The sequence below is a fragment of the Arachis stenosperma genome, chromosome 10 (genome assembly GCF_014773155.1).
Source record: "Arachis stenosperma cultivar V10309 chromosome 10, arast.V10309.gnm1.PFL2, whole genome shotgun sequence".
Lineage (NCBI taxonomy): Eukaryota > Viridiplantae > Streptophyta > Magnoliopsida > Fabales > Fabaceae > Arachis > Arachis stenosperma.
In genome coordinates, this window is record NC_080386.1 from 128297898 (window position 1) to 128369986 (window position 72089).

Below are 72089 nucleotides of genomic sequence, written 5' to 3' on the forward strand. Positions count from 1 at the left end.
CTTGCAAGAATCCATCATAGCAAAATCCACAGTTGGAGCAATAAATTTAGCTTGCTCCAATGCCTTGTCAAATCCCATAGCAAACATTTCAAAATCATACTTTTCTTTTCCAGTCTTTAAACTCTTCTTTTCCACAAACAGCTCCACAATTCTTGTCTGTAACACCAACTTCTCCTTTCTTAGCTCAACCTCTTTCTTCTTTAGTTAAGTTATCTTCACCTGCAAAAGCTTACCGTCTTCTACAACATCTTGCAACTTCTTCCCTATCTCCAAATTCTCCTTCATGAGTTTCTCCATACTCGCCTTGTCAAATGAATTCCTCAAATGCTTCAGCTTTTGGGTTCGACCCATAGACATCAACCGAGCACCCATCACCTATATCAAAACAAACCATCAATCCAAGGAACATTTAATAAATTGGGCAATCTAAAGAACCAGAACCACTTACCTGCATATGCCTACCTGCTCCAACATCACCTACTTCATGCACAAGTTTCACGTTAGAAGGGTATTGACCATACTCGTCGGAAAATGCTCACTCCACATCGAAGTGAGATCATCATTCCCTTTATATCAATGCAATACTTTCTGACTCTTAGTAAACTTCTCTACATCGCCGAGGTCCACCTCCTTATTAGCAAACTTAGAACCAGTCAAATCTACTACCTTATCCTCCTCAATCTTCTTACTTTTATAACTAACCCTCTTAGCAAGATAAGGCTGGTTCACCTCAGCCCATCCCTCGGCCTTAACGTTGTCCGTTGAACCTTCCTTCTCAAAATTTGTTTATTTGAAAAAGGCACGAAGACTGCTCATAGTCACCTTCAGAGCTTTCTCCCATGTAAACACACATATCAGAATACATATCATAATCAATTCTCAAAACTATTCAACAAAAAACAAATTCATACATTTTTACCTAGATAACCAATCACAACCTCTCTGTCCGTTTCCCACTTTAGCAAATTCGCTATAGCTAATAACCTCGCCGAAGATGTATTATTCACCGAGACTTTCCCTATCATCTCATTCCTATACTATCATCTCATTCCTATACTCCATACGATCCATCCCTAAAATTTTTCGAGGAGAAGGATGACAAAACAGCGGGAATCTTTCCATCCAAAATTCTTTTACATAGAACGGAAACTCCTCTTCAGCCGATCTTACCTTCACAAACATGGCCTTAGAACCTTTAAATGATGACTTATATAAACTAAAAATGGCTCGATTTGGAAGAATGCTAGCCAAATTTATCCAACGACCTTTCCTTACACCATTAGCTTGGAATAATGCAAAAAATACCTCCAATGGAGACTTTATCTCTAAAAATTCCATCAAAACCTCAAAACCTCTTATAAAGGCCAAAGAATTTAGGTGTAGCTGTGATGGTACACACTTCAATTGCATCAAAACACCATACTGAAACGGCGTAAAAGAAAATCTAACTCCAGTTTAACAAATAAACATATATACATATAGAAGAACCCGTACCCTTGCCTTCTATGACAAATACGATCAGCAATACTACAAGGCAAAAATTCAGTTTTTATGTAAGCTCCATCCCTCACCTAACCCGAATCCCCTAGTTGACGAATACTCTCCATATCACGAAACAATGAAGCATGTTCCTTCACAGATAGAGCCACCCACGAATAAAGATAATTTTCATCAATAATAACTTTCACCTCCACATTCTCAACACTATCATTTTCCGATTTTTATGTCCTCGCATCCTTCTTTTTCTTTTTTTTCTTTTACTTTGACTTTACCTTTTTCCATTCTCCAACTATACCACACCCTCAAACGAGGAAAAAATAGAAAAATGAAAAGAAGAAAATAGAAAACACACTAACTTTTTTTACTCATCTTCAGAAAATAAATCCTAGAAAACTCTAATAGTCGCCAAAAAACTTGAAACAAACCAACTCCACACCACGACTTCAATTTTACCCACATAAGTTAAGCGATTAACGACTCAGATAACAACTCTCTATTTTCAAACTTATTTGGACCGTTAATCGTAATACACAACCGATCATTATGATCTTGGTAATTGTAAAAACATTCATTACACACATCACATCAATTATTCAAGATTGTCAATTCCAACATTTAAAATTTTAATTTTTATTTGTAATTTATTAAAAAATAAAATTGAGTTGGGAGATATCACTCACATCATAAACCGATATATAGATGGAATTAACTCCATCACTTACCAAATCTTTCCTTTTTCCCATCCTAGTTTATTTACTTACTTATCTATTTTACCTGTTCAATATTTTAATATAACTTTTTACTACTAATCTTTACTTTATTTTTTCTTTTCAAATTCAACAAGTTGAGTTTAGGAGCTACTACTATTACAATTCTGATTTATAGGTCGAAAACTCAATTTGTCTAATTGAAAAATGTTACAGGTCAAACTTGGAAATTGTGATCCGTTAGCTATAACCAGGTTTAGTCATATCTATAAATCAGAACCTGAATAAAATAAATAACACGTGCGCTATCAAAAGAACGCGTTTTTCCTCTTAACAGACTTTTTTATAAGATCAAATAACGTTCGGGAGCAGTTACCAAAAAATCGGGTTAATATCCTTCACGATTCTGCAAAAACCAATAACCACCTATAGAACAACAATCCTATAAATACAAAATACTCACTACGTAAAAGGTACGTTATTCATTTCGAATTGTAATATACTCATTTCACTTTTTTTTTAATTTGAGCGTTGGAGTGCCCTTACAGATGTCTACTGTTGCCGTTCTTAAGAAGTCGACATATACCTCATCCAATTTAAAAGAAAGCAAATTCAAATATTGTGCAGAACAAGTTATACTTTGAAACCGACTATTTACGCAAAAATATTAACAAAATATGAAACACCCAGAAGATGAAAGATTCTTGCATCGTTATCGCTTTTGATTGTGATCTATATAACATATATGCGGACATTATTGCTTAATTATGTGGTTTTGGAGAGTTTAATTAGATGTTAATAGTTTGTAATTCTATATAATTATTAATATCAATTAATTTTTTAAAATGATTTTATTTAATTTAAATTTTAAATTTTCAATTATAAAATTTTATTTTAAATTTTAAATTATAAACTTAAATATTAAAGTGAGAGCTACTTTAGTATTATTAAAATTTATTGTTTTTGTTGGCCATTATTTTTATACATCAATCTAATTTCTTTAACCTAATAATTAAATAATATACTTTTAATTAATCCACATTTTTAAATATTGATAACTAACTTTTGATAAAAAATAATAAATTTTATTAATTCTCTAATATTTATCTATTAGAGTTGATTAATATTAATTAATTAAAAATTATTTTTTATATTTTTTATTAATTAGTTGGTTTCAAAATTAAAGTGCATTGGTAAAAATAATACAACTATACTAGATGCAAATCAAAATTAGTTACCTATATAAAATATATATTGAAATATAAAATATATATTAAAAATATATATTAAAAATGAGTTAAATTATACATATATTATATATATTATATATAAATATATAATGATTGATTTTAGTATTAATTTTAATATATAAATAGTATTTTGAAAAATAATTATAGACATTTTTTACCTTCTTTATTTTTTTTTTCTCAAAGTTAGATAATTCCATTCATAAAATAAAAAAAACATATAGGTGTCCATATATGGGACAAATAAAAGAAATGGGGGACTCCTAACGCTCTACTATAAAGGTAACATCATATAATAATATAATAAGATCGATAAAAATAGTAAAGTGCTCATCAATTAGGAAATGTGAATTTGTTGAAACTCTTTCTGCAGCTTTAAAGCCGACGCCGTTATCTCTTCCACACTAGTTGATACATTATCAAAGAGGAACCTGTTCCTAACCTTCCATAAGGACCAGCTCAAAATCGCCATCATCATTCTCTAAGAGGAACTATTGGGTTGGGTACGCAAGGCTCCCATTCTCAAGTTCCACTCACATAGAAATCAGAGTCTTCAGTGCTCTTTCTAGTAGCTGGTAAGTCCATTTTTGACTAAATTTTCTTTGATTTTACACAATGGAAGATGCAATGATTGATTGTTTCTGAAAATTGTAGGCATCTTCGGCAGATAGGTTGAATCGATAGAATGGGATGATGGAAGCCCCTCTAGAGAAAAATTTTAATCTTCCCTGGGATTTTCAACTTTTACAGTTCTCGCCACTAATTTCATTGTCTCATAATCTTTGGGCAAAATTCAATGGAAGGATGCGAGAACCCATAAGCCACACGGCACCCAGTACTCACTTCATACAAACCACTTTTATTAAGGGCCCAATAAATTTTATCTTCTCCACCCCCTAATTGTTGTTGTTGCTAGCACACGCTAACTAGTGTCCTAAAAAAAACTTCTAATTAGAGTTTGATTCCACTGACCATTAGAAAGTATTAAGTTTTTGACCATCAATAGTGGTTGATTTTGTAAATTGAATGTTTCAGATGAAACAACATAAGGATGTGGAGGAGCAAGCTAAGGATCACTGAAGATTTGAATACTGGATCCATCACCAACTTGCCAAACCAGCCTCTTTTCAACAACCTTATGCTCTTCCAATATGCTATGCCACCCCCACGAAGGTACTGTTCCGATCTCTGTATTCATTATAGAACTATATCGAAAATATTTACCTTTGAGGAGTCTAGATAGGAGTGATTGTGGCTGAGAGACAACTTTTCAACATTGTTTTGTTAATAGCGCCAAATTCTAAGGCCCTAGGTCCTTAAAACCTAGTCCACCTTCCAATTTGGTCTTGTCATAGTATCTCAACTAACCCATGCCATTTTTTGTTCTGTACCTTTTTTACCCCACCAAAATTGAGAGAGTATGTTGTGAATCTTCCTAATTAAAGTATTAGGAAGACGAAAACATGATAATGAATAAATTGGGATAGCTTCCCCAATAGCTTTGATTAGAACATGCCTGCCTGCAGAGGGGAGAAGTTTTTTTTTCCACCCTTGAACCCGCTTCCTCACCTTGTCCTTGATTTCTCCGAATGTGGCCTTTTTTTATTTTTGGACTGTAGATGGAAGATTCAAATATTTATCCTATGCACCAATATGATCAATTTTCAATTTTTGAGCCTGTAGTAATCGAGCAGCGGGAGGAGTATTATTACTAAAGAATAGAGTTGATTTATACAAATTAAATTTTTAGCCACTGAACCCTCATATGATTGAAGAAGATTGAGAATATTTTTACAACTATTTTCTGACACTTTGCAAAAAAGGATTAAGTCATCCGTAAACAATAAATGATTAACAGTAGGACAACTTCGATTGATATGAATACCTTCAATGAGACCGTTTTGCTCTGCCTTGTTTAGTAAAAAGGATAATCCTTCTGCACAGGAAAAAAAAGGTATGGAGATAAAGGGTCTCCTTGACGGATACCTCTATTTGGTTTAAAAAAACCAAAAGGTTGACCTTCAACAACGACAAAGTAAGAAACTGTAGTCACCACCTCCTATATCCAACCAATCCACCTAGATTCAAATCCCAACTTCTCCAAATGAACCAAAGAAAATGCCACTCAACACGATCATAGGATTTGCTCATATCCAATTTAACAGCCATTTCACTCGATAGGCCCTCTTCTTTGTCTTTAGATAGTGCATACATTCAGGAGCGACTAGGACATTGTCTGAAATCAATCTACACTTAATGAAGGCACTTTGATTAGGGCTGATCAGCGAAGTCATAAATTTCTGTAGCCGATGAACTAGTACTTTAGAAATAATCTTATACACAACTGAGGAAAGGCTGATGAATCTAACCTATGTCATATCCTTTGCATCAGGAATCTTAGGAATGAGACAGATTTGTGTATGATTGAGGTTCTTTAGTAGTCTACCACTGACAAAGAAACTGCAGACAATCTTAAAAATATCCTGCCCTACTAAGAATTTAGCAGTAAATCCATCATCACCAGGGACGCTCTGGGGTGAACACTAAAGACCGCACGTTTTACCTCATCAAAACTGACCGGTCTAGTTAATTTTTTGTTCATGGTTGCTAAAACTTTGGTTTCAAAATCTTCGATTGCATGTGCCGGATTAGCTTGGTTAATCGATGTGAAGATATCCTTGAAGTATGTTTCAGCTACTTGTGCAATTTTCTCACATGTGGTAGCATACGTACCATCATTCTTTTCCAGTTTCCAAATTTTATTTCTCTGGATTCTGGATTGGAATGATTGGTGAAAGAAACTTGTATATCTGTCCCTTTCTTTTAGCCACTTTACACGAGATTTCTCCCTCCAATAGCTTTCTTCCCTAAAGTAAGCATCCTCAAGTTTATTTTCCAAGGCTTCAACCTGTTCTCCCCCTGTAATATCCTCTTCTCTGAGAATTTCAAGTTGAGATGTGAGTTCACCAATGTCCTTCTTCGAATTAGATTTGTTCTGCTACTGCCATTAAACAATACGGTGCCTACAATGCTTCAATTTTTGAGCCAAAACAAACATCGCTGAGCCATCCACCCATTTCTTCCAAATTTTAGTGATAATTACCTGAATTTCTTCTAAACCACACCATCTCTCCTTAAACTTAAACCTCCAATTAGATTTTTCTATGATTGGATTTGTATCAAGGAGGGTAGGCGCACGATCTGAACCGTTTTTTGTGAGTTGAGATAGCGAGGCTGATGGAAAACAATCCATCTACTCACTGTTTGCAAGTGCACGGTCAAGGCACTCCCTGATTTGGTCATGTCCTCGTCGCCTATTAGTCTAGGTGAATCTTCTTCCAATCATGCCCAAGTCCTTCAGTCCACCACCATCAATAAAATTCACAAATTCAAATATAGATGAAGCTGATTTTAACCCTCCCTCCTTCCCCTCCTTCCTTCTCATTGAGACTCACTATAGCATTAAAATCACCCATAATTATAACTTTTCCAAAGGAACCTTGTACAAAAGAGAAAAGTTCCGTGTATTAGGTAGACCGAATCTCATCCAAACTATTTAAATGTACCCCAATCAGCCCCCAAGAACAATTCAAAACATGATCAGTTACCTTGACAGCTATAAAAAAAAACTCTTTTTCAACAAGAATCTCAACCGTTGTGTCCTCCTTCCATGCTAAAGCCAATCCACTAGCTGTACTCGTCGGACTAACAATCTTTCAATCCGTAAAATGATAAGATCTCAACTTACTTTCTACCAGACGTGATTGATTTTTTGTTTCACATAGAAACATAATCTTGAAAAAGTGGGATTGACACATCCCTTTAAGGTTATGAATTGTCAGAGATCTTTTCAAACTATGACAATTTCATAAAAGAACTTTTATGATGAATTAAAGAAAAAGAATAAAAAATAAATAAAAATTTGACAAAATCAAACATTAATTTATACGGCACAAAAATTTTATTTTGAGAAAAACCCTAACAGAACAAGTTAAAGGAGCATAATAGCATATGTACTCCTCACGTAAAACAAACCTAAACGGCGCTCATCATTATTTTTTTACCTTCTTTAACCATTGTTTCAAATTGTGAATTTCATCTGAACTCATGATGCAACTTTAAAATTGCAATTAATTGTGATATTATAATAACATAAATTTAACGACCGACGTATATATGATATTTTAAAATTTTAATTGATATTAGTTGGAAAATTTGATTTAATTAAATTCGTATATAAGCATGCGTGTGTGTGTTGTGGTCCTTCAATTCCGAATCCCATCCCTAAAATGGCTAATCAAATTCTCGTAAATAACTCTCCGAGATTAGAGGAGCATCGTCGGTAGCAGTACATCCGTATGGAGAATACCAACGCAACACTTTTTATTAGGATTTAGGACATATCTTCAAATTATTAATTAAAAAATTTATTATGAAAAATTATGTTAAATTTAATTTTTAATATAATTTTTGTGTATTTATTAAAATAAAATATTTAAAAAAATTTATTAATAATAATCTTAATTTATTATATCCTTATAATATATATTAGTTAAATCATTTTTATTATTTTATTTTTCTATATAAATTAAAGACACCTATCATTTATAAAGTAGTTAGTTGGAGGCTCTCAAAAAACTTAAAATCCATTGGAAGAGAAGCAAATCTATTTTCATTAACAAACTCAGATATCTGAGAGAATTATCCATGATGAGAGAGCTAACGAAAACTTACAAAATTTCTATGAGGATGGGATCTGTCTCACAATAAATGAGGCAGAGATAAAGATTGAAGTATTCGAAAATTCGCCAAATTTTCGCAAGAAAATTACTTAAATACCTTTATATAAGTGTATGTTTAATGATTTTTTTTGTTTTATCAAAAAATAAATTAATAATGTATATAATATTTAAATTTATAATAGTTAATTATTTAAATTTATGTCATTATAAGAAGAGAATCATATCACCGAGTTATGATTGGTTACTAAGAATTATTATATTTTACTTTTGTTGAAAGTTTTTTTTTATTTCATTTTATGTTAATTTGTATGTTGAAAATTTTGTATATACATTAATTATGTTAAATTTGTATTTAGATTGTGTTTTAATTTAATATATTTAATTGAATTGTATTAGATTTTATATGATTGCATTAATTTTTAAAAAAAAAAAATTAAAAACTTAATATTTATAGAGACATCAAATATCTGTCTCCTTCACAAAAGAAATTAGAGACATGTAATAAGGATAAAAATGAAAATAGAGAATATTTTATTAAATGGAGACGAAAGCAAGAATATGATCTTATTCCATGAATCGCATTGCTATCCTTCTCAAATTACAAAGACATCCTTATTAATAAGCATATAGCTAGTTACGTAATAATTCAAGAGACAATAATAAGGATGATATATTATTAGACTTCTACCCCAAAAAAAACAATTTTTGTAAATTAAAGTAAACTTATATTTGCCACCAGAAACAACCAATGCAGATAGTGATTTTATTTTATCTTGTAAAAAGTGAGATCTACACTGTATTCTTTAATTTGCATTATCCATTATATATATATATATATATATATATATATATATATATATAATTATTATTAGGTAACAGATGTTCTTATCATAAGAAAAGAATCTAAGGGAGCAAGTAACAAAATAAAGGTGACGAAAAGAGAGCGAAGTTAGATGTTTATTTCACAATGGAGCCTTCAATTGCAAAGTAAAAGTTAATGCAGAGAGAGATCGTTACCTTAACTAATATATAGACAACATTATTATATTTTGGTCATATTTTTTAAAAGCATTAATATATATAGCCGGCTAATGAAATGAAGGTCAAAGGTGATGAAGAGCATTATTTTATTTTTTTCACATATATCATTTTAATAGATTGTTCAATTTCTATTAAAATCTTATCCTATTGCCGGCAATAATTAAAAAACAGCCCAATGCAACCCAAACTTGAACTGTGAAGGCAAATAGTATTCAACTTAAAGTATTTAGTTGTAAATAGATAGGACGACAACAACAACAAAATTTTGTCTTACTAAATGGGGATAGCTACATGAATCAAATAATATTATTGTACTATCATGTATTATATCTATAAAGAAACCGTTTACATGTAGATCTCATTTTAGAATATTATGGATGGTCTTCTTAGATCTTTCTCTGTCTTTCACCCCTTATCCATCTTCCATCTCATCCACCCTCCTGATTGAGTGTTCTATCGGTCTTCTTCTCACATGTCCAAACTACCTGAGACGCGATTCAACCATCTTTTCTACAATGGGTGCTACTCTAACTCTCTCCCTTATATCTTCGTTCCTTATTTTATCCAATCGCGTATGACCACTCATCCATCTCAACATCTTCATCTCTGCCACACTCAGTTTATGTTCGTGCTCTCCTTTGGCCGCCCAACACTTCATACCATAAAGCATAGCCGGTCTTATAGCAGTGCGATAGAATTTACCTTTAAATTTTAAAAGCACTTTTTTGTCGCATATAAAACTAGATGCACTCCGTCATTTTGACCAACCTGCTTGGATCCTATTATTTATATCCTATTCAATCTCTTCATTATCCTGTATGATGCACCCAAGATACTTAAAACTTTTAACTTTTGGTAGGATGTTTTTTCCGATATTCACCTCTATATTAGGATTTTCCCTTCTCAGACTGAACTTACATTCTATATATTCCGTCTTGCTACAGGTTATGCGGAAACCATACACTTCTAAAACTTCTCTCCATAAGTCCAACTTCTTATTTAGATCTTCCCTTGACTCTCCCATAATGACGATATCATCGGCAAAAAGCATGTACCATGTCACAGGCTCTTGGATGTGCTCTATGAGTACTTCCAAGACTAATGTGAAAAGATATGGGTTTAAGGATGATCCCTGGTGTAATCCTATACCAATAGGAAATTCTTCTGTCACACCACCTTGAGTCTTCACACTAGTCGTGGCCTCATCATACATGTCTTTAATTGCACGAATATATGTGATCCTTACTCTCCTTTTTTTCTAAAACCTTCCATAAGACCTCTCTTGGCATCCTATCGTACGCTTTTTCCAAATCAATAAACACTATATGTAGATCCCTTTTATTACTATGATACCTTTCCATAATCCTTCTTAACAAGTATATCGCTTCGGTGGTGGATCTGCGTGGCATAAATCCAAATTGGTTCTCTGTTACTTGTGTCTCTTTCTCAACTTCCGTTTTATCACCATTTCCCATAACTTCATGGTATTGCTCATGAACTTGATCCCTCTATAGTTTTCTCAATTTTGTATATCCCTCTTATTCTTTTAGATAGATACCAAGGTGTTTTTTCTCCACTCATCAGACATCTTCTTTGACCTTAAAATCTCATTAAAAAGTTTGGTTAATCAGTTGATGCATTTTTCTCCAAGACCCTTCCAAACCTCACTCGGGATATTATTAGGTCCTACTGCCCTACTATTTTTCATCAGTTTTAGAGCCTCTTTTATCTCGAAGTCTCGAATCCTTCGATAGTAGTCAAAATTTTGATCTTCTTCTCTTATGCATAACCGACCAAGACTTGAAAGAGTTTTCGGTCTTTCATTAAATAACTCGTAAAAGTAATTATTTCACCTTTCATTAATCTTATCTTCTAAAACCAGCACCTCTTCATCCTTTTTTTTATGCAGTTAACCTGATACAAATCTCTAATTGTAAATAGAATGTTAGATATTTCGAATGGTAACATTAACATATATAAATACACACTTGTGACTTATCCGAGTCAGGAAACAACACTGCTACATACTATTAATTCTATTCATACATAGCAAAGCACTTACATATATAAACAAAATGATCGATGGAGACAACTTTTTTGAAAAAATAACCAAAACCTTCAATAGAAAAATGAGGTTATTATAATGCATTTAAAACTAATTAAGGATCGATAAATAGAGATGAGGACCACAATATGAAGCCTAATAAATATCTAAAATTTATTAATTACCAGTCACTTGTACGTACTCATTATAAATTAATTAAGTGATGAGAATAATATAAAATAAGATATAAACAGTTGAGAATATTTCCACAAATAGATGAGTGGTCGTTAAAATATTGGCACTGGCCACCATACCCAACATCAACTCTTCCACCACTCCTATTTTTGGTTTGAGAAAACTAAAAGAAATTGAGCACAACGAGAAAGTACAGCCAAAAAGGACGTGATGGAAATATTAGAAAATAAAATGAGTGTCAGTCTTTTGGATTACTGAATCCATAAAAAAGTATTAGGTCTTGTTTCTTCGATAAGTGTCTTTTATATTTATGTGAAGTGTTAAATCCAATATCAACAAATGTTAATCCTCTTTGCAATTCAATGAAGAAATAATGCTTGGGTTTGGTTTAAAGTTTAAACAATATATATAATGATTTATTTTTAAATGCTTTTTAATTTAAAATGTTCGATTTAGACTTTAAAATTTAAATTTTAAGATTTAAAATTTAAGATTTAGTTAAGATATTTTATTTTTTATTTTTTATCTTTAATAACAAGTTAATTTTTTAAAAATATTATTTTTTATTTTTTTTAAAGATAAATAATATAATGAAGATTGTATAGTTAGATTTTGATATTTATAAAAGCGTTATCTTTGTTTAAAATGTAGTTAAATAAATAAATCACACTTTTAAATAAAGCATTTTCATAAAAAATTTTTTTGACATTTTTATTTGAATAGTTATTTTTTTAAATGCATTACCATTCACCTTAATACATAATCAATAATTTTTGTTTTAAATTTACGCGCGCCTCTTCTTCATCCATGTTATTGTTGCAGCATCTTCTTCTTCTCTTTTTTCTTCTCTCATGCTGTTGTTGCTTCCTCTTTTTTTCTTTCTCCTTTATCGTCATCTTTCTCTTTCGTTATCATCATCGTTGTCGTCACCTCTTCCTCCTCTTTCTCATCTTCCTCCTCCTTTTTCATTTAAATTTTTTCTTCTCCTTTCCTTTCCTCCTCTTTCTTTTCTATCATCATCATCATCGTCATTATCATGCATCATCGTTATCATTATTGTTATTATCATCATCGTCTTCTTCTTCTGATCTCAATCTTTTTTCTCATCTTTCTCTTTTATTATCGTCGTCATTACTACCACACCACCACCTCCATCTCCTCTTCCTCTTCCTCTTCTTTCTTTTCTCATTTCAATTTCTTCGAACTCCTCCTTCCTTTTCCTCCTCTTTCTCCTCCTCCTCCTTCTCCTCTTCCACCATCATCATCATCATTGTTATCATCATCTTCGTCTTCTTCTTATATGTATAATAGTTCAAATCTAAAATGTACTAAAATTCCTTAATGATGGAGACACAAAAACAAACTCAGTTCAAAACAAGTTCAGACCAAAAGTGCACTTTATTAAAATTTAAAATGCACCAAAATTAAATCCAGAATATACCGAAATTACTTAATGATGATGATACATGAATAAACTCGGTTCAAAACAAGTACAGACTAAGTACACCTTATTTAAATCTAAAATGTACTGAAATTACTTAATGATGACGACATATAAACAAACTCAATTCAAAACAAGCACACACAAAAAATGCGCCTTATTTAAATTCATAATGCACCAAAATTTACTTAATGATAACTTAAAACTCCTGCTCCTCCTTCTTCATTATCATCATTATTTTCTTCTTCTTTTCTTATTCATCTTTTTCTTTCTTATTTTACCTTCTCGTGATTTTTCTTATTTTACTCTTTTAACAAGAATAAAAACAAAATAAAAATGAAATAAAGAAGAAGCAGAAACACATAATAGTGCAAAATTACTAGGAAGATAATGAACCTACATTCATTCAACTAAATAAGATTGCAATATATACATTACAAAAATGTTCATTCAAGTCTGATATGAGAAGCAATGCTCCTAAAAGAAGAAAAAAAAGCAACAGAAAAAAAAGAAGAAAAAAATGTAGCATTAAAGAATATATTTTTGTGCTTTTGTAGTAAAATTTTGTTGTAAAAACTTAGAAATTTATGTATTATTGTTAAGAAATTTTGGTATTATTTATTCTGATAAATTTTGTATAATTCAAAATTCTTTATCTTCTTTCTCTTCATCTTCTGTTGTTTCTTCTTCTTTTTCATCTTTTTATTCTTTATCTTCTTCTTATTTTATTTTTTCATATTTTTTCTCGTTTTACTCTTTTAAGAGAACAAAAAAAAGGAAAAATCAATGCTGCAAAAATTCTAGAAAGAAAAGGAAAAAAAAAACGCACTAACAATAATAGCAACAAAAGAACTAAAAAGAAAACACACAGAAAAAGGAGGAATGTGTGAAGAAAAAGAAGGAAGAACGCAAAAAAAAAAAAAGAAAGAACGCGAAAAAGAAAAAGGATATAAACATTTACATTTATGTTAGTAACGAAAAGTTGAAACATATATTCATGTTTTTACTAAAAAAGCTTATTTTTATTGAATTTAAACCAATTTAATTAGATTTGATTGTCAACAAAATTTAAATGTATAACAAAATTATTTTAGGATTGAGTTTTGTGGATATAAATGATTTTATTAAAAAGATAGTCGCAATCGTAATAATGTAGATATTCCTAATTAATTTGAATAGATCATTATCACCTCTTATAGATGATGATACATATGCTTGTTTTTTTTTTTAAAGTAGTTAATAGTCGAATGACTTAATTTATTATTAATTAAGCCAACTTGCATATCCTTTCTTAATTAATTTATTTATAGTACAAAAGAAATACACTTATGTTACTAACTAATTCAGGATTATAATTTGTTTTTGTTTCTATTCTATGGATACCTCTATGCTATTGTCCCGAGCTTTTATACAGACAAATAATAAAACAAATTTCTATCTTTAAATTTACTATCTTGGATGTATCTTTATAAATTCATGCATGGCAAAGACATGCATAAGGATGATGGATCAGCGCAAGATTTTTGTTTGTTAATAGATAGAACCGTTACCCAGTGAGCAAGTGGAGAGAGAGAGACGTGGTAAATGCTGGTACACAATGGAATTATATCATAATATAATTTTTTTAAAATATAATAAATAAAGAAATATTAAACAATATAGAATAAAAATTTTATACTCTATATGTTATAATATAAAATTTTACAGAAAATAAAAAAGAAAAAAAAGAGGGTAAGAAAGTTAAAAAAAAAACAGAAGCAGAAATATTAAAATAAAAAAATATTATATACACATAAAAATTAATTATCAAATTAATTATTATATTTAAGTTATTTTTAGTATGTTTTTTTATTTTAATATATATTCTATATAAAAAATTAATTTGGTAACTATTTTTTAATATATATCTAACATAACTAAAAAAAATTCAAAATAAAGAGATTTATAAAGTAATAAATAGAAGATTAATTTTATTTAATTTGTAATTTTTATTGATATAAATTTATATTTAATTATTTTTATATAAAATTAATAATTAAAATTTATTAAATAATAATTTAGTCAAATATATAAAATTATCTAATAACTTTTAAGTATCAAATCAACAAAAAAAATTGTATATCAAACTCTACCATTTTCATATTTATTATGTTTGAGTTCTACAACCTTAATTTAAGATAATTAAACTCTCATCTTAACACACTACTTTTTAATTTTAGATTTTAAATTGAATATATATAGATTAAGATATTTTAAATAAAAAGTTGATCAATTGAGAAATTAATTACTCTTAAATTAAAATAATAAGAAATAAAATATTAAATTGGTCTCTTACGTTTGAGCGTAATTCTATTTTAGTCCTTAAGATTTAAAGTGTACTATTTGAATAAAAAAAAAATTTATTTAACTTTAATATAGTCTCACTATGAGGTCAAAGTTAAATGATTAATAGAATGTCCTACATGACAGCAGTACAAGAATAAAGTTAATAATATGGAGAACAAAGTACAAATTTATTTATCTTTTTTCTTACAATTTAAATTAAATATTTTCTATAGAACTAACGAGAATGATAAATAAATATATTGATACATACACAATTGATTTTATACATTTAGAATCTATACTTGTTCTCTAAATTATCAACTTTGTTCTTGTACTATTGTTATATAAGATATTCCGTTAATTATTTACATTAAAACTAAATGAATACTTTATCCGGCTAATTTTTTTGTGTATGGAAAAAATATTGGTGTTTTTGTTGAAAATGGGAGCATTTGGTGTATTTACAGATGGGTGGATTTTTTGGGTGGGAAGCCAACACGTGGGGGGCGTGTTGCATCACGTGGGGGGCGTGGTGGACACGTGGCAGCATTCTGGCCAACACGTGGGAAGCGTGTTGGACACGTGACAGCTTCTTAGCCAACACGTGGGGGGCGTGTTGCAACACGTGGGGGGCGTGTTGAATGATTTCCATACTACTGTAATACACTTCAAATATCAATATTCAACCAAAACACCATCTCTCTTTTCATATTAAAAATAATTTCTGACTTTGGCTTTATCCTTTATTTTATTATTTTACCATTTTTTTACACTCTCTCTCTCTCTCTCTCTATATATATATATATATATTTATATATATATTTAAAAATGAAAAGTGGAGGGGTCCAGGCAATGGTATTGGATGTTGGAGTGTATTTCCATTATCACTTGTACGCTTTTCTGTGCGAGCGTGTGCAGTGTTTCTCTCTTGCTTCTTATTCTTCCGGCATGTTTATGCTTCCAATCTAATGGGCTTTCTTCTTACTCTCCGTTAGATTTCTATTCCACATCTATGTACCTCTCTCTAACCTTTCTCTTCTTCTTCTTAGTCTGAACTGTTTACTGTCTTTCAGTCTTTTCTACTCAAATCTATTCTACTTTACCTTTTTGAGTTCCTTTTTATGCTGCTGCTGCTACTGGGTGCTATATATGCATCATGCATGCTTTTCTGCATCTGGGTATTGTGTTTGTATTTGTATTTGTGTTCCGTATGTATATATAGTCCACTCTATATGCTTTTTCTGTTCTCTCCTCACTTGTTTGTTCCTTTCTTTGATTGTAACTCTCTTCTCTCCTCTTGTTTTGTCATCTTCTACTTATTTTCACTCTTTTGTCACCTTTCAAGCATTCAAATCTTCTGCTTTTACTGTTTCTGTATTATTATTATTATTATTAGACTGATTAGTTATGGATGTTGAAATTCTGGTTTTGATGTGAAGAATATTCTGTTTCCTTCAAACCCTCTTTTGTGGTTGTATATGTTCAAGAGTAAGACTAGATAAACACGATAGGAAATTAGAATATGCTTTTAATGCAGTTTATCTATCCCCTTTTGTCTTTTTTATTTTGGGGGAAAATTGTTATTTCAAAACTTTATGTTGGTTTGTTGTTTCTGATCCTGAGATTCTTATTGTTTGTGTGATCCTAGAAATCATCTTTTGGATCGATTCGAACGGTGTATATGGCGAAGCAAAGTGTTTATCCTAATAAGGAACATGAAGGGATAGCTCACAATTCTTCAGGGCCCTGGTGGAGTCTCTTTGGATCTCAATATGGGGAATCTTGTGGCCAAATGAAACCCTTTTCACTGGAGATTCCTAACTATGTTGATCAAATTGACACCGGCAAGCAATCGGCGAGAGGAGCTGAAAACATATCTGGGAAAGGACATACAACTCAGTTTACCATCTTTCCAGGTATTTCAATTGTGTTCTAAACCAAACTGTGAATAGTTAATTGATAAATGAATATATAAAGCTGTGGATAGTTTGGGAAACCAAAGACAAATTAGAGAATATTCTTTTCTATTAAGCCGCAGATGGTTAGAAAGTACTTTGGAGTGCATCTTTTCTAAGGTCACATGGTTAGATAGCTCTGATATGAGAACTTTTTTTTGTTGTTAAGTTAAATTATTTGTTAAGGCATTAGTGAAGCTTCTTGTTATGAATGGCGGGTCACAACTAATGCAAGGGAATGGATTTTTCATTTGAAATCTGAAGACTTTAAGATAACCTTTCAAGAGGGTTTACTGATATCAAAGTGAAATCGTGTTCTGCTTAGTGACTTGTATTTAAACTGGAGAAAAATTCATTACCTCAAAAGGGATGGTAATCTCTTGAAAAATCTAGTTTGCCCTCATTGCAATATCTTGCCAGGTGGACCGAAAAGGTGTCGTGTACAGATTGGCTGACTTTTAAGTGAAATGGCAATGTATCTCTACTAGTTAAAGATGGATCCAGAACATACTAACAAAATTCATAATCTAAGGATATGTTTGGTTAGCGGGTAAAAAATAGGTAGAATTTTCCTAGATGAGTTTGATTTGTAAAAATTACACATGGAGCTCATCCATGAAAAATTTGACCTCATTTTTACCCTCTAACCGAACATACCTTAGAATAGAGACTTCATCAGTTGGACATATTCTCCAAGAGGCTTTCATTTACATAGTGGCAGAAACAGAGAGAGGATGAAGTTGAACTAGTGAGTAATCATGGACGAAACACTAAAAACTTTTTTCTATAATGATTTCCAGAAAGTATGAAGCTAAAATGATCTTCCAGAGTTGAGTAATTGGTTTCTTTAAATAATCAGACAAAATCTGATACTCTTTTTCTTTTCTCCCCCTTTTGGTGTTTTGAAGCAACAATTTTTTTTGTTCACTTTAGAAAAGAGACTTCAATTTTCATGTGTATAACCATCCAAATGTTTCTTTTTCAGATGATTGTAAAATGCCATGTGGTGCACAAAAGCCTCAAGCAGCCATATCTCTGCAGTCACCACTTGCTGATACCAACACTAGATTCGAGCTAGGATTCAACCAGCCACTGGTAATAGTTCTCACAAAAAGAACCACTTTTATTTATTTATTTTTTGTCAACATGATTTGCTTATGCTTGGTATCTTTCCATTTATAGATCTGTGCAAAATATCCATATATGGATCAAATTTATGGGCTCTTCTCACCTTATGGACCACAAATTTCGGTTTGTCGTTACTTCAGCGCGCTTCTTAATCTATAAAACCATGCCTTTTCTTTCAGTTTTGATTTCTTGATGCATTGTATGCGAGTCTTTCACTTCCTACTAATACATGTATGCATCACCTGTAATAATCTAGGGACGCATAATGCTGCCACTTAGCATGACATCCGATGATGGACCAATTTATGTGAATGCTAAGCAGTACCATGGAATCATCAGACGCCGGCAGTCCCGTGCCAAAGCTGTACTTGATAACAAATTGACAAAACGTCGCAAGGTAGGTTCCTCACCTCTAATGTCCTCATTGGCATTTAAACTATTTGCAGTGATAGCATGGTGTGAACAAATGAATCAGAAAGTGCTGCATTATCATTTTTAAAGTGCAGGGAAAATATCATGTTATATGGAGCTTAATATAGAGATAATAAGACTAATATTGTAGACATAATAAGGAGGTTTTTATTGATTGACCCAAGTACTTAATAGGATAAAACTGTAAATTAATGCACTAGATTTTAGATATAAAGTTGATGTAGTGCATATTCTAGAAGAGATCATAGAATCTCATTTTAGATGGTTTTGGTATATTTGGGGGTGGTTTCTAGAAGCTTCAAGTGAAAAGGTAGATTAGATGGAGTGTAACTCAATGTTGGAATTAGAAAATAGGATGATTGATTTGAGATGAAGTACTTATATAATAAGCTGAAATTTATCTAATGAATATAATTTTATCATCAAGGCATTTTCTATTAAGAGATCCAAGCTATAGTGAGATTATGGTCTTGTTATTTGATTAAGAAATTGTATTGTGTTTTTTTTATAGTTATCTTTATGTTTTACAGCCATATATGCATGAATCACGTCATCTCCATGCAATGCGGCGACCAAGAGGATGTGGCGGTCGCTTCTTGAACACGAAGAATTTGGATGATCAAAATGATAAAAGTGGAAACAAAGTGATCAAAGCTCTTGGCGAACAGTTGCAATCTTGTGGCTCTCAGAGTTCTGAAGTGCTGCAATCTGAGGTTGGAACTCTGAATTCTTCAAAAGAGACTAATGGAAGCAGTCCGAATATTTCCGGGTCAGAGGTGACTAGCATGTATTCACGCGGAGGTCTCGATAGTTTTGCTATCAGTCATCTTGGCTCTGCCGTCACTGTCCACTCTCTAGTGGACATGATAGACGGCGGGAGGGGCATGAATATGATCATGCCCCCCAAATGGGTTGCGGCAGTTGGTGGCAATTGCTGCAACCTTAATGCTTGACTACCGGCAAGGACACGTGGGTTTGGTGCAATGTTGTACCAAACCCCTTCCTTGCTGCGGCCAGATGAAGAAGCTATGTTCCAGTTTCATGTTGACTGTGACAAGTTTCGTACAGCGGCTCGTCCTAATTGTCTGGTCGAAGGCAATCCATCCTTGGCTCAAATTTTACCTATGGTTACTGTCTTTGTCTATCTGCAAGGACTGTCTTGGCATGGCGGCATGGCGCGTTGCCAGTGCTAATGGCTTGACATCCTGAGACGGAAGACAATGGTGATATCTTTGGCTCTTTACTAAAAATAAAAGTGTGAATTTTCTAGTTTCATGTGTGGTTTAATCATGTGTTTATTATGGATATCCGACTTTGTGGTGCATACTTTGGCATGTGAGTGATCTTTGTTATTGAAATAAAGCATTGGTCTGGATTTCCTCTATTGACCAATGTTGAATGTTGATCATCTTTAGCGTTTGGATCTGTTAAAGTTCGTTCATGTGATCCCACTTCCAATTGCATCGCCAAGAGACTGTAGCAAATGCATCATCTACAAACGGTAAATTCTTTGGGCATGCATACAAGTCTTAACATCTAATCAGAATGAAGCACAATCGTAAATAGCAACGATAATTCTTGAACTAGACAATAAGCAGATAAGCGGGAAAGTAGCTAGCTACATATATTTAATTATGGAAGAATATTAAATTAGTTATTAGTATAAAATATATATTAAAATATAAAATTCACATTAGAAATGAGTTTAACAACAAATATATTTATATTTTATGCACAAAAGAGCATTTTTTATTTGAATTTTCTTTTTAAGATGTATTTTTACTAATAGAAACTCAATGCAAAGAGACGCTAGTGTTTTATTTTTTTTTTTGGGTAACACTTTCTCTTATAATCAATTTGTTTCTGAAAAATTATTATAAAAATTGACACGATGATTCCTTATTTCATATTTGATTTTAGTTAGATTAAAAAAAATTGTTAAAAATTTCCTAGTATCATTAACGGCAATTATTAAGAATACTAAAAAGAAAGATTTTATAGAAAACAATAAAAAATTTTAAGCTTGTCAATGTTGTTAAATGCATAAACAGTTGGATACGATCCCAACCGGAAGTAACCAAAACCTTATCCTCCTCACTCATTGACTCACTAACTTCTTCAATGGTTGTCTTGTTCGTTATCTCTAACTCCCAAACTCAATTCAATCCCCAGCTCTGAATTCTATCCCTTCTCCCTCTCGCTATGGCTGCTGCTACAGCTTCTGTTTCCTCTTCTTCTTCTATCTGCAACAGAATCTACAACCCCACCTTCACCCACACTTCCATTTCACTCACCACCAACTTCCCTCAGAGACCCATCTCCTACAAACCCCTCACCTTCAACCTCAAGCCCCAAAGTTTCAATCTTTTCCCTCTCCCTCTTCACCCTTCCTCCGCTGCATTCGATGGATTCGAAGCCTCTCAAGAACAAGAACAAGAACAAGAAGAGACCTCTGAAACACCCCAACAACAAGAAGAGCAAAGGGTTTCAGATTCCAACGACTCTGGGAGGCTCTATGTTGGAAACTTGCCATATTCAATGACCTCCAACGAATTGTCCGACCTCTTTGGAGAAGCTGGCACTGTTGTGTCTGTTGAGGTTTTTCTACTTTTCTATTTTTCCTTTAATTCTATTTCACATACTTCTGTTTATCTATACATAGCAAGCTAATATTGTTTTGTTTGACTGGATTCTATAGGTTGTGTACGATCGTGTCACGGATAGAAGTAGAGGATTTGCATTTGTTACAATGGGGAGTGTTGGGGATGCTCAAGAAGCAATTCGAATGTTTGATGGCTCGGTAAGTATATAGTATATAATTTAGTCCAAAGGATGAAGAAATTCTAGTCAATTATGATCATCAATAATGTTCCTCATGCAGAGTGCTCTATCTATCTATTAATACAATATGGCAAATGGCAACAGATGATTATATAGGATTCCTCTTTGGTTGCTCTAGTGTTCTAGGAGATATCTTGTGGGAAACCATTCAGTTTCAATGATTTTAAATAACTTCAAGGTTCAAAACGTTATAAATGAAAATAAGTAGTTGTGCATGTTCCTGAATGTGCTCCAAGAGCATGCAAGTATTTCTCAGTACAACTACTTGCCCATCAAGGACTTGATGAAACTAAGCTTTTTAATCTTATCAGTATGAATGATTGTTGGTTGTATCAACACTAATGTTCATGACCCATGATGGTGACCAGCAAGTTGGTGGTAGGACCGTTAAGGTAAACTTCCCGGAAGTGCCCAAGGGAGGTGAAAGGTTGGTAATGGGGCCGAAAATTCGGAACAACTCCAGAGGCTTTGTAGACAGCCCTCACAAGCTCTATGCTGGAAACCTTGGTTGGAGACTGACTTCAGAGGGTCTTAGAGATGCCTTCGCTGAGCAGCCAGGCTTATTGAGTGCCAAGGTCATCTATGAGAGAGACTCCGGAAGATCTCGAGGTTTTGGATTCGTTACTTTTCAAACTGCGGAGGATGTAGAGGCTGCTTTGAATGCTATGAACGGTGTGGTAAGAATTCTTCAACTTCAAGTTCATATTATATCTTAATCTGGCTGTATTAACCAACTTTCTTTTTGTAATGTGTTCAGGAGATTGAAGGTCGACCTTTAAGGTTGAATTTGGCTGCAGAGAGAGCACCTTCATCTCCTCCAAGAAGTAATGTTGATAGCTCAGAGTTGTATTCTAGTGCCAGTACATGAGCAATATGGTTAATCAAATTTTGGCCCCTAAAATGCATATCATATGGTCTTTTCTCTGAGGTTCCTCCTGCCAAGTGCGAGTCAATTTGGTATCCACCAACTAAACCTTCAGGCAGTGTGTGAGATGTATCAATTATTGAACATTTTTAGTGTTGATTGCTAATTATATAGGTTTTGTATTTTACTAAAGACACGTGCTGAGGTTGATCAAGTAATATTCAAGTAAGGATTTATATAAAGTGCTAACCTTCGTGAAAAATCACATTAATTTTAAGGTGAAAACTCAGGTGAAGTCGACTTTACGTGAAGTTAATATCTGAAAGTCGTTAGATGAAAATTTAGTTAAATCAGTCAAATCATCTAACGGCTCTCAGATATCAACTTCACGTGAAGTCGACTACACCTGAGTTTTTACCTAATTTTAATCAATCGAACCACTAATTTTAATCAATCGAACCAGTTTCACAACACAGCTTCTATGCAATGCTAGTCTGTCTGAGGCAAAAGCATTTTCAGAAGTCAGTTATTAGTGTTAGACCAAAACCTAAATCGTTTCCAAGTCAGTAAATATTTTAATTATAATTATGCCATCACCCAATTTGATAAATCTGACCAATTAATTAAACCCATTTCTAGCAATTTTATGATTAGCATTGTCACTGATAAATATTTGTTTGGTAGAGCTACATAAACGTTTGGTAAAATTGTGTTATTTAAGTTATGCCAATGTATTAACTTTTAAGATGCAGGCACGAATAGGATCATTGCATTTTATTTAACTCTAGTAATTTCTATTGAAAACCTTGCAAAAAGTTTCTGAATATCATATCTCAACAGAATAACCCTCAACACAATACTTTAAGATCAATATCTACCATTGTAAACAACAGGTTTGTAAATACACAATGAGTATGAAAATAAAGTCTTTCGGTTTGTTGCTGTATAAAATCATTCTAAGTTTACAGTAGCAGGTTCGTTAACATAGAATGCAATGATCTGTCACACTAAGGAAACTGCCATCTGGAAAACGCGTTATGATATGTCGCTTTCCACACTGATTCCCAGCTTTCTCAACACAATGAGGAATTGGACGGCCGAACAGCTCCGAAGAAGCAGATGAGTCTTTATGAAGAATTAGCGCCAGCAAGAAGAGCATCAGCTGCAGAATCCAAGTCTTGAGGGAAGAAAACCCTGCACAGAATTTTTTTAGCACCCCTGACTAGAGAGGGAAACAAATGGAATTGAATTACGATTCTTTTAATTTAAGTTTGTGACAGGTTGCATCCCTGAGCAAACTATTGGTGGTTGTCTCACAAGGAGCTGCACTGGGTTCAATTCCCAACCAAGACTGGGATGTGGTATAAGAACCCTTGATGTGTGCGCATGAGGAGTATATTTAAGTTCCAGGACAAATTGCAAATACCTGCAAGTATTGTGGTACAATGTTTTGCTGAGATTACCGACATCATTGATGCCTTTGCAGCCTGCAACCACCTCAAGAACTTGCCTGAAATATTGCAGTCATGTTATCCGAGTAAGAGGTATTAAAATTCATTCAGACATAAATCTAGAAGAAAAGGAATAGAACATGTCCTAGGTTTAAAACTAAGCAATCACAATGATATAAGACTGTTAATAGAGATAAAAATAGACAAAACACAACATAAGCTCTGGCTCCTAACTTACCTAACTAAACAGGGTTCATTGCGGCCTTTGACAATGCACTCTTGATCATATTTCTCTTTCTTCTTTGAAGGCCATGTAGATTTAACAAAACTAATTCCAGCATGAGTATTCTTGATTTCACAGTACGGTGAGTCTGTCTCAATCATCATTTTCTCAACAGGAATATCCCTCACAACATCAAGGTTCTCAGTTGTCTTGAGAGAGCACCCATTTATGCCTGTTAAAGTGCCAAACAAAAGAAATAGGTATTGAATCAAACCAAGAGCAAGAAGGGAAACACGCCATTCATATCTTCTACTTTTTAGACAAAAAGTTATGAGAAAACACAGCTTTCCCAAAGTACACATATCATTTTTACCCCGAAGAGCTTGTAATCAGCACCGAAAAATTAGTTGTGGTTATATTTACAGACAGGTAACATTTAAATTAGACATACCTAGGTCTAGGTGACTTCAAATGGTTAACAAGTGTAATAAAGCTCAACTATGGATTACCTATGTACATGTTATCGAAGGAAAGAAGCTTATTGCAATCATCCGTGCTACCAGTAAAAGAATGTGCAACTCCGGCAGTGAACCTGACATATAAGCAGAGATTATAAGTCCTCCTTTTCATATATCATAGTGATTACAGTACACCATTATGTGCAAGGAATAGGCCAAAATGAACCATATATGAGTCCTTTTCATATATTCATAGTGATTATATGTATAGTCAAGGCCTCATCCTTCAAATGAGAGCTTGAGGGGTTTGAAATGAACCATAAGTATCTCCAAGCAACCACACCCTATGTATTTCCAAAGCAGAAACAACATAGCCAAGGATGGCAACAACATTTTCTAATCCTTAAAACTAATTTCTCAAACCAGATAGAATCATAAACCAAACAAAGCAGATATTAAAGCAGCCCTATATGAATATTAATAATTTCAAAATATGAGGTCCAACAACCGCACCTGTACTTATTTTTCTCAACAATTTCACAGAAGTCTGCAGCAGCTGCTCGCATGTGTAAAAACATAGGTAGTTTTGTGATATGTGCTAATTCAAACTGCTTCTCGAAATACCTTGCTTTCACCCAAAAAAATAAAACAAAAAATTCACATAATCAAACATATCAGGGAAACAAGTACAAGAAAAGAGGAAAAAGAGATCTTATGTGACATGTTTTAAGAATGGATATGTTGCAAATGCATACTTCTTTTGAATCTCTGCAGGGCAAAAATGAAGTCTATCATAGTCCAACCCACATTCTCCAACTGCCACGACCTACCATATGAAGAAGAGAAAGCAGAGTATATAACTATTATTTCCAAATGGTTACTTGGGCAGGATTTTTTTTTACTTTCTGAACTAGAGCAAAATTTCAGCCACCATATGGAATAACAACATACAAGATGAAAACGTTTTGGGAGTAACATTTATTAGAAATGAGGCAACTACTATTTTACCTTAAATACTAAATACCAACTACCTACTGAATAAGTCACTTAAGATTCAAAGCCACGCAGGTTAGCATTCAGAAATAACCAGTTAAACTTAAGAATACCTTTCCTTTTTGAATTCCCTCTTTAGCTAATGACACAAGAGCCTGGAAATGATTTTCTGGATCTCCACTCTCCTCGAATTCCTGAACTAATACACTAAGATGGTTATATACACTTCAATCTAAACTACTTCTCCAAAGAAGAGCTTCCACAGAGAAAAGCAACCTTGCAACGTGTCGGATGCACACCGACTGTGCAGAACAGTCGTCCTATGACACACAAAACACAACAAAATTATCCACATTTGGCATCCGAGATTCATAAAGAGAAAATGATGGTAATGTAACAAACCATCAGTTTCAGCAATTGCAAGTGCTTCCCTCGATTCCTCCAAGGATCCACCGGTTACCTGCAACACAAAAAGCAAGTCCTTCTAACCGTGAAACTTCCAATAATTTTATTCACAAATCACAATGAAATTGAAGCTTGTGCTCTGATTGAGGGCAAATTTTGTAATTTTCCCCAGAAGTCAGCTATTTTAACATCAGAATTCACATTTTATGGCAGTTGATGAAGTAATAGATAATTGAAGTTGGAGTAGACACTATAGGCATCAAAGCATTCTTGAGAAATAGAAAAGTAGCATGTAAAAATTGAGAGAGAGAGAGAGAGAGAATATGAGAGGAAATACAATGATGCGGTCGACGCCTGCAGCCCAAGCTCTGGAGAGAACCGTAGATAAATCTGCAAGGTGGCATTGCTTGCCGTTGTAGATTCCCTTAAACATGCCATCTGTGTGTTGAGACACTTAGAATTGGAGAAATGGTAATTGGAGAAAGATAGATACATAAAAATGCGGAACAATTGTTTGATGAAATGCCTAACCTGTGAAGTTGACGGCTATATCTGCGAATAACACACACAGTGCGAGTTCATTAGTTCAAGTTCGAAGAAACTGAATAGAACTAATGAAATCATTATTTACCTATCATTCGAATGCCGGCCATGCCTCCCTCGGCTTTCAGCTCACTCGCTCCTCTACACCACTGTCACGACCACACACGCGCCGTCTTCATATTATTCTGCATCAAATTGTCTCCTTTTTCTTTTATGGCTCGGGCCCTTTTAAGACAAAAACATGCTAAGACCTGCTGGACCAAAAACAAAACTTAGGCCCAGAAAGTCTGGATTAATAAGTGCTTAAGTTGACTGCTTAACTTGCTCATTTTAGATAAGGGGTTATTGAGTTACGAAATGCACATCACATATTATCTAGAATAACCATCCGACTAATTAAATTCTTGACCTTTCGGATCTAGTGCTCTAATATCATGTCATGATATCACTCATCCCAAAAACTTCAGCTGATGGGAAAAAGTAACACTAATGGTTATATCTCTAATACTCCATAAACCTCCATTGTACACATTGTACAAGTATTCCATTAACTCCTCATACTTTTCCTTTGTGTATACAATAATTATTCAGCCATAAATTCTTAAATAAAATTTAGATCCATAATGAATTATTTTTTAATTTATTGGATTATACAGTAAAAAACTAAAAAAAAATCAATCAGTTTTTATTCACGTGAAAAACAAACAATATTTTAAGTCACCCAAAAAAAAAACAAACAATATTTTAAATAATCATTTTAACTTACGCATTAACTTGATACATTTTTCTATTGGGTGTGAAATCTATTATTCTATTAATATATAAGTATAAGCCATAACCCGAAATTATATTTTTGGTAATGTTATGACAACCTTTTTTAATTGTTTTTATTTTAAGTTAAAGTGCCTTCTTATCGAATCCCTTGAATCAGAAATATATATGCTGTTGGGTGATCTATAGAACTAGATTGAATATAAGCAGGGATCCAAACTCATTGTTCAACTCATTCAACTGGTCAATTTCAGAGATTGTTTAGCAAGTTCACTTAGGTAGCGTTTGGTGGAGAGACAGAGACTGAAATACTGAGACCGAGAGACAGAGATAGACAGATATTGAAATAAATTTTAGTATTCTGTTTGGTACAAAGTGGAAAACAGAAATTGAAACAAGAATGAAATTTTAATTTAATTTATACAAAAAGTAAAATTGAAATTAATTAATTGAAATGAAGGTATTTTAGGTATAAAATGTTATTAAAGTTTCAGTCTCTATCTCTAAACATTTTAGTCCCCTATGTTCCTACTTTTTAAAAGTACTGAAATATTAAAATTTTAGAGACAGAGACAGAAATTTTAATACCAGTTTCTGAACCAACAAACATAATACTAAATCTCAGTCTCAGTCTCCCAATCTCTGTCTCAATATTTCAAAACAAACACTACCTTACATAATATATCATATCTCATGTTTCTCAATAGAATTCACTCCGCACATGTTTTAAACTTGCTTAATTATATATTTTTTAATAACAACTTAAAAAGATTGAACAGTAGTACTAGTACAGTACTTTATACGAGAATGATTTATTACCAACATATAAACAAGAAACCTTGGCACTGATAACTGACTCAATATATGAGGGGAATTGATCCTCATAATTTTTTTTGAAAGGAGGAGCTCGACACAACAAGTGGAGCATAGATATAATAAATAAACACAATTATAAAAAAAGATTGAAAGAATTCTTGCGTAAAAAGATTTGTAACAGCAGATGATCGATTTTATTGATAAATTCACACTAAAAAATTGATCGATCTCATTGATAAATCCTCGTAATTGTTAACAAAATTAAGAGTGTAAAATGTGATTTTTAATTCTTTATTATTTTCTCTTCTATTTATTTTTAGTCCTATTTATAAAATTAATAATAAAAGATCACATTTTAATCCTTTAATTATTAAAAAGATAGAGAAAATTCATTTCCATATAGCAGATATAATGGTAATTCACGGACGACACATCGTATAAACTATAAAGACGTTGAAAAGCAACATCAATAAACCGACTTAATTAAACATATGTACATGAATGACTTCTATAAGATACCAGCCGAAGAAAAAAAAGAAAAAATATGTGGAACGCGGAACACACACTTTCCATGAACAAGTGCCTCCGTTCTCCCCCGTCAAATGATTCTAGAATCTCAAACAAATACTAAAACAAATAAAAAAATAAATAACGGCAAAGGAAAAGCAAAATTAAACACGAGAACGAAAAGAATGATAATCACAAAGACGTTTAGGTCAACAAGGTGGCTTGAGTTGACTTGACATTTGATTGATTCCACATTCGCAGCCAGCACTATTAACAACACCAACCCATTCAATTTGACCGGATATTTTCAATTCTGATGAGTCATCAGTTTCTCAAAACTATGGGAAGAATTATAGCCAAGGCGATTATGAGAAGCAATATGATGGCAATAAAGGTCCACTTGCGGGTGTTCTTCTGGTGCTTTCTAGCAACTTGGAGTTGCTGTACACCACCCCTAACGTACGAATTAGCACGTGCCATGTGGCTCTCAATGTCGTCGAGCTGTTCACCTTGTGTTTGGACCAACACTGACATGTCCAAGAACACCTGGTGAAGCTCCTTGAGGTTCCTCTCTATCTCTTTCACCGCACCGTGCCTCTCCTGAATCTCTTGAATTGTGTTCATCACTGTCGCTCTCCCTTGTTGTTGGATTGCTTTCTGGAGGAAAGTTTCACTCTCACCTGAATCCACCACAATTTTATGCAATTTTGTTTCATAATCATTATGATAAATAATTTTGTTATACAAGACATTTGGCTTATAGTGTAATTTTGTCGTGTAACGAAATTTAACTTTACGTGTAGTTAAACTTTTTTGGTAAACTATTCTACGTACTATATAAAAATCAATTTGGGGAATGTGGTACAAAGTAAGTGGTTGTTAAAGTGGAAAATGCCAAGGAAAAATGCTGTTTGAATTTGTCGTTGATAGAAGTCTTGTGTGATAGAAGAATAAAAGAGCTTTCTGTGTATCTTTTCGTATTTTGTACATCTGATTTTTTTCATACTAAACTAAATTAGAGTTTATATGAATGGAGAAGGATATGTAGTTCTATAGTACATCTATCTCCTCAGGTGAATTTTTAAATTGTTGTCAATTGTGTTATTTTAAGATTTGTACTATTTTAAATGGTGGTGTAAGATATTCTATATCTAAAATGAATTTAACATTTTTTTTCCTTAATAGAATCTACTTCTTAGTTATTCTCACTTTTTAATTTAGATATGGAAGAGAGAATGGTGTAAGACATAATCATAGAGTCTATGAGTACTTTACGCAACTGAATATCAGAAGATAAAATCGAACAGTTCGATTTATAAAAAGTATAAAAATTGGACCCATCGATTTTTTAGTATACAAATCGGACCTTTTGATTTGTGTTTAAAAAATTAAAAAAATTTGAAGTACACACATCGGAGGGTTCAATTTGTGTACTCCAAATTTTTAAAATTTTTTAAACACAAATTAGAGGGTTTGATTTGTGTACATCCCATAATTTTAAAATATATCAAAAATTACTATGTTAAAATATATCTAAATTTTTGAGCTAGTTATTCCTACTAGAATTTATCCGTATTCAGTTAACATGCAAAACTTGAAGGCTCGCCTTAATTTGAGTATAACCAAACTTCAAAGTCATCAAAGTATTTAAACTTAAATCCCCTAAAATACTAACCAGATATCCTCATTCCATGAGGCTTGTTAAAGAATTCAAAGTTTCAAAATACACGTATTAAAACTAACTAAATAAAGTATCACCTAAATCCCAAGCCACCTTAAATCATTTAAAAATCTCATTAGTTATTTGATTATTTCTCTACTTCTCCTTAATATTATATTCACTTCTGTTTATCTCCTTAGAATAAACTCAAGTAATTTATAATATAATCATAATAATTTGATCATGAGACATGATTAATCCCAGTAGACAGTTAAAAAAAAAGAAAATAAGAAAGAGGGGCTAATTACCGGTAGAGATGAGAAGGTCAATGGTTTTGTCATCAGGATTCTCGCCGGTGACGGTGTAGTACCGACGTTGTACGGTATCTCTATACTCCGACGATATCTGATCTCTGAGTTTGTTGAAACTCTCCATTGACTCCTTCAGGTTCTTTCTCAGTCCATTGACCACAGACGTCCGCGTCCGGTCAGAGGAAGAGCCAGGCCCGCAGCCAGGGACGGACAGACTAGCCTCGTTAGCCCGGTCAAGGGCCTCCAAGCGGGCCTTGAGGACCCTGGCCTTCCTGAGGGCGGTGGTGACATCAGCATCCATACGAGAGCGAAGGTCCTTCACATCCTTTGCGGTGTGAAGAGCCTTGCTCTTCTCGTTGGAGACTCGGAGGCTGTTGTGGATGTTCTCGAGCTCCTTCAGCTCCTGTTTCAGGGATTCAACTTCCTCGAAGAACTTGTTGAGGTTGTTCTCGACGGACGGCGTCGTTTCCGCCATCTCGATGACATGCTGGTTCTTGTCCCGCGGTGGAGAGAGTAAGTCGTTCATCTTTAATTTCTTTTTCAAGATATTATTCTTTCTCTTGTGTTTGAAGAAACTTTGAATGGAGATTAAGAGGAAATTAGATGGACTGCGATCTTGGGCTCTTTCATTTTTATGGGCTGCCGCTCGCTTTTAATTATATTCATGGAAAACTACGGTACATATTTAAAAAATCGAAAAAATTAATTATTTGGGACCGGGTCAAATTCAAACCCATGTACATGACTTGAAAGAGGATACAAACTGAAAAAAGAATTAAAGATTATATTATTATAAAAATATTATATATAAATAAAAACTCAATTATTAAATAAATTGTACGTTTAATTGAAAGAGAGACCGATACTGAAATTAAAGATTAAAATTGAGAGATAGACACCGAAATCAGTCTCACGACCTTTAAGTGAGTATAGAGAGATTATATTATTTGAGTTATAATTCATTGACAGTAGAAAGCAGAGATTAAAATAAGAATGAAATTTTAATTTAATTTTCAGAAAGAGTAAAGTTGAAATTAATTAATTGAAATGAGAATATTTTAAGTATAAAATGTTATTAAAATTTCAGTATCTGTCTTAAAAAATTTCAATTTCTGTCATAAAAAATTTCAGTCTTTTGTATCTCCATTTTTTGGAGATACAGAAATACTGAAATTTTGGAACAAATACTAAAATTTTAGTAACAATCTCTAGACTAACAAATATAGATACTGAGTCACAGTCTCTCATTTCTTTTCTAATATTTTAAAACAAACGCTAACTTATTTTTTTTATGACTATTCACATAAAAAATAATTATTTTTACTGATGTAACGTTACATCATTAGATATATTGTGTAAATTTTTATACTAATAATGTATTAAAATTAATTTTATATTATGTATTTATATATAAATATATATTATTTAATTTATTTTTAATATATATTTTATATGAATAATTAATAGTTTATTTTTTACAGTTTACACGATAAACATGATATTATTAATTATTATTATGGAATGGACAAATAATTGATTGAAAAGGTAGTAAAAAGAGGAAATACCTAAGAAGTTTGGTGTGCGGATACGCAGAATAGAACGAAAGGGGAGTGAATGAGGGTAAGGGCTATGGTAATTGGTACGCTTCTAGAGGATTATCGTTAAACTTTTCCGTTTACTTGTTAATTACTTTATAGTAGTAGTTAAATCTGTTGCAGTAGTTTGGTCCTCTCCTCTCCTATATATCCTGTGTGTGTACCTGCCAAGGAGGAAGTTTCCTATGTGTCTTTGTTGTTAGCCTCCCATTGGATATTTAATTATTTATTTATCTCAATTTATTTATAATCAATTGCTATAGCAGTATTCAGATAAGGTGGATGCTCCGGTAAAGTTGTCAAATTCAACTTTTTGTAAAGATGTTTTTCATTTTGTGGTTGTTATTAATTTAAAAGTGTATCACTAAAAGTGTTGCTTTAAAGAAAAAGTGTTACCCTTAATCGTTAACTTGGCTCTTATACCAATTTTTAACGTCGACTTTTCTAATTTTTTAATTTCTTTTTTGGATTTTGATAAAAAATAATTTGCAAATCCATAATCTAAAGTATTGACCATCTTTTAACTTTTCAATCTTGTTTTAGTTTATAATATTCTTTTTTGCATGGATTATTGTATATAAAATCTTTTATCTGTTTGTCTTTTTTTTTAATATAATTTCTCAAATCCTCAATAACTTCTTTTATTTCTATATTTTCTCTTGTTTCTAAATATCTGTTTAATTTTTCAATTTCATTCTCCATTTTTTCTTTCAACAACTTTAATTCTTTTAAGTCATAATATGGTTTTCCAGGCATTTATAAATTTTTTAAGTTTAATTCCAATTTGTTTATATTTATTCTTATTTCTATCCTTTTTATTATAAGATCATCAATTTCAATCTGAAGATTATTTAATTTCCTTTTATACTCCTTTATTTTACTTTTTAATTTTCTCGTCCTTTCTCTTTTTATTTTATTTTCTGGTTTTTCAATCTTTTTATGCTTCATTATTTAAAATTTCTGCAAATTCTATCATCGATTCATCACTATTTTCTAGAGATTCTATTAATTTTTCTAGCTCTTCAACTTTTCTTTTCAACCTGTCATAGATTATTTTTAGGGCTTCAAATGCTCTTAGATTTATTTCAGAAAACTGTAAATAATTCAAACGATTTTCTCTTTCAAAGAGCTTTTGTTTCTTGTCTTGATAAGTTACATATATTTCTTCTTTATTTATTGTCATAATTTAGTGTTTAGGGTTTCATTTAATTTTTCGACATTTTTTGTTAGTTCTTTTATTTCAAAATTTTCTTCTTTAATTTTTAACTTAGATAAACTTAAAGGGCTATTAATTTTAGATTCTCTTATTTGAAAATTTGATGAAACTAATTTTCCTAATGGTTCTTTTAATAATAGAACTGGGTTTTCAATAGCTTTATATTTTGGTATTTCTGTTTTTACAATTTTCTGAAATAATTCATCAACATAAATTCTTTCTCTATTTTTAAATATTATACTATGATGGCTATTTGTTAAAGCATAATTTATTGCATATGTAATTGAAAATGGTTCATCATCTTGTTCCATTAGATTCTTTCTATGAAATTTATAAGCCAAACTTATAGATCTTCCAAGGTTTTCAGTTGATAAAGGTATAGCGTATTCAAGATGGGCATTAAATTTAACATTTACGTTTGCCAAGTTTCCATGAACAATTCCAATTATTTGATCTATTGGGTCATCAGTAATTCTTTTGTCACAGATTGCTAAGCTTATTGGTGAATTAATTCCTTTCATATATGTAGATTTGATTAGGATTTGTATAGTACTAATATGGATCCATCCAATTTTAGATCTTTTTTGTTGATCCTCAATTTTCTCAATCTGTTTACTCAATTCTTCATCATTTATCAAAGCTATTTCAAGTTCTCCATTGGCGGATTTTATTTTTATAGGGGCTTCAAGTTGAATTTTTCCATAATATATTATATTTTTTCTATTAAAAACTTCTTTTAAAAGATTTTGTTTATTAAAATTTTCATTTGATTTGAGATTTAATTCTGTTTTTAGAACAGCCTGTTTTTCATTATCTAATAAGGAAGATAATCTATAATAATCAGATTCTTCCGTTAATTCTAAACTTTCTAAATAATTCATAACTAAGAGATTAGGATAAAGGCGTACCTTTCTGGAGAAAACTTCCTTTATTTAGAATATTTTACATAAGATATTTTTATCTCCAGATGGGAGATTGTAGATACTAACTCCAGAGGGGAGTTTAGAATTGGTTTTTCCTAAGGGAATTCTTCTTCAAACTATAGAATCGCCTCGGCAGCTTCCTCCTTGCTCTCCTAGCATATGAGTACTCTTAGCCTCCTGCTTTCTATTGTCTGATGCCTTCTACAATTGCCTAAGCAACCTATTTATAATGGTTGGGTCTGATGGACAATTCTCATCCTTACCCTTCTTATGACGTCATTGCTTACGTCATTGTTTATTATCTTGCACCAGCTACATTGTTGGTGCTCTATGACCTAAGCGCTTACGTCACTATGCAATAATGTTGAGAGATGTTTCAGATGTGCTGTCCTCCTCTTTCATTATGTGACCTTCAGATGCGTTGTCTTCTTCCTTTATCATGTGGGTTGATTCCGTTTCATTATTGCTTTCTTCAGATAACTCTGAGACACATAGCTGGCACTTGTGGTCTTCTCTGTCTTTTATCAAATAGTAAAGATTCCTCTTTATCCCTTCGGGGAGCTTTTCTAAGAGTCCAGATAAGTTGTAGAATACTGATTCAAATTCCACTAAGAGTCTCATCTCTCTTTCCTCAATTTCATTCCTTTTACTGGACACAAGCAAAGTATTTCTGCTTTTATAATTGATTCTTGTGTGAGATTCCCTTATTATCTTTTGAGTTCTTTCGAAGACCCTTGCTAGTGTGCTGGCTAGTCTTTCTTCATGACTGTAGATTGTTAAATCTTGAACTTGATCAATTGGTTGAAAGTTTCCTGGGAAGACGGACATGAAGATTACTTGATGTGCTGGAACCAAGCATTCTTCTTCTTCATTAAAAATAGGTTGACTATTCGTAAATTTTAGGGATATATCCCTTGGATTTATGTTGTCAATCATATTTTTAAATCTCTTTACTACATCAATGAATCCTGCAGGAAACTCATTAATAATTTTCAAATCATTAAAAATTAAAATTGTATCAATTAATCCTTACTGGAAAAACTGATAGGTGTCAGATGGGGAAGCATCTGAAAATATAACCAGCTTTGTTAGCTGTTCTTTGGCAATAGGATAATATCCCAAGGTTGCCCTTTTTTCTTCAGTCCAATTCAGGACTATGTTAAGGGTTTCTCTGAGATTTGATCTACAGACCCTTTTCTTTTCCTTGATTTCAGCCCTTGTAGGAATGTTTCTTATTATTCCTGTTCTCTGGGTTTGAATTGGAGCTTTATCTACTCTTTTTAGGATTTGCTCTGGATGAAGAGCTTCATATTCCCTTAAAGATTCCTTTGCTTCTTCCAGTGTTAAAAACCCTCCTTTATGAATTATCCTTGATTGATGTGTAAATGGTGCTGCTTTTTCCCAGGCATCATATACTCCTTTCATGGGGCCATTATAAATTACATAATATTTTTTATCTTGGGTGGATTTTTTGATACTTTCAGCAATTGTTTTATTTTCTATAATTTTTTCTTCACCTGATTTGTCCACCACGCTTAGCTGGCTGAACTCTGATGGTTTTGGTTGTTGTGTTGATTTCATTGCTTCGATGGCCTTCTTGAGGGATTGGATCTGTGTCCTTATTTGCTGACAATGCTTGCATTTTTCGAGTTCTTGTTCGTATTTCTGAATTTCTTGATCTAATGCGTTGTAGACGAACTCCATTCTCTTGTTAATGTATCTGCAATAACATTTTTGTCACCCTTAATATATTCAATTTTTATTGGATATTGTAACAAAAATAATTGCCGTCTTACCAATCGTCCATGATTATAATCAACTTTTAAGTTATATCGTATGAAACCTGTTAAGTAACTTGAATCTATTCTTAATGTAAATTCTTTGGGTAGTAAATCAATTTTCCATTTCTTAAGAGATTTAATTGCTGCTAGAGTTTTCCTTTCATGAGTAGTATATCTCTGTTCTGTTGGAGTAAAAGTCCTTGAAATATACCTGCAAAGTAATTCCTTTGGGGGATATTTAGAATCTAGTGATTCTTTTTCTTGTTCTAAACTTTTTATAGCTTTCTTAGCTTTTAGACATCCTGACCAGGTTATGTCTGAAGCATCTGTTTCTACTATTAAGTAGTCATTTTCTTTTGGAATATAAAGTTCTGGAAGTTTTTCACATAATTCTTTAATTCTTTGAATTTGTATACTATCTTTTTCATCCCATTTCCATACTTTTTTAGTACTTATTTTTGGAAATAAGCTTTTAGTGTATTCTGTTAAATTCTTTAAAAATTCCTGATCAGAAATATAATTTATACACCCTAAAAATCTTTGTAATTGTTTTCTATCTTCTATTTTATTAGGAAATAAATTTACCTTTTCTAGAACATTTGGTTGAAGTTTTAGCTTTCCTTGAGTGGATAGAATTAATCCAAGAAACTCTATTTCTTGTTTTGCTATTCTTGCTTTCTTTTTACTAAGAACTAATCCTTTTTCTTTACATCTTTCTAAAACTATTAATAATTTTTGAAGATGATCTTCTTTATCCTGTTTTGTAAAAATTAGTATATCATCAATGTATACTAAAACAAATTCATTTAACTCTTTTAGATTTTCTTCCATAAATCTTTGATAAATACCTGGGGCTTGTTTTAATCCGAATGGTAATACATTCCATTCATAAAGCAACACACTTGTTGATTCTTTTGTTGGGCAAGTAAAAGCAGTTAATTTCTTTGTTTCTTCGTCTAAACGAAGTTGCCAATATCCTGATTTTGCATCAAGAGATGAAAACCAAGTTGCTCCTTTGATTTTTTCTAAAATAGAGTCTTTTCTTGGAAGTTTATGAACATCACCAATAGTTGCTTCATTCATCTTCTTATAGTTAATAACCATTCTTCGTTTTCCCCTTTTAATTTCATTATTGTTTTCGACATAAAAGGCTGGAGACGCATGAGGACTTTTACTTAATCTTATAATTCCTTTTTCCAAAAGATCTCTACATTCTAATGAGAACTCTTCTCTATCTCTTGCGGAATAAGGAATTTTATTTGGAACATTTATCTCTTTTGTAGGATCTTTTAATTTAATGCTTACTAATTCGTTATTTGTATTTTTAATATCTAAAGGATTTTCGGCACAAATTTCATCCAAAAGTTCTTCTATCTTTATTTCAAGATTATTTTTGGGAATGTTTATCTGAAAGTATAAATTTAAATAACATGTTTCTAATATAGAAAATATTTTAAATTTTAAGATCTTATCTATAGTAGTAGTTGGTATTTTTATACGTTTTGATTTTTGATTTATTGAAGAACCGTGTGGAGCTTTTAAAACTATATATGTTAATTCTTGAATGAATGGATGATATAGCTTTAAAAAATTATTTCCTATGATAAAATCCATCACGGAATCTAACATATATATAGATGGAATAATGAACCTATAATTTGAATAAAAATTTCAGCCATCTCTGCTTTTTGGTCAATTTTATGTATTGATTTGTCAGCTATTCTAACTCTTAATGGTTTCTTTAATTTTTTCCAATCAAGTTTTATATTTGAACTAGCAAAGCATTGTGTTGCTCCAGAATCTATAAAAGCATTTATAAACTTTTCTGTTATTTTTATAGTAATAAATGTGGCACTATTACTTAGTCTCTGAGTCTGTTTCTAAGACATATTCAAAAATATAGTCTAAATTATCATCAGATTCCTCTAAAGGTTCCATGAAACAAGACTTAGCAATTTCTATTTGTTTAGTAAGATCTTTTTTATCCTTCTTTTTTGGACATTCATTTGCATAGTGTCCTTCTTCTTGGCAATACCAACACTTACAGTTTTCTTTTTTATTCGGGCAATAGTCACTTTTTTGTCTTTTATTGTTATTTCTTTTTCTAAAATACCTCTTTTTTCTCCAGTTTGGATAGTATTTTCTTTTTCAAAATTGGTATTTTCTTTTTCTTTGAAAATTTTTATTAAGCCCATATTTTTGGGGTATCTCTTCATTATCCTGACAGCAAATTCTAATTATATTTGCAAATCTTTTTTGTGTTGCTTCTTGCATACAACGTTCTTTTATTTCCTCTCTTATTGCAGAGGTTGCTCCACCAAAATTATTTTCAATTGTCCCTCTATTTATTTCTCTTATAAATCTTCCCATTATAAATTCATTAGCAGGATATGGAAGTTTTGTTATATACATACTAAGATAATGATTTTTATCTTCTTCTTTTAATTTGTAATAATGTATTCTATATTCACATATATAAGACTCCACATTACATAGATCATATATCTGAATATTAGCTAAATGGTTTTTTGCTTCTTGATATTCTTTATTATAGACTTCTTGTCTATGATCTATAATATTTTTTCCAAAAAATTCTTTATATAGAATCATCATTATATATAATATCTTATCATAAGCTGTTATTTTTGTTGCTAATTCTTCTATTATTTGGTTTTCTATTGATGTCATATAATCTCTTATAGTTCCTTTAGTATGAAATCCTATGTAATTCCAAATATCTCTTCCAGACAATTCACTAAGTTTTGGATTAGTAAAGGCTTCTAATAAAAAGGAATTTAACCAATTTTCGAAAATTTCTTTTTCATTCTTTTTACAGTCTAAGTCAAGCATTATTTCTCCTTCCATTTCCTGGATTTTAGAAACGTATTTTGATGGTATTTTTGTATATTTTGAATCTTTATTTATAAATCCTTTTTTAAAAGCATAATTATCAAAACATGTTTCCCATTTAAATTGAGATTGATTATCCTTAGATGTTCCAGCTTCATTTTTTACTTGAATTGGAATTGCTGGTTCTTCGTCACTTGAATAATCTAGGATGTGTTCTTCATTTTCTATATTTTTGGAATTTACTAATTCTTCTTCTATTTAAAATCCATGTTCCATAATATTATTTTCTTGAGCCATTTTTAATTGTTTGAAAAGCATTGTAACTTCTTCTAATTTTTCTTCAATATTCATAATTTCAATGGTGGTTTTACTTTTAAATCTGTTATGTTAATTATATTTTGAAATTTTTTTTCTTTGGGATTCTCTTTTTCTTTATTTCTTTGAAATTTTATGGATACTAATATTTCTTCAAGCATATCTACTATAGAATTTAGTTGTGGGTTAAAAGTATGATAAAGATGTGGGGAATCATTTCCATGGTAACATTTTTTAGAAATTCCATATGAAAAATAAGTTTTTTCAGGTTTTTGAAGTCCTTCAATAAAACTTATAGTAAAATAAAGATTTTGAGAAAAATCATTTTGTATTGATTTTAAGAATTCGGTGTCATTACAATTGACATTAGTTAAAATCATTAATTTTTGATCTATTAATTTTGATAACTTAATTATTTCTTCTCTTAAATCTTCTAATTTACTTTTTTCCATTAGGTGACGCTTTTCTTATAAAGGGCTACGATTTTTAAGTGTTATGTAGTTAAAAGTGTAGTTTTAGAATATATGGCTTAGATTTTGCCACGTAGGCATCTTTAAGAAAAGTTGTTTTTGGCAACTTTATGTGAGCGGTGCTTTTCAGATAAATCATTCAAAAATCTAAGCCTTATCAGCATGCATGTAAGTTAACAACCAAAGATAGCAATTGATTTGAAATTTTGAATCTTATTCATATATGGTGAATTATTATTATTATTATTATTATTATTATTATTATTATTATTATTATTATTATATAAAAATCATTTTAAATTTTAGAATCATTAAGTTATGTGTGTACTAACAATTAGTTATCAAATCAATCATTATTAATATAAAATATATTTTAAAATATAAAATATATATTTAAAATATGTTCGTAATTGATTTTTAAATTATAATTGAAAATTTTTAAATTTTTATACACAAATATAAAATAACTAATTAATGAATGATTGTTTATAGCACATATTATTTTTTATTTTGGAAATAACTTGTCGTGTATTTGAATTTAAACTAAGCTCATAACAACAAAGTAGTTGATGCATCATTTAATATTTAAAACAAACTTTATTGTATGTAGTTTAAGAATTGTTTAATAGTAAGTCCATTAAAATAATCTAAAGTGATGCCATTTAGCTAACTTTATTTGGAATGAATAATAATAGGGAAATAAACAAAGAAAAAACTTGAAATATAAGTTTCCTTTGAGCCTAATAATTAAGGGACAACTACTCCAATAAAAATATCAAAAACATCTTTTAATTTTATAATAATTTTAGTTTAAAAAATATGATTTATTTATTTTATAATTTTTTAAATAAAAATAATATTTTTATAATATATAAAAATTAAATTTTAAAATTTATTATTTAATAGTTAAAATAAAATATTTTTACATGATAATAATTATAAAAATTTTATTGGAGTATCATATAATTAAGATGCCTACATAATACATACAGGAGGCCTTCTACTAGTTCATAACTAATAATAAATGGAACTTCGGTGTTCTTGCTTCAAATGGTATTTTTTAACGAAAAATATTAGAGGGTCGGCAAAATTTATTATTTTGATCAATAATTAGTTATAAAAAAGTATAGATAGATAATAAAAATATTAAACAATGTGAATAATAGATATATTAGATGTTCAATTCATTAGGTGTGCGGATGGTTATCCTAATATTAATATTTAAATGGGTAATTTGGAGGATGTAGTGTGCTTTTATTTTATTGGTCCAATTTTAGAGTGCATTATTCATATTGTTTATAAAAATTGTTATCTATCTAACAAAGTCCGAGATAAGCCTCAAAGTAGTCTCTGAAGTTGCACTCGAACTTCAAAATAATCCCTGAAGTTAATAACTCCTCAAATTCGTCTCTGAAATTGCACTCTGGGACTCATAGTAGTCCTTGAGGAATTTTTCGTTCGTCGAAATTTTAAAACGACGTCGTTTTGAGAAGTAAAAAAAACATTGGAGACGACGTAGTTTTGTGTTTATTTAAAAAAAATTAAAAAAACACGCTAAACCCCACCCCACCCCTTCCCCGAGCCTTCCCTTTCCCTTCTCCAACCCTTCCCCTTCCCCTTCCCCTTCCCCAATCTGCCCTTTTCCTTTCCATTCTCTCCCTCACAAGCAAGCTTTCCTCAATCCTCTTTGTCATCGGCTTCCATTTCGGTGCCGCGCCGATCATCCCTCCTCAACCTAATCTTTCATGTTCCTAATCTGCTTCTTCGCACCACCACGAGATCGAGGTGCTCTCTGACCTCGCCGTCCAGATTTTACACTTTTCCACTGTTTTCAAGCACTCTGTCAACCGCCCCCAACCCTCTGTTGCCGTCGTCTTCGCTCTCGAGCCCGCCGCACTCGTCGGCGACTCCAAAGTCCACCAACAGCTCCACATACAACGAGGCAGGCGTTCCAGGCCACAAACAGAATGTCTCTCACGGCCAGCTCTAGGCCCTCTCTATTGTCCCGGATGGCAGCTCCTCCCTATTTGTCGCCGTGTGCTCTCTGTTCTCCCCTCTGTCTCCATCTGCATCCTTCTTCTCTTCTCTGCGGCAAAAGTGCATTTTTTTTAATATTTTTAGTTATTGAATCATTATTGTTTAATATTTTGGATGATTAATGCTGCTGATTATTGTGTTTTAATGTAGTTGCCATGGTTGATTTTTTTGTTTTTTTTATTCTGTAATTGTTGCTGTTTTTTTGTGATTGTTGCTATTTAGGTTGATTGATGTTGGTTATTTAGGTTAATTGATCTTTTCTAATTGTTGTTGGTTCTTTTTTGTGATTTTTTGTAATTGTTAGTTTTTTCAATTATGTGATTTTTGTTGGTTTTGAAGATGTTGTTGTTGCTTCTATGAAATTGAAGAAGAAGAAGAATATCAGTGAAAAAGATAATTGGTGAAGATAAGGATGAGTTTTTTTTTATAAATATAAAACGACGTTGAATTGGGGATTAGGTTTTTTTTTATTAAATGCAAAACGACGTCGTTTTAGTCCAGCTCAGTTTTCCGGTAGCAAGGATGGACGAAAATGATTTCAAGGACTATTATGAGTTCAAGAGTGCAATTTCAGGGACGAATTTGAGGAATTATTAACTTCAGTAATTACTTTGAGGTTCGAGTACAATTTCACGAACTACTTTGAGATTTATCTCAACAAAGTCCATTAATTATTAATACTTAAAAATATGAATTAAAAATATATTATTAGATTATTAGACTAAAAGAATTTGACTGATTATTAAAAATGATAGTAAAAAATAATAAATTCTACTAATTTTTTAGTATTTCTTTATTTTAATAAATTCTATGCTGCCACATTTTGAATCAATGAAATAGCGAGCAAATAAAAAAGGGATCGTAGACATGTGAAAACCCGCGTTGTAATTTCCAGATACACGTTTTTTCTCTTGAATACTTTCTAATGAGGAGACATATCTTTCTTCACCAACAAGAAAATTATGTTGAAAATTCTAAAAATACTGGGAATCGCCAATTGCCATTCGTGGAGACTAATTTCAGAAATAGTGCACCACAATAGCAATGCGCGTGGACTTTTCACATTTACAATTCAATCCATCATCAAATTCGTCTTTTGTTTTTTGGTGGGTTTTTGTTTCTTAACATTAAAATATTTCCATGTTGCAGAAACATTTCATATACATATAAGATATGTGAGCTCACACAAAATTGCAGCGTCACTCAAAAAGAAAATACATATACTTACAATTTTATGAATGAAAAAGTTTATCGTTTGCTTGTTATATATCAAAGTGTGTGTGAAATTTTGATATCTTGTATTTTCACATTTATCATGAAATTTATATTAAAAAAAATCAATTCTCAAATATAAAGAAAAAAAAGTATTTCTAACTGTACTTAAAAATATTCACTAAGATTAACCTCAAGTCCTCAATAATACAGTAAAAGTAAACTGTTTAAATTGTAAACAAATATTAATATACTCAATTGTAAATAAATAAATAAATAACTCCACTCTCTTTTCAAAATATTAATTTATTTGGCATTATTTGTCTATTTGCATATCACATCTATATTCATCATTCATAGAATCCCATTGAAATCATGCATTCTAATTCACACATCATGACTTATATATGTTATTGGCACTCACTTTACTTAATTATATGGTGAATTCATTAACTCTGATAGAGATATAGAAAACAGAAGAAAAATTAAAAAAGTGAAGAAGAAAGGGTATGACGTCACTACAAGAAAATAAGTTTTTTTGCTACATTTTCAAAGCGTATTGAAAAATGCAAAAAAGTGTGTTGATAGTTTTTCGCCACACTTTTTGAGCTATTGGCATGCTTTAAAAAGGATCACATCTGCAAGCATGCCGGTTGCTCTATCGCCACGCTTTTATGGATCTATCAGCACGCTTTCTTTTTTGCCACGCTTTTAAGCGTGGCCATATGTATTAACCTATAGCTACGTTTTAAAAGCGTACCGAAAAGTGTACATGTCGTGGCCATATGTATTAACCTATAGCTACGTTTTAAAAGCGTACCGAAAAGTGTACATGTCATCACGCTTTTGTAAGCATGCCCATTGGTGTGGTTTTGGCTACACTTCGAAAACGTGTCGATAAAGAAAAGATATGGCTATGCTTTTTAAGCGTGCCAAAAGAGGAAGATATAGCTATGCTTGATAAGCGTGGCTGTTGATGATTACAAGAAGATATAGCTACGCTTAAAAAGTGTGCTAATAGTCGAAAATATGACTATAAGTTAGATCAAAATACTTATGGCTATACTTGATTTATGAATCTTCCTAATTAAACACTGCAAAATTGATATATAATTTTAAATCATGGTTTGAATGACTACTTTAAACGATGGAAAAAAATTATATAATTTTAAATTAACCAATCCAACATCTATAACCTTCCATCACATTTGTCAACAAAAAAATAAAATTTATTTTTTGAAAAATACAACATACACATCATTAAAGCCATAGTCAAAGAAAAAGTCAAAATTTGAGATTTGAAGAACAAGAAAATTGTTCTTGTGTGAAGACCAAAACAGCTTTGGCTTATTACTGGATTGCTAGTAATAAGCAACCCTATCTTTCTCTCGTTTTAAGCATTCCTCGGCCTGAAATGAATTACACAACATAAAATAGATTACTATTCAATAGAAATCACACAGCAACATAATGAAACTAAAATTCCAACGTACAGTAATCAGCACAAAGAAATAGTACCTTCAGCATATAATCAGAACAAGAATCTTCTAGGATCCAATTTGAAGCCTTTAGAGAATAATAAGCAGAAGTATCTTTCAGCATGGCTGCTTCAAAATCATTCCATAGTGATCCATTTGACCCATTCCAATTTCAACAAATATATCTAATACATTTTTTTAAAAGATGAATTAGGATCGCACAACAAAATGATTAGGGTTGATATCATGTTTGGAGCTTAATCATCCAGATATAACTTGCTATTTTTGAATAAATATCCTATAAGATATACAGATGATCTTCTGATAGCAGCCTGGAGAGAAATATTGTCAACAACAGAAAATAGTCGAAAGGAGAGAGCCATTTTATTAGTAATGAAAAGAAAAGTACCTGCGTCATTAACACCTTTCACAAGCTCTTATATGAGTGACTCTACACCTTCCTCATCAATGACCAAAACCACTGTTCCTTAGCTGAAGTTTGAATCTCCTAGAATATAAAATAAATAAAATCAGATTATGCATTATATTGAATCAGTTGAAAAACATCCACAATCAACAGGAACACTCATAATTCTTGAAAAAAGAGCATGTATGAAGATGGAAAGTCTGATTAAGAATTTCAAAAATATGCAATTTTGATCTACCTTGTCTTCATCGCCCATTGTTGATAGCAAAGGAGGAAGCACAGGACCAAGATGAAAGTTAAGGCCAGGACCTTAGATGAAATAAATAAATAAATAAGATGAAACAAATAGTAAGATAACAAGAAATTATTACAAACAATAACATCAATACACACTATCTCCATGGCAATGATGACAACAAACAAGTTACCTTAGAATTTATTTAAGGCCATCAAGTGTAGTATCGGAAGTTTCATCATCCTCCTGTGCATGTAGAAGAATAGGAGCAATTTCATCAATAGCTTGCAATCAAATACTCTACATTGCAAGATTCGGATGGAAATGTGTTGTAAAAGCTCTAGTATTATCTAAGATACCACAAACTAAAACATCATAAAGAAAGAATAAGTAGACAGCAAAAAGTGCAACCTTATAAAAGAGTGTAGAATGCAAGCCAGCTGATTCACGAACCTCAAGCAAACTGTAAATACATTGATCTAATTTATCAGAAAATGCAATGTAAACATTTCCCAAAAAAAAAGGCTTAAAATACACAAGCCTATCACAAAGTGCAGTTCGAATAGTGGGAATGAGCTCATTCATAAAACTCAACAACTAACTCTTGCCAGCACTTACCATAACTTCACTCAGACCAACACATGCAACGTAAACAATAATTCAATCAAATTACAAGATATGAGCTATCAGCACATAGATACACCTATAACAAAACAAAAAATTTCAGCAGCAACAGCTATTTTCACCTGTCTTCTGCTGCTGTTAGGGTCACTCAAGCCCTGGGATAACATTGGGATTATCAAGGGGAGCACACATTCACCAAGTTTGCTGACTAGCTCACCCAATGATCGTCTGGCAACCTGCATGAGAATAAGCAAAGGTAAGACAAAAACTCCACAACTTGTGGCAAAAAATCAGTCAAAATGGATATAAGTGCACACCTGCTGTCTTTCAGAGGATGGATGATGATGCAAGGGATGAAATTAAAGTATCTATCAGAATAGGCATAATTTTCCTAAAAGTATTAGGAATATTTGGTGGGAGCAATTTTGAATAATATCACAAGTCATGATGTCAGAGAAAACATACATGGATCAGCAGCTATCTATAAATTTTGAAACTTCAAAAATAGAAAGACTTACTTGAAATGACCAGTGAGGGCTAAGAGAAGTAGGAAATAGAGGAAAAGGGCCATGAAAAAGATAGAGTATATGGAAGATCAGATCCAAAATTCCGGTCATAAAATGGACGTGGCAGCCATAAACTTTTATGCTGAAAAGATGGGGAAAAAAGCTTAGAGTATGTGGAACAAGTTGAGATAACTATGTAGAAAGCATGTACAAGAACAAGCCATCCATTGCAAGAACAACAAAAGGAGAGGGGCCAAGTGATTTTAAACTATTTCATTTGGAGAAGAGTCCCACCTTTGGCTCTTAGAATTGCAGCATGCAGCCCTATATATATAGAGAGAGAAGGCACAGAACCACACAACTGAAATTCAGTAAAAGGGGCAAAACACAAATAACCATAACCCCCCAAGAGCCACCAACTGTTTATTCCTTAATCAAATAGTCACTGAAGTCATACTAAATTAACAAACAAGAAAACAAGTGAATTCATGTCAAAAACTGTTTGTATGAAAAACAAAGAGAAGAAAATCCTCTACTTTCGTTCTAATCAAGATCAATGCAATAAAATCATGTATTCATGTCAATGGCGTTATATTTAAGTTCACTACCTTGCTGAGTTACTTGTATATAATCCTACATTAACAAGAAAAAAATCAAATTATTTCTATCTACAAACAACCCTGAGTCTCAACTGCATTCAAATCAGAAGAAAATGGCTCCACATCATCATCTCTCAATCCTTTTAGACCTGTAACAATGTCATTCACGGTGATGGAATCATCCCAGGGCGCGAACTCTGTGATGAAAAGTAACTTCAATCAAAAAATGCTTTTTAAGTATTACTCATCATAACATTTAAACCAAAACTTGGATATTTTAACACAAACATCTTAGAGCTATTAATTTCATCAAAATTTGAATAGTTTGAAAGAAATAATAAATGAAAAATGTTGCACATATACCCTTTAGGATTTATCCCAATAGCTGCAACATACAGATCAAGCTTCCCAATGGATTGCCATTTCCATGAACTCCAATCTCCAAGTCCCAAAATTCTGCTGCTATCAGTGGAATCTTAATAAGAAATTTTACATTCAGCACAACTCTGCATTGAATTGAATTGAATAGAGTGAGTTGTAATGAACCTCAAACCAAAAGCTTAACCACCACTCTGAATCTTGAGGATGCAAGTGTTCATTTGTTCCATTTGAATTTCATAATACACATCAAGGTCTACAAATTCTCATGTTTATTCTTTCTGTATTTAATTTTGGTATTTTGTTTATTTATTTATTCTGCAATTCTGTCTCACATCATTGAAAAATGTAAATTGGTTTCGGAACTACAAGTTACTAGATTTAAAATATTTTAGAGAGGGACATCTACAACAATTCTAACGCACTTCCCTGAAACTATGTATTAGAAAATTTGACTAAACATATAAACATATAAACTGAATACCAACTTTTGTCATGACTACTGAGTACAACAATATTGCAATAGACCTTATGACGAGCAAATCACATATAAATTATGCGAGAAAATAATCCAACTTACCATGAGATTCCGCACCAGGAGGGCTTATGCGTCAACAACACAAAAATAACAATCTACCACTCTAATTCGGTAACCTCCAAACAACGATCTTCCAATCCAAAAGACTTATGCAGATGCGGCTGCTCCCTTCTTCCTTGGTGTAGCTTCAGTACCTAGTTAAACAGAAACAAGATCCCATTATCGAAATGATGATTGACGAAAAACACAACTACTGAAGATCTGAATATAGATTGTGGATGAAGCCGCTCTTGAATCGGCAAGGCACATGACGGAGGTACCTCATCCTGCCAATGCCAGTGGTCTTTCTGCAGATGGACTTCACGCTCCAGTTACCTGTAAGGGTTCATTTGGCAAAATAGTACTAGAATCGTGAAAACTAAAAAGTGCAGAATCAGAAATCGTGAATGAAAATGGAAGAAATTAGGGTTTACATTTCCTCTTGCGTGCAGCGGGAAAAGCACAGGCGCAACAACGACTCTTCTGGACGTAAAAGCTGCGGCGACCGCACCTCACACAGAGGGTGTGAGTCTTGTTCTTCTTCTTACCAAAGCTCCCTGTTCCCTGACCCTATGTTACATTCAGACATACTCAAAAGTTAATTCATCATAGATACACAGTGTCTGCATGTGGAGGAAGGAAAGGCGACCTCTGTTGGCTGACCGACGCGATGAATAATGAGCGCCAAGGGAGGGCGAGCACTAGCAGAGACGGCTTAGGGGAGAATACGGAGGGAGCGCCGGCAGAGGAGAGAGTGCAAGCGCCAATGATGAGCTCTGGCTGAGTAGGGGATGAGCAACAGAGTCTGAGTGTTAGGATTTTTGGAGTGTTAGTGTAGTAGTCTTGGGGGAGAAGAGTAGAAGAGTACGATGAGTTAGTGTAGTGCCTTTGGGACTTTAATTTAGGTTTTTTTTTTTTTTCTTTAGTGGGAACCTTTTCGCCACACTTTTTTCGGGGTGACAATATAGAGTTATTGGAAATAGGGGGCACTTTAAAAACGTACCAAGATTAATAATTTTTTGCCACGCTTTAAAAGCGTCTCTGTTTCTCTCTATGGTCACACTTTTAAAGTGTGGCAAAAAAAACGTAATCAAATCTGTAATTAATTGCCATCCTCATAAAAGCATAGCTATAGACTTTTTTCGCCACGCTTTTTAAGCATAGCAAAAAACGTGACAAAATCTCTAATCAATCGCCCCCTCATAAAAGCGTAGCCATTGACCATTTTTAACTACACTTTTAAAGCGTGACAAGAAAAAAGCGTGGCCTGACCCTTTTTTCTTGTAGTGCGTATAAGGTGGTTGCGATTGTGATTTGTGACCAACACATGCAATGCAATGGAATGCAACTTTTCTAAATGTAAGTGTCACCTTCCCTTGACAGATCCCAAAACATAAATGCTTAGCAGTACGCACAACTGAAAGTCTGAAACATTGAAACCAATGATAAAGCAAACACGATTTCCTGCTACAACAGAAAGTGTCACTGTTCTTAATTGGAATAGAGATGGATGGCTCTTGCTAGTGGCTATTAACGTTACTAATTTGAGTAATGCTATTTTTAGGAAAGATCGATATTGTTTATTCAAAAGAGAAATACTAAAATAAGTAAAAATAGAGGTAACTAACCGAAATTTTTATTTAAGATGGTTGTGCTTGGAGTGTATCACCTTAAAATGGTGACTAGATGTGCTTTATTTTATTGTGAAATTCTGAAATCTGATGCACCAATTTCTCACTTGATAAATGGTGTTTAGCATAAATAAGACACAGTAATTTGTGTTATTTTTTTTTTTAAATAAAAAATCGACCCTTCAATTTATTTCTTTTAAATTTGTTAAATTAAATCGGATCGTCTAATTTTATTTTTTATAAAATAAAAAAATAAAAAATTTATAAAGTTAAAATCAGACCATTCAATTTTAAACTTGTCTCTCTTTAATAACAAATGGAAGAGTTCGATTTATTTAATATCAATTTTAAAAAAAATTACTCCATATAAATGAAAAATATCTAAACTTTCAATAACAATGCACAACACACATGTTTGATCCATATAGAAAAAAAAATAGCAGTAACTGACAATATTTAGAGAGTAATTCTTTGTATGTATGTTTATATTTCTACTTTTTAGCATTACAAGTGATGAGTGATGAATGAAAAGTGAAAAACAATAAAATGTCCAAAGAAAAGAATGCTCAAATTCCCAAAGTCTTCTGGAATAAAGAACAATCTTCATGATTCATGGCAAGAACAATATTGGAATAAAGAACACTAGCACACAAATTAAATTATATGTGTAAGTATAACATCATTAGATCAAAGCATAGAGTATATGTATATAGCATGCATATATAACGAATCGTGTCGTCCTTACAACTAGCTCATGAGGGGTTTTATGAGATTCCTATGTTTCTAATTAATTAAGAAATTAAAGATAATTGGCAAATGAGTTATAACTCAAATGATATAATTTTTATATATTCATTTTTGAATTAAACTTTACATTGTTTACAAATGTATGTCAAGGCATTGGTAAGCAGCAAAATCATCAACTCTGATACAATAAAAAAATTAAATAGGCGTCAAAACTTGTTATCGCGGTTTCGAAAATTTTAAGCTTCACCCTAACCTCAGAAATAATTGAAAAGAAATAAAACCCTATATCCCCAAAATAAGAGAGAAATGGGCTTTTGTGTAATTTCTCAAAGACGAATTTCGCAATCAACGGGGTTGCCCAAGGTGCCAGTGGTGGAGTTATTCTGAAACACAAGCTTCAAGCCGTCGCAAACGGCCGTTAGCACCTCCGTGCTAGTGGAAACAGTGGAAGACCTTAACTCCGTGACGGACGTTATCATGGCATCGAAAGTAACGGAGCCAGAAGCTCGTTCCCTTCCCATGGCATCAAGATCCGGCGAATTCCCGAAATTGGCGGCGGCAGCGGTCACCATGAACTGCTTCTTGTCATTCCTGCCCAGGATCAGACCCGGCGCGTAGCCACCGGTCAGTTCTTTCCCTTTGTGCAACACAACCACCTTGAAATCCCCAAAATACCCCGTGAGCTTGTCGTTAGGGTTCTCCAGCAAGATGGTGGTGTTCCAGTTTCCGGTCAGGGTGTTCACGGTGCCGAAATTGTCGACGCTCATGGATGTAATCTGGTATTTGGGGAGTGTGGGGTGCATGGCTAGGGCGACGACGATAGTGACGATGAAGAACGCGGTGAACATTATGCAGGAACAGAGTATGAAGCCTCTGACGAATGATCTACCGGCGTCGTGGTTTGGCGGGTAATCATACGGTTGGTGACCGTAGTAGTTATTGTGGTGGTGTTGATGGCCGTATTCGTTAGGGTACGGAGGAGGGTAACCTGGATGTGGCGGAGGAGGAGGGTAGCCTGCTACTCCTGGAGGAGGGTAATTATGGTACGGCATGATGGGCGGTGCGCCCCAATTGGGATGCGCACCGCCCTTGTGTGGCGAGCGTGGAGATCCGCTGTCAGACGAGGAGGATGAGGAGGTTGAGGGGCGATGATCCTTGATTTTTGATTTGTCTTTGGATCCTTTTCCTTTTCCTTTTCCACTATGGGATGGGCCGTCCATGTATAATAATGGTTCTCTCTCCCAATGATATTCTTAAGAGAGAGAGAAAAGAGAGATTGGATGTTGATGGAAATGGAAGAGAAAGGGGGAAGTAGTTTCTTTAGATATCAGGTGGATGATATCAAAGAGAGAATGGGGAAAACAAGAAATAGATAAAATGGTTAACAATGCATGAAGACCGTACGTGACTTTGGTTTAATTTCTTCACTTTCCCATGGAATATTATTATGAAACTAAATAGATGCTGCCCAATACCATTGTCATTTGGTGTAAATGCCAATGATTGCCTACATTCTTTGGATCTGCATGCTCTTTATTTCATTTCCTCGTATCCTCTATTTTTGTAACCTTTTTTATTATTATTATTTGGGTGCGTATTCTAACCAAAAAAAGGGGCTTCACTATTGGGCTATTGGCATCTTGTGTATTATTAACGGGGCACCGCTCCGATAAAAATATTAGAAATGTCCTTTTTTTAAAGAGGTTATTTGTAGTATATTCTTATTGGACGAATTATTATTAAATCGGTTAATAATTTATTTTTAATAAATTAGAATAAAATTAGTTTATTAAAATTATGATTCGATTCAATCAATTTATATAATTTGAATCGAATCATGTTTAATTTTTTTTAAGAAAAAGATAAATATATTCTTAACTTTTTATTCGCAGTCATTTAAATTCATAAAAATTTAAAATAAAATTAAGTCCATGAACCAAAAAAAATCCTAACCCTAAATCCTTGTCCTAATCCAAGTCTAAGTCCAATCTCAATGTTTCACTACTTTTTGAATTTGACCCCAAAAAACTCTTATCCCTCAGCCTCAGCGTCTCCTTTGTTTTCCTTTTTTACTGAAGTTCGAGCTCTCTCGTGTCTCTGCTCACTAACTCTTGCAATCTCAAACTTTCTCTCTCATCTCTGGTCTCGGACTCAAAATTCTCGTCGCTTTCTGTGTCGTCTCGCACTCAGTCGCACTCGCACGCCTTCTCTGAGCTCGTTGTCGCTGGAGCAGTAGTAGCCAGTCTCGGAATTGGTCGTCATCATCGCTCCATGTCTCCTCACCGTCTCGCACTTAGTCGTGCGCTTTCTCGCGTTTGTTGTTGCTAGGGAAAGAAGTAGCAAATCCCAAAGTTAGTCGTTGTTGTCGTTTTCATACTTTGAATCTTGCCATTAACTTCCTTTCCGCCCTCAGATTCTTTCGTCGATTTGGTAATTTTCAATAAATTTTTCTGTATTTTTTTTCAATTTTGTTACCCAATCCATTATTAGCTTGCTTTAGGTGCATGTATTAATAACAAATATATTGATATGGGCTAATAACAATTAGAGAGTTTAACATCGGTAGTAAATATCAAAATTTTATTTTTTAATTTTTAAGGCATAAACAACCAATATAAAGTAATTATTACTATGTTTAAAAAGTAGTATCTAATTTATTAAAAAAAATTTAATATTTAATTTAAAAATATAAAATGAAATAATTTTTATCTTAAAAAATAAATTTAATAAATTTGGTACCAAATTAAAAGACTCCAAAAATTTGTCTAATAAATAACAAGTTACAACAATAACAATTTAAAAGGAAAAAAAAAACACATATGGACCAGGCTAACTAGTTCCTATAAAATCTCGTACTAAAGCAATGTGAATGTTTATTTCATTTTTTTTTTGTCACATAAATTAGACAATTTCTGGTTTTAGGTAGTACATAATACACTAATAATTAGAGAATTTTTCGATCGATTATAACCGTAATATTAAATTCAAAATCTCTACATGAAAAGAGAAATACTATATCATTATTCAGTTATTCTCTTCACTGGTCCAATCTAGTCTATTAATATTTAGTTCATTGCAATTTGGGCTAATGGACCTAGCTGGTTGCCTAACCGCCTCTATACTCATGCTTTGTTTGTCAGGTTTTAAGAATAGCTTTGCCAAAATATTTAAAGATTCATCCGTTAAATACAAAAACAAAATGTGAATCTCGACATAATAGTCCTAACAAAAATTAAAAAATAAAAATATTTGTGTTTCTCTATCTAAAGATCAGGAAAATTTGAGACATTTTTCATTTATCAAACTTTTGTAATATTTAAAAACCAACTTTAATTTCATAATATTTGCTAAATTATATAATTTAAATTAATTAAATATTTTATCAAAGATAAAAAAGTGCTAAAGTGTTTTACTATGTTGCTAAAAGTGAGATGCGTTCAAGTTTCGCAACCGTCATAATTGTTCATCTTTAAACATTTTTTATTTATTAAATAAGTAGCATTGTACTTTTTAATTAAACAAATATTAACTCACTATTTGTTATATTTTATATCAATGATTTATATTTAAAATAGTAATTTATTAATTGAGTTAACTATTTTTTGTGTGAAGTTATTAATAAGTAAAAGCTAAAATCTACTAATTTATTTATTACTTCTAATAATTGGGTTTTTTAAGAAGTTCAAATAATTCATTAGCATTTGCCTAACATAATCCAGAAGATTCAATTTCTTAGAATTATTGAGTTCATTTATTTATTTATTTTATTAAATAAAAATTAGATTTTTACGACATAGTTGACGTGATATATTTGATATTTCTAAAGATATTTTTTAAATTCATTAAATTTAATTTATTACAATAAATTAATTATATCAACTAATTAGTTTGATTAAATATTTAAATATCACACAATTTATTATAATTTATATCGATCAATTAATTATAATAAATAAATTAAATCAAATCAATTATAATAAATAAATTATATAACTAATTGATTTAATTAATGCATATATCATACTAAATCCTAAATCAATTATAACTAATAATGAGAAAAATGATAGATGTAGTTTGTCTTGAGAATATTTTTATTTTATTTAATTGATTGAACCAAATCAACTACAATTAATTATAATTAATTACTACTATATTAAGGTTCAGTTTGGGTAAATAATTTAAGGGAAAAGCTCAGTATACAAGCGATTAGGGCTTGTAACTATTACAAGTTCATTAACGCCTAATCCACCAAAACGTGCTGCAACTCCTACGTCACTTACACGCGCTATATTCATGCCGTTTCACGTTTTTTTTGTGCCTCTTCTTCTTCTTCTTCTTCTTCTTCTTCTTCTCTTCCTCCCTCTTTTTTTTATTAAAATTTCTTCTCCTCTTTTCGTTTTCTCTTTCTCCTTCATCAAAATCACCAGAAAAAACAAAGAAACATTATTCAAGGTACGTTTCTTGCCTTCTCTTTCTCCTTCTTCTTCTTCTTCTTGCTGCACGTTCTTCTTCCTCTTCCTCTTCTTCTTCTTCTTTTCTTTTGTTTCTTGCATTCTCTTTCTCCTTCTTCATTTACGTGCTTTTCTCTCTGTTTTCTTTTTTCGTTATTCTCGATTTCTATTATTTTTTGATATCAAGCTCTGAAATCGTTTTTGAAGAAGAAGAAGAAGAAGTAGCGGAAGATGAGGAGGAGAAAGAGAAAGAGTTCTGAATTATGCATGATTTTGGGTGTATTTCTTAAATCTTTTGAGTGTATTTTCTATAATCTTTTGGGTGTATTTCTATGATCATTTGGGTGAATTCCTGTAACCGTTTGGGTGTATTTCTGTAATCTCTTGGGTGTATTTTATGTAATCGTTTGGGTGTATTTCTGTAATGCTTGCCATTTTTTCTGAAATGAAAAATACACCCATAGATATCAGTAAGATACACCCATAGATATGAGTCAGATACACCCATAGATATCAGTCAGATATCACTCAAATACACCCAAATGATTACAAAAATACACCCAAAGGATTACAGAAAATACACCCAAACGGTTACAAGAATTCACCCAAACGATTATAGGAATACACCCAAAGGGTTACAGAAAATACACCCAAAGGATTTAAGAAAATACACCCAAAATTCATTGAAGTACATCTTATGCATAATTCAGAACTCTTTCTCTTTCTCCTCCTCATCTTCTGCTGCTTCTTCTTCTTCAAAAACGATTTTACCATGAAAAATCGAAAAAAAACGAGAAAACAGAGAGAAAAGACGTAAATGAAGAAGAAGAAGAAGAGGAAAACGAGGAAGAAGAACGTGCAAAAACGAAAGAAAATGAGAAGAAGAAGAGTACGAGGAAGAAGAACGTGCAGCAATAAGAAAAAGAAGAATTTCAGAAACCATGAAAATCGAAAAAAAAAACGAAGAAGAAGAAGAAGAAGAAGAAGAAGAGAAGAAGAGAAGAAGAGGAAGAGGAAGAGGAAGAAGAAGAAGAAGAAGAAGAAGAAGAAGAAGAAGAAGAAGAAGAAAAGGAAGAGGAAGAGGAAGAGGAAGAGGAAGAGGAAGAGGAAGAGGAAGAAGAAGAAGAAGAAGAAGAAGAAGAAGAAGAAAGAACGTTTGAGTGGGGTGCGTGTAGTTACGCTCCATTCAAAATGAGTTAATGCGCGTGTTAATGAAGTTTGGGCTGATAACTTGTAAAACTTGTACGGCCTTTTTACTTGTATGTGTAGCAGGCCCCATAACTTAAATAAGTTCTTTTGGAAAAGGAGCTTAAAACATAAGCTTATAAATAAATTATTTTGTGTTTGGTTTTTTAGTTATAAAAGTACTTATTTTAAAGTTGTAGCGTTTGGATAAATAACGCAAAAGATAAAATTTTTTTATAAAAGATAATGAATATTAAAATAACCATGATAACAAATATTTTTCAATATTGAATGTTGATTTTACATAACCTAATCACTAATATTGTGTATGATATGGTAGGTGAAAATAAAAAATAAATATAAAATGTGTGTCAATGTATATTTTATTGCTATTTTTTATTTTTACTCCTATTAGAACTCTCTTCTCCTTTATTGAGGTCAAGAACTTGTTATAATTAACTACGAAAATAATAATAAGCTATAAAATTACATATGAAAAAAATAAAATTAAAACTGAAATTTCATACCACACTTGAATACAAATTTAATAATAAAAAATAGTGATAAAATGATAAAAAAAAATACTTAGAAGGAATATATGCAGTAAGTTGTTCAGATGTAATATTGTCTGAAAATGTGATGGAGGATCAATACTTCCATCAGATGTTTCATTACGTAAAAATGGTGAGACTTGGAACATTGCGTGAGAATAATGGTGGAAGGCCAGTGTTTCTAGCAGACCTTGTGTGAAAATGGTGATGAAGGGTCAGTATTTTTTATAGAGTCAAAAAGAAAAGTAGATTTTTTTTGTTTTAAAATTAATTTTTTTAAGTAAGCTGTTGAATGACTTCTCGAGAAACAAGAAGTCATATATTTCTACTTCTTTAAAAAGCTGCAAATTAACTTTTCAGAAAGTTAAAAGCTTTTTTTAAAATAGTACCAACACATAGATTGTGACTTTTTATAATTCAAAAGTAAAAAAAAATAGCTTCTGCTACTTTCTAAACGGACTCCAAATATATGATTTGAAGTGAAATTATTCATATTAAATAATAAATACTTGATTTATGCTTACATATAACTTTGCGTTTCCATTACTATATAATATTCTTTATGGCTTTCATTTTTTTAGAACGATATTTAATTTCTTTTTTTATATTTTATAATTTTTTTATTACCATTTTTTAGGTTTTCTATAATTTTTTTAATCAAGTAGTTTAATATTTTGCCATATTTAAAAAAAAGAAATTGAATTCTATCTATATAAAAGTTGTTTGAGAGTTTTATTCAATTTTTTATACTAAATTATATTTAGTATTTTTATTTTACAGACTTTAAGTCCTTCATTATATGCCAATTCAATTTGATTAGTTAACGTATTACACTTTTTAATTTAATTTATTTGGTACTAATAACATGTAATTGGTAAAATAAATGATAAATAAGTCTGACAAAAATAAGTAAATATAGCAATAAAATCATAAAAGGTTAATATAATTGGTTTTACAAAATAAGTGTATTACATTAACGTAATCATATAAATGTGCATATTGTAACTAATTTATTTAGCTTTAAACTGTTAATTTTATATATCATGTTACAATTATATTATATTTACAGATATCAATTACTTTCTATTTGTATTACTTTTTTTATTATTTTATATTATCTTCTATCCAAAAAAAATCAACTTGTAAAATTAACTCAGAAAATTAATAAGTTAAAATTAACTCAAAAAATTAAGGGATAAGTATTGTTTTGGTACCTAACGTTGATGGTCAGAATCGAAATCGTCCCTATTGTAATTTTAGATTTAAAATCGTTCTTAACGTTTTTTTCGTATTAAAATCATCATTTTAATTTTTTTTGGACAAAAACACCCTCACCATTACCAACATAATTATCTCCTTCACCACCACCACCACCGACTGCCACTTCACCACAATTATCAACATCATCATTACCATCATCATCATCATCAACACCCACTACCACTCCACCACCACCAACGCCACCGCCGTCCCCCTCCCCCTTTTCCCCTTCCCCCTCCCCCTCCCCGCGTCCCCTCCCCTCCCCTTCACTGCCTCCCCCTTCCCCCCACCCAGCATCCCTACCCGTCCCCTCTCCCTCCCCGTATTCCCTTCCCCCACCCCCACCCTCACCTCCACCTCCACACAGAGAAGCAGAAATAGAAAATCAACAAATTCAGACACAAATTTAACACAAGTAGAAACAGAACACAACAAATCAACAAATCAGCAACAATAATATTCCACAACAAAAGAAGAAATCCAAAAATTCACAGAATTCACAGAAGAAGAAGAAGAAGAAGCGGCGGGCGGCGGTGCGGTGGTGGGTTGGCGGTAAGAAGAAGAAGAAACGGGCGGCGGAAAGAATAAGCGGCGGGCGGCAGTGCGGCAGCGGCGGGCGACGGTGCGGTGGCGGGAAGAAGAAGAAGAAGAAGAAGCAACGGGTGGCGGACGGCGGGCGGCGGGCGGCGGTGCGGCGGCATGGCGTTCCCCTTCTCTCCCCCCTCCACCCTCCCCCACCCCCTTTCTCAGTCCCCCTCCCCCTTTTCTTTCTTTCTCTCCCTAGTCCCCACTCATCCCGCTTCTCTGATCCCTTTCTTTCTTTTTTTATTTTATATTTATTTTATTTTCAAATTTTATTTTATTTATTAAAATAGGAGTACTTTAGGAATTAAATTAAAAATTTTATTTAAAAGAACGATTTTAATACGAAAAAAACGTTAAGGACGATTTTAAATCCAAAATTACAAGAGAGACGATTTCGATTACCAAAACAATACTTATCCCAAAAATTAATAATTATCAACACTAATTAATTCAAAAAATAATTAATTCAAAATCAAAAAATTAATAATTATCAACACTAATTAATTCAAAAAAAAATTAATTCAAACAACAATAAAGTCAAAAAATTAACAATAAAAAATACCATCAATTTAGAACAAATTCTGTTTTAAATTACACCTACTTAATTTAACATTATTTATTTTTTAATTACACTAAATTAATATAACAAATTCTAATCACACACTTTATTAAAAAATTTAATAAAGTACTTAATAAAATCCAACAAACAAACAAAATTTGTAGAAAGAAACAAAAATTATCAAAAAATTATTTCTAATAATAATTGCAGGATGGTGGAAGCGTAGTGATGACAGGAAGCGACAGTAAAATCTACGTAGTGGAATTATGATTGAATAGTATAATAAATAACAACAAAAAATGAACAACAAACATACCTTTGACACAGTATACTTTAGCCGCGATGACGACCTCCAACGACAAGGGACACTAGCAATGGAGACGATAGAGATTTTCCACGAAAACACTAGCAGTAGTGACGACAACGTGCTAATCTGCAATGACAACAGGACTAAGCGGAAGCGATAGTAACTCCAATTGGTGTTGTAGTCAGGGACGAATCTAGAAATATTATTATGGGGGCCAATAACATATATAATATTAAAAAATTATGCAAAAAATTATATAATGTAAGATTTATTACAAAAATATACCGATAGAGAATATATTTTAAAGTACAAAAATATGTGTGTATTTTTTACTAACGAAATGATCGATTTTTCGTATCATAAAATTTATCGATAATAGAATCTGTGTCAAATTTTTTAGCAATTTTTTTTCAATATAATTAAAAGACAATTAGTAAGAAATTCATCTTTTATTTTGTTTTTGAGTCATTCTTCACAATATTCATAGTTGAAAAAGATCTTTCAGTTGTACCAGTTGAAATAGAGAAAATTAATACCAAATGAATAAAAAAAAAACAATCACAAGAAAAAAATCCATTTTATAGGATTTGAGAAATTATTTAATTAAAAAATATTAGTAATAATATCTTTTGTAGATTTTTTTAATTTTGTTACTTACTTTTTAGATATTAGAAATTATTAATATTTAGGTTGGATTGGACTTTTATTTATACTAGACTGAATATTAAATAAATTTTTTAAAAAATTAAATCATACTTAATAACTTATTACTATTGATTTTTTAAAAAAAAAAAGTCTCTGTATGTTCGTTTCTGGGTGCAGCAACCATCTTCAACGGAGGAGAGACAAAAGAGAAAAAAAAAAGAGAGGGTTTGTATAAGTGACCGAAAGAGGTTTTACATTAAATTTTATCCTAAATTTGTTATCGAATTTATTGGCGAAAAAATCTGAGGATAAAATGTTTGTTGTTACCTAAACGCTGTGTTTCACTAAATCGTGTTACTATTGAAAATTTTTGACGAAAATCTGAGCTAAATTTAATGCTAATAAAATTAATTTTCATGCCTCTATTTATTATTGGATTTAGTTACAAAATTTTAAATAAAACGGTAAATTATTTAAAAGATGAATTTTTACTAATAATCGTCAAAAAATCCTTTGCTAAACTTGCTGGTAATATCTATCACTAAGTTCAACAGTAAATTTTAACAGTATTAAGTACATTTCTTGTGGTATAATATAGACTAAGATTTAATAATATTTTTTAAAATAAAATACTATATCCAAATTTAAAGTGTAGTGTTCTTTGCATTTTTATTGTTAAGTAATGTTTTTGTGTAATATTAAAAACTTAAAATGCTACATTGTATATGTTGTATTCTTTATAGTTTAGAGTGTCACGATTCTCAAACATCACGATACTTTTTAAAATTTTTTAGGGGAATGTTAGGGACAATGATCTTATTGAACAATATGAATAATCATCAATCAAATAAAAATACACTATATTTTTAAATTAAATTTCTAAATTTTAATATTAAAATAACTATTCGTACACTAATAAAATGAACATTCGATATATCTATTATTTAGATTGTTTAATATTTTCATTGTTTATCTATATTTTTCCAATTTTTTATTGCTGCAATTAGTTTTATATTTTTTTTCTTTATAAACGTGAATGAGTTAGAAAAGATATGAGTAAAGAATTATTGCTATTGCTCAATCATCATGAACCTTACATACATTTTTTATTTGTGTTTGGTTGTACAAGTTTAGATATGAAAAGCAAATTAGAAGGTAGGCTATCGCGAATGAAAGAATATAAAATGAAAGAAGAAGAAAGACATGGGATCGATGTGGTTCAAAAGAAAGACATTTGCTTCCACTGCATAGGGACAGTGCAGTTCCTGTTAGGGTTTGCTAACCTTCCAGAATAATCTTTTTCATTCCGAAATTGAATCTTCAAGTCTTCGCAACGGGGACTCATTTCCACATCCGACACCCATATTTCACCATAATAGATTGCCTCAACCTTAATCTGCATCCCGAAATTAAGAGACCCATCTTTCACCCTATCTTTCTCTATCTCCTCCACCAAACTATCCGTCGTCGTCCTCTCGAAGTTCAAGCGCAGTTTGACATACTCCCCTTTGTCCAAATAAAAAGGGTACGACGAAGCGGAAGAAAGAACGTCTTCGGGGTTGGTTTTGTAGAATAGGGTGAAATCAATGGTTCTGAAGTAAATGGATGAGACGTTGGTGTTGATGATGGTAAACTTTGCGTGCCAGGTGGCACCGTTGGAGAGGTACATGGAATTGATGGTAAAAACGGGTGGAACAGGGTCCTGGGTGGGTGTCCCTAAGCTCCTATAGATAGGCAAGAAGATGAGAACGATGAAGACGGTTATGCCGAAGATGTCTTGAATCGTCTCGCATGTTCTTTCATACAATGTCTCGTCCTCCAAGCAGTAATATTTTGGCAACACCGGGGCTTTGGGTTCCACGGCAATTGACAATCCTTCATCTTCATCTTCATCTTCATCATCATCATGTTGGGTTTCTGATTGAGGCAAAGGGGAAAACCTGTAAGCATGGTCTCGCTCGTTTTGGGGCGAGCCGGAGGCCATGCTTATTGCCTCCTTCATGAATACGGCCGTACCAAGGGGAGGAGAAAACAAATGCAGAGAGATACAACAATAATAATAGCTAATTAATACCTATATATGAGAGGCGTTATTTCTAGAAATTCATATAGTAATTACCCAGACCAACATGTTTAAACAATGTGAATAACTATAGTCCAGTAATAATAATTAGTTTCTTACAGCTAGTTAATATTAATTAATGTGCGACATTATATATATAATGCGGTTTGTGGTGGCAATTGTTGTTTGGTAATTAATTACAATGGCTAGCCTCCATTGATCAATCCTATCTGTAGCTGATACGTGGACAGGTGTAGCTCTAATGATTTTTGTTTTTCAAGTTGCTAATAATGACAGTAAATTATTGGTTAAGCACACATGGAAAATATAGTTTAGTGTGATAAGAATTAAAAATATCATCAATTTGTTCTAGAATAAAATTTAAAGTAAAAAAATTCAACCGCCCAGAATCTGTGTAGGGCATTTTCTTATAAAAAATTTGTTCCTAATAATTCAAATGAAAGGTTAAGTTAATATTAAGGTATACGGAACTGTAGGAGTAGGAGTGGAAAAAAAATCCAGGCTGTCTATCAGGGTAATCTAACCTGGGTTTAGCTGGTCTAATCTACTTTGTTATAAAATAGACAACAACAACAAAGCCTTGTCCCACTAAGTGGGGTCGGCTACATGAATCAAACGACGCCATTGTGCTCTGTCATGTATCATGTCTACAGAGAGACCGTTTACATGTAGATCTCGTTTGACCACCTCACGGATGGTCTTCTTAGGTCTTCCTCTGTCTTTCGCTCTTTGTCCATCTTCCATCTCATCCACCCTCCTGACTGGATGTTCTATCGGTCTTCTTCCCACATGTCCAAACCACCTGAGCCGCGATTCAACCATCTTTTCCACAATGAGTGCTACTCCAACTCTCTCCCTTATATCTTCATTCCTTATTTTATCCAATCGCGTATGACCACTCATCCATCTCAACATCTTCATCTCTGCCACACTCAGCTTAACTTTTCGTAGGATGTTTTCTCCAATCTTCACCTCTATATTGGAGTTTTCCCTTCTCAGACTGAAATTACATTCCATATATTCCGTCTTGTTACGGCTTATGCGCAGACCATACACTTCTAGAGCTTCTCTCCATAACTCCAACTTCTTATTTAGGTCTTCCCTTGACTCTCCCATAAGGACGATATCATCGGCAAAAAGCATGCACCATGGCACAGGCTCTTGGATGTGCTCTGTGAGTACTTCCAAGACTAATGTGAAAAGGTATGGACTTAAGGATGATCCCTGGTGTAATCCTATACCAATAGGGAATTCCTCTGTCACACCACCTTGAGTCTTCACACTAGTTGTGGCCCCATCATACATGTCTTTGATTGCCCGAATATATGCGATCCTTACTCTCCTCTTTTCTAAAACCTTCCATAAGACCTCCCTTGGTACCCTATCATACGCTTTTTCCAAATCAATAAACACCATGTGCAGATCCCTTTTATTACTACGATACCTCTCCATCATCCTTCTTAATAGGTATCGCTTCAGTGGTAGATCTGCCTGGCATAAATCCAAATTGGTTCTTGTTACTTGTGTCTTTTCTCAACCTCCGTTCTATCACACTTTCCCATAACTTCATAGTATGACTCATAAGCTTAATCCCTCTATAGTTTCCACAACTTTGTATATCCCCCTTATTCTTGTAGATAGGTACCAAGGTGCTCTTTCTCCACTCATCAGGCATCTTCTTTGACCTTAAAATCTCATTAAAAAGCTTGGTTAACCAGTTGATGCCTTTTCCTCCAAGACCCTTCCAAACCTCAATCGGGATATTATCAGGTCCTACTGCCCTGCCATTTTTCATCTGCTTTAGAGCCTCTTTTACCTCGAAGTCTCGAATCATTCGATAGTAGTAAAAGTTTTGATCTTCTTCCCTTGTGCATAATCGACCAAGGCTCGGAAGAGTCTTCTGTCCCTCATTAAATAACTCGTAGAAGTAGCTCTTCCACCTTTCATTAATCTTCTCCTCTTGAGCCAACACCTCTCCATCCTTATCCTTTATGCACTTAACCTGATCCAAATCTCTCGTTCTTCTTTCCCGACTCTTTGCGATTCTATATATACATTTTTCTCCTTCTTTCGTGCCCAAAGACTGGTAGAGACCCTCATATGCTCTTGTCCTTGCTTCACTTACAGCCACTTTTGTCTCTTTCTTAGCCGCCTTATATTTTTCCCAGTTATCTGCATTGCGGCATAAAGACCACTCTTTAAAGCATTCCCTTTTTATCTTTATCTTTTCTTGTATACTTGCATTCCACCACCAGGACTCCTTGTCTCTTGATCCTATTCCTTTAGATTCACCAAAACTTTCTTTTGCTGTTCTTCTAATAACTTCTGCCATCTCCCTCCACATCTCTTCCGCGCTTCCATTCCCATCCCACTTTGCCTCTTCTCCTACCCGTCTTAGGAAGCTGCTTTGTTCCTCACCTTTCATCCGCCACCACCTCGTCCTTGGGTTCTTCGTATGATGTCTTTTCCTCAACTTTTGCTCAACACGAAAATCCATGACGAGCACCCTATGTTGTGTTGTCAAACTCTCTCCCGGGATAATTTTACAGTTAATGCAAAATTTCCGGTCGACTCTCCTCAACAAGAAGAAGTCGATTTGAGAGCTTGTCATGCCACTCTTATAGGTTATAAGATGTTCGTCTCTCTTTTTAAAACATGTATTTGCGATGAGAAGATCAAAAGTTGAGGAAAAGTCCAAAATAGTTTTACCTTCGGCATTGATCACCCCGAAACCATGGCCTCCGTGAATACTCCCATATCCAGTCACTTCTCTCCCAACATGGCCATTTAAATCTCCTCCTAAGAAAATCTTATCTCCCAAAGGTATGCCTTGAACCAAACTCTCTAGATCCTCCCAAAACCTTATCTTGTGTTGTTCGTCTGAACCCACTTGCGGTGCATAGGCGCTAATCACATGGAAAGCACCTCCCTCCACCACTAGTTTGATAGAGATGATCCGATCTCCAACCCTCTTGACATCCACTACGTCCTTCTTCCACTGCTTATCCACAATTATTCCAACCCCATTCCTATTCTTCACCTTTCTTGTATACCAAAGTTTGAAACCAGAAGTATCCAACTCCCTAGCCTTTGCACCAACCCATTTCGTTTCTTGTAGGCACATAATGTTAATCTTCCTCCTTGTCATGGTGTCCACCTCCATGGACTTTCCTGTTAGAGTGCCTATGTTCCATGTCCCAAATCTCAACCTTCTGTCGCTTCGACCTTTATCTTTTCCTTTGTGAACTAGCTTATTTACCCTCGTCCGTTCACGAAAACGCGAGAACCCTTGCTCATTTAACACTACATCCGGGCACCGATGCAGCGGCTCTTGCTTCGACACCGTACTCGAGCCATACGACGCGTTGCTTCCGGGCAACGACCTAGCTTTAGCGCAATAATGTCTTTGATTCATGTCATGGGGGTTCGGCTATATTTTTATGTTGGTTGCCGAAGACCTAACACAACCCTCCTCCTTTATCCGGGCTTGGGACCGGCTATGTACCGCAAGTGTAACATAGGCGGAGTTACTTTGTTATAAAATAGACACAAGTTTAAATTTTTATAAAAATCTTAATATATTAATTAGTCAAATTTAAATTTATTAATTAATTTTATTATACTGTCAGATTTGTCTAAGTCTGTTAACATATAATTATATATATAAATAATTTTTTATTATTAATGAAATTATGAAATATTTTAAATTTATTATATTTAATTATAAATACTTTTATATATTTTAAATATTTTAAAAATTTAAAATTTTTTATAAATATTAAATATAACATATTACATATAAATATTTTAATTAAAAAATAGTTTTTTTTAAATAATATTTTTATTTTTATAAAAAAAATTATCAGCCTTTTAATAGACTTTAAGTCAGACTAAATAGCATGTCAAACTCAATACTTTAAGAAAAATCTATAGCAAACTATATATAAACTAAACTCAAACTAATTAACTACATGATAGATCATATTCGTTAAGAACAAAGCCAACCGTTAAGAACAAAGCCAAGCCTATTTTCACCCCTATACCAAAGTAAGGATTGATCTATGGAATTCAACTATATACAGCATCAAGCATAATAAAAGAGAAGGATATATCATCAAGGGAGCTATTTATCTTTTATTTATTATGCATATCAGAGCAAACATCGATAAGTTCAAAACCTTTATTATTAAACAGATTTCCAAAGGAAAAAAAAACCACTTATATCATCTTTGTATTTTCCTCGTCATTTGGGCCATTAATTAAGACTTAATTCCTTTTTCTAGACTCACTAAAATTGAGCTAGTATGTCCACTCCTTAGGCAATCCCATAAGATCAGGAGGAGAAGGAATAGTAGTATTTTGCTGCCCTTCCATTTGCTGCTTCACCACTTCATCATCGTTTTTGTTTACGCGTTTCCAGATTCCTGCCATAACACCAAAGATAATTAGTGATGAATAATCCTCTTTAAGGATATCACTGTTACTATATTATTTATTTACTTTTTTTTTTATTTGTGGTTGGAGATATGTCAGACGTCTCATTAATTGAAATTATTATATTTTTAAAAAAATCTATAAAAACATATGATCAAATTTTAAATACATTGGTGAACGAAGCATTTTCGCCATTTTTATACAAATAAAGCTACAATAATAAATCCCTTTATGTAAGCAAACATTTGGGTAATAATGTCTATGCATGATATTCATCACAAATATTGCAATTAATTTGGATAAATTGGAGTTCTAACAAATGATTTATAGTCAGGTTAGTAAAGGGACGGAATTTTGTACAATCAATTTAACTCATCTAAATCTTGATGATTTCACTCCAGCAACATTGTTTGATATTTTCTGGCCGGATCAAGATCTTTTAAAAAAAATTGATAAATGGTAAAATGTGTAGTTAAAATTATTTTTAAATTAAAACAATAAGATACATATTTTATAAAATTATAAAATAATGATAATTACTCTTTTTGATGTGTCAATTAAAAAAATAATAATTCTTAATAAAAGGAAAGAATAGTCAAATAATTTTTATACATAAAGTATTTGATAATTTAATAATAAAATTGTGTATCAAAGCAAATATATTAAATAGAATAGTACAAATAAATTAAAGTAGGTAAAGAAAAAGAAAAGTTAAACGCGGTAATATGAAATGACGAGAACACTAACCTTTGCAACGGGTGAGTTTGTTATTATGGTTGGTGTGTGACTTTTGAATTGGAAGTGGGGGATGATGGGTTGAAGAAGGAGGAGGAGGAAGAAACACACCAGTGCCACGGCTACCTGATGAGTCAGAGAAGGAGCCACTTGTCTGCTGTTTTCCATTTACCTACACATTGAAACCATTCATATTCACTGTGTTTATATATTTTTTTTAATTAAGGATAAAAAAACTCAAATTTACGACTTCTTAAATGACTACGAAGAGATTATATCATTTGAGTTATAATTCATTGGTTATTGTCTTTATATCTTTTCATATATATTCCAAAAATATTTTACAATATTAAGGAAAATAGATGAATATACAGTATTACACACAGGTGATGTTAAATCTATAAAAAAGTCTTTGAGTCAAGGTTCGATAATTGAAGTCAATATTTAATACAAAAAAAATATTATTTAATATTCAAACTTAACAGAAATTTATTTTTAGTGAATTTTATGTTAAATTTATTTAATAATTTGTAATATGTTGACTGAAATTGATTGTCATAGAATTAATGTTCCTATATTAGTCTAAATAAATATTATTTAACAATAAATACAAATATAAAATTACCCGTTAAAAATAGAAAAATATAACTTAAATGAATAGAAATAATAATTTTATGCTTTAATCAAATTAGTATTTAGTGTTAAAAACAATATATTATTACCTACCCGAAACAAGATTATTATCCAAAAGGCAATATAATTAATATTCTACAAATTATTTAAAATTAATATTTGAGATCTAAGTTATATATTGTATAGCACCACTTTTAAGTATAACTTTTTAAATAAAATAATTATAATTTATAATATATAATAACTACAATTATATTATATATATACTAAAATTTAACTATTGAATTAGTCATCTTATAAAATATATGTAAAAATATAAAATATACATAACAAATAAATTAAATATTATATGTATTTATATATAAATATATAGTGATTAATTTAACGAGAAATTTTTAATATGCACATAATATTTTTGTAATAATTATTATGTGTATAAAGTTAAAAAAAAAAATTGTTTCATATTGCATATACCAAAAGATGGAATAAATATCACTAATTTCCCTTCATTATTTAATATATATAACGATGAATATAATGAATAAAGGAGTGAAGCAATAATGCAAGACAAAAACGCCAAAAATGAAGGTTAAGCGAAACAAGGAGAAAAGAACAATTGATTTCCGGATAATATGGCCTAATAAAGGCCTTAAAAAAAAAGAAGAAATTAAAGAAAGAGAATATGACCATCTAGTGCATGTTCTGGTTTGGTTATTGGCATTAAAATACCTGAAGGGGTTGAGGGCGTTGAGGCGGTGAGATGGGATGAATCGTCAGCGGAGGCAGTGGCTGATGAGTTGGCGTAAAACATTGATAACTGTAAATGCAAGGTGCAACTCCACTAAAACCACCAGATGGTGGTGGTGGTGGTGGTAGCGGCAGAATTTGTGCTACCGGCAGAAGAGGTGCTGGTGTAATAGTCCAAACAATTTGTCCAGCTGCTGCTAGCGGCGGTGTCAGAATTATAGCTCCCTATGAAACCAATCACAAAACAAATTAAAGAAAGAAAAAAAATAAATAAATAATTCGCGCCTACGCAGTATAGCAACTCAGCTCATTTTTTTGCTGTGTCTTGAAAGAGGAGAGAAAAAGATCAGAGAGAAGGAAGCAAACCTGTGGATACGGTGGTGGTGGTGGTGGTGGTGGTGGTAGTGTCGGAACAGGGTTTGATATGCGAGAAAAGTGTTGTGGTGGTGGGAGTGGCTCCGCCATATTCATCAGGTCTTTGGAAAACAAGGTGCGCGGACAGCACTCACTCACTCACATATAAAGCTGGGAACCAAATACAATTTCACACCTTCAATTCTTCAAATATTATTATTATTATTATTATATTTTTTCTTTTTTATTTGAGTTAATACTAGTTAATTTTTTTATTGGATTTTTCATATTTTCTAATACTTAATTAATTATTAGGAATAATAGAATTTCATTTTTATTTAATTTTAATAGAATAAAATTTACTGTTAAAAAATTTAGATCAATCTTTTCTAAAATAAAAACGTTAATGAAGTGAGTGACTAATACTATTGAATCAAGATAATAGACTAATACATAATATAAATTATAAATTTAATAATAATTAATTCTTTATCTTTTCACTTTATATGCTCATCACTTTAAAAGATTTTTTTTAAAACATTACAGCAAAATATATATATATATATATATATATATATATATATATATAATTAATAAATATTATTATTTTTTGTTAATATTTAGTCAGTAATAATTTGCATTAATATTTATAGAAATTTTACACGTATACAAAAAGTATATAATTTGCATTTATATTTATCAGAATTTTGTACATATACAATTTATACCCATATTTTTTTAGAATTTTCACACATAAATCAATAAAATTTATTTATTAAAAATAATTTAATATTTGTGTTATTCAAATAATTGACAAAAAATATTAAAAATTACTAATCCCAATAATTTCTATATATATATATATATTAATTAGAATGTAAAATATTTATCATCTTAATTAACATACAGTAATATTAACTTTAAACTATATATTATTGATGCCAAGTCTCTATATAATCGTAAATTCAAATAAAGTACTAAATAAAAAAAAAAGAAAATATAAATAACTTGTGTTAAACAATATCAATTCATAATTCTTTTAAACAATTTGTTTAATTTGGTCAATATTTTAAATTAATAAAACAATTTTTCCATCATACATTTATAATTTAATTGCTATAAGAGAAAAACTTTCTTGTTAATACTTATTATTGATTACTAAGTTGACTCAAATTTTACTAATATTAAATACTATAATATTATGTATATACAAAAAAATCAACTACCAAAATTATTATTTGTATAAAATATATTAAAGTATAAAATACATATTAAAAATAAATTAAAAAAATATTTATTTACACATAAATATATAATAATTTGTTTTTTATATGTATATGATATTTTTGTATTAAATATTATAATGAATCAATTAAATTATGTTTTATGTTATCAAATAATAGAAAAAACAAATTGACTTAATATACTAAAAATGATAAATTATTTATATAACTCATAAACTCAACTCTTCCTAAAAAAGTTAAGAATATCTAGGCATATTAATGCCACTTTTTAATTTTGTTATGGAGATTAGAATGGGGTAGGATTCCGATATGGAGAATAGACGTATTTTACCTGTCTGTGGTGTCAGCGATGGAGTAATCGGACGGTGCGAATTGGAGCTGACAAATCAGACGGTCCGAGTTCCTCGTGACAAAACAAATGGTCCGAGTTGTTCCTCTCCAACCACGTGTTGCATACGTGTTGCTCCCATAAACAGTGTCCTTTTAACCCCACAACCCCTTCATTGCATGCACACCCACGCCCTCCGAGTCACTTTCTCCTTCATTCCCACCCAGCATCCATTCCTTCTTCTTCTTCCTCTTTGAACGCTGTCTGCTTCATTTACTTCACTAAAAAAAAAAATTAAAATGTCAAAGAAACAAAAATCTAAAAATGTTGATCGTCATGAACTTCACATTCTAAAATATCTCACCCATTTTGATTATGTAAGTTTATTTCACTACAAGAAAATGGAATATTTGTAACAAAAAATTTATATCAAATTTAAAATTGTTACAAATTACAGTTTTTTCGTAACAATAATTAATTATTGTTACAAAATAAGAATATTTTGTAACAACGTGATTGCTTTTGTTACAAATTATGTTGACTTTAGTATCAAATAGTTGTTTTGTTGCAAAATGTTATAATATTTTATAACAAAAGATTAAATTGTTGCAAAAATTCATAACATTTTGTAACAAAATATCTATTTGTTTCAAAATTACTAATCCCAATAATTTCTATATATATATATATATATATAATATATATATATATATATATATATATTAATTAGAATGTAAATATTTATCATCTTAATTAACATACAGTAATATTAACTTTAAACTATATATTATTGATGCCAAGTCTCTATATAATCGTAAATTCAAATAAAGTACTAAATAAAAAAAAAAGAAATATAAATAACTTGTGTTAAACAATATCAATTCATAATTCTTTTAAACAATTTGTTTAATATTAATTTGGTCAATATTTTAAATTAATAAAACAATTTTTCCATCATACATTTATAATTTAATTTCTATAAGAGAAAAACTTTTTTGTTAATACTTATTATTGATTACTAAGTTGACTCAAATTTTACTAATATTAAATACTATAATATTATGTATATACAAAAAAATCAACTACCAAAATTATTATTTGTATAAAATATATTAAAGTATAAAATACATATTAAAAATAAATTAAAAAAATATTTATTTATACATAAATATATAATAATTTGTTTTTTATATGTATATGATATTTTTGTATTAAATATTATAATGAATCAATTAAATTATGTTTTATGTTATCAAATAATAGAAAAAACAAATTGACTTAATATACTAAAAATGATAAATTATTTATATAACACATAAACTCAATTCTTCCTAAAAAAGTTAAGAATATCTAGGCATATTAATGCCACTTTTTAATTTTGTTATGAAGATTAGAATGGGGCAGGATTTCGATATGGAGAGTAGACGTGTTTTACCTGCATGTGGTGTCAGCGATGGAGTAATCGGACGGTGCGAATTGGAGCTGACAAATCAGACGGTCCGAGTTTCTCGTGACAAAACAAATGGTCCGAGTTGTTTCTCTCCAACCACGTGTTGCATACGTGTTGCATGCGTGTTGCTCCCATAAACAGTGCCCTTTTAACCCCACACCCCCTTCATTGCATGTACACCCACGCCCTCCGAGTCACTTTCTCCTTCATTCCCACCCAGCATCCATTCCTTCTTCTTCTTCCTCTTTGAACGCTGTCTGCTTCATTTACTTCACTCAAAAAAAATTTAAAATGTCAAAGAAACAAAAATCTAAAAATGTTGATCGTCATGAACTT

The 72089-nt window shown here is 31.8% G+C and overlaps 5 protein-coding genes and 3 long non-coding RNA genes across 10 annotated transcripts; 2 read left to right on the forward strand and 6 right to left on the reverse strand.

The window, feature by feature from the left end:
- Positions 1 to 16088: 16088 nt before the first annotated feature.
- On the forward strand, positions 16089 to 20165 carry LOC130955881 (nuclear transcription factor Y subunit A-10-like). 3 transcript variants are annotated; one of them, XM_057882872.1, is made up of 6 exons: positions 16089 to 16256; positions 16891 to 17158; positions 18183 to 18292; positions 18380 to 18448; positions 18582 to 18722; positions 19288 to 20165. In XM_057882872.1, the coding sequence occupies exons 2-6, from the start codon at positions 16924 to 16926 to the stop codon at positions 19708 to 19710; spliced, it is 978 nt and encodes a 325-aa protein (XP_057738855.1). In that variant the 5' UTR covers positions 16089 to 16256; positions 16891 to 16923; the 3' UTR covers positions 19711 to 20165. The 3 variants fall into 3 exon arrangements, with proteins under 3 accessions (XP_057738855.1, XP_057738854.1, XP_057738856.1); XM_057882871.1 differs by lacking the exon at positions 16089 to 16256 and adding an exon at positions 16388 to 16420; XM_057882873.1 differs by lacking the exon at positions 16089 to 16256 and adding an exon at positions 16659 to 16730.
- Positions 20166 to 20812: 647 nt separating this feature from the next.
- Positions 20813 to 22718, forward strand: LOC130955728 (33 kDa ribonucleoprotein, chloroplastic). The gene is made up of 4 exons (XM_057882670.1): positions 20813 to 21355; positions 21456 to 21557; positions 21967 to 22275; positions 22356 to 22718. Exons 1-4 carry the CDS (start codon positions 20960 to 20962, stop codon positions 22464 to 22466), a joined length of 918 nt encoding a protein of 305 aa, XP_057738653.1. The 5' UTR covers positions 20813 to 20959; the 3' UTR covers positions 22467 to 22718.
- A 560-nt stretch (positions 22719 to 23278) lies between these two features.
- Positions 23279 to 26726, reverse strand: LOC130955726 (uncharacterized). Its single transcript, XM_057882669.1, has 12 exons — positions 26625 to 26726; positions 26525 to 26545; positions 26331 to 26431; positions 25991 to 26048; positions 25865 to 25908; positions 25702 to 25782; positions 25351 to 25421; positions 25109 to 25219; positions 24647 to 24729; positions 24153 to 24369; positions 23890 to 23973; positions 23279 to 23657 (listed from the first exon to the last, which is right to left on the reverse strand). The coding sequence occupies exons 1-12, from the start codon at positions 26644 to 26646 to the stop codon at positions 23591 to 23593; spliced, it is 960 nt and encodes a 319-aa protein (XP_057738652.1). The 5' UTR covers positions 26647 to 26726; the 3' UTR covers positions 23279 to 23590.
- A 1835-nt stretch (positions 26727 to 28561) lies between these two features.
- LOC130955358 (syntaxin-121) lies at positions 28562 to 31248 on the reverse strand. The gene is made up of 2 exons (XM_057882197.1): positions 30599 to 31248; positions 28562 to 29310 (listed from the first exon to the last, which is right to left on the reverse strand). Exons 1-2 carry the CDS (start codon positions 31125 to 31127, stop codon positions 28955 to 28957), a joined length of 885 nt encoding a protein of 294 aa, XP_057738180.1. The 5' UTR covers positions 31128 to 31248; the 3' UTR covers positions 28562 to 28954.
- A 12948-nt stretch (positions 31249 to 44196) lies between these two features.
- LOC130956559 (uncharacterized) lies at positions 44197 to 46109 on the reverse strand. The gene is made up of 8 exons (XR_009077157.1): positions 46082 to 46109; positions 45887 to 46000; positions 45552 to 45603; positions 45334 to 45386; positions 45144 to 45214; positions 44888 to 44986; positions 44519 to 44663; positions 44197 to 44409 (listed from the first exon to the last, which is right to left on the reverse strand). It is a non-coding gene; the product is annotated as an uncharacterized LOC130956559 (long non-coding RNA).
- Positions 46110 to 46287: 178 nt separating this feature from the next.
- On the reverse strand, positions 46288 to 47981 carry LOC130956560 (uncharacterized). The gene is made up of 4 exons (XR_009077158.1): positions 47828 to 47981; positions 47233 to 47375; positions 46950 to 47066; positions 46288 to 46412 (listed from the first exon to the last, which is right to left on the reverse strand). It is a non-coding gene; the product is annotated as an uncharacterized LOC130956560 (long non-coding RNA).
- A 123-nt stretch (positions 47982 to 48104) lies between these two features.
- On the reverse strand, positions 48105 to 48665 carry LOC130956561 (uncharacterized). The gene is made up of 3 exons (XR_009077160.1): positions 48474 to 48665; positions 48259 to 48394; positions 48105 to 48160 (listed from the first exon to the last, which is right to left on the reverse strand). It is a non-coding gene; the product is annotated as an uncharacterized LOC130956561 (long non-coding RNA).
- Positions 48666 to 50334: 1669 nt separating this feature from the next.
- LOC130956563 (uncharacterized) lies at positions 50335 to 51644 on the reverse strand. Its single transcript, XM_057883609.1, has one exon. It carries the CDS (start codon positions 51420 to 51422, stop codon positions 50529 to 50531), a length of 894 nt encoding a protein of 297 aa, XP_057739592.1. The 5' UTR covers positions 51423 to 51644; the 3' UTR covers positions 50335 to 50528.
- Positions 51645 to 72089: the final 20445 nt, after the last annotated feature.

What these genes read in the sequence shown, in the direction of transcription:
- LOC130955881 (XM_057882871.1), top strand. An exon ending in TCAGTTTACCATCTTTCCAG is followed by an intron (nt 17,159 to 18,182) that starts GTATTTCAATTG and finishes TTTCTTTTTCAG; the next exon opens with ATGATTGTAAAATGCCATGT. An exon ending in CTTATGGACCACAAATTTCG is followed by an intron (nt 18,449 to 18,581) that starts GTTTGTCGTTAC and finishes GTAATAATCTAG; the next exon opens with GGACGCATAATGCTGCCACT.
- LOC130955728 (XM_057882670.1), top strand. Translation starts at nt 20,960, where the DNA reads ATGGCTGCTGCTACAGCTTCTGTTTCCTCTTCTTCTTCTATCTGCAAC. An exon ending in GCACTGTTGTGTCTGTTGAG is followed by an intron (nt 21,356 to 21,455) that starts GTTTTTCTACTT and finishes TGGATTCTATAG; the next exon opens with GTTGTGTACGATCGTGTCAC. An exon ending in TTCGAATGTTTGATGGCTCG is followed by an intron (nt 21,558 to 21,966) that starts GTAAGTATATAG and finishes GATGGTGACCAG; the next exon opens with CAAGTTGGTGGTAGGACCGT.
- LOC130955726 (XM_057882669.1), bottom strand. Translation starts at nt 26,646, where the DNA reads ATGGCCGGCATTCGAATGATAG. An exon ending in GGCCGGCATTCGAATGATAG is followed by an intron (nt 26,546 to 26,624) that starts GTAAATAATGAT and finishes TGTTATTCGCAG; the next exon opens with ATATAGCCGTCAACTTCACA. An exon ending in TGCATCCGACACGTTGCAAG is followed by an intron (nt 25,783 to 25,864) that starts GTTGCTTTTCTC and finishes GTATTAGTTCAG; the next exon opens with GAATTCGAGGAGAGTGGAGA.
- LOC130955358 (XM_057882197.1), bottom strand. Translation starts at nt 31,127, where the DNA reads ATGAACGACTTACTCTCTCCACCGCGGGACAAGAACCAGCATGTCATC. An exon ending in TGACCTTCTCATCTCTACCG is followed by an intron (nt 29,311 to 30,598) that starts GTAATTAGCCCC and finishes TGGTGGATTCAG; the next exon opens with GTGAGAGTGAAACTTTCCTC.
- LOC130956563 (XM_057883609.1), bottom strand. Translation starts at nt 51,422, where the DNA reads ATGGACGGCCCATCCCATAGTGGAAAAGGAAAAGGAAAAGGATCCAAA.